The sequence below is a fragment of the Hyperolius riggenbachi genome, chromosome 2, assembly GCF_040937935.1.
Source record: "Hyperolius riggenbachi isolate aHypRig1 chromosome 2, aHypRig1.pri, whole genome shotgun sequence".
Lineage (NCBI taxonomy): Eukaryota > Metazoa > Chordata > Amphibia > Anura > Hyperoliidae > Hyperolius > Hyperolius riggenbachi.
Genome location: NC_090647.1, coordinates 281560919 through 281633007, shown reverse-complemented (window position 1 = coordinate 281633007; position 72089 = coordinate 281560919). Strand labels below are relative to the sequence as shown.

The 72089-nt window shown below is 45.5% G+C and overlaps 1 protein-coding gene across 3 annotated transcripts; it reads right to left on the bottom strand.

Annotated features, from left to right (window-relative positions):
* Positions 1–17297: 17297 nt before the first annotated feature.
* On the bottom strand, positions 17298–62969 carry CAP1 (cyclase associated actin cytoskeleton regulatory protein 1). 3 transcript variants are annotated; one of them, XM_068268795.1, is made up of 13 exons: positions 62877–62969; positions 60821–60924; positions 60588–60688; positions 56006–56083; positions 49983–50126; positions 49800–49885; positions 42551–42656; positions 42159–42348; positions 35821–36023; positions 29040–29163; positions 25692–25774; positions 20571–20714; positions 17298–18041 (listed from the first exon to the last, which is right to left on the bottom strand). In XM_068268795.1, the coding sequence occupies exons 2-13, from the start codon at positions 60915–60917 to the stop codon at positions 17958–17960; spliced, it is 1440 nt and encodes a 479-aa protein (XP_068124896.1). In that variant the 5' UTR covers positions 60918–60924; positions 62877–62969; the 3' UTR covers positions 17298–17957. The 3 variants fall into 3 exon arrangements, with proteins under 3 accessions (XP_068124896.1, XP_068124895.1, XP_068124897.1); XM_068268794.1 differs by having other exon boundaries at positions 60821–60919; positions 62877–62945; XM_068268796.1 differs by lacking the exon at positions 62877–62969 and adding an exon at positions 62834–62856.
* Between the last annotated feature and the right edge of the window lie 9120 nt (positions 62970–72089).

Below are 72089 nucleotides of genomic sequence, written 5' to 3'. Positions count from 1 at the left end.
GTATTTAATATTACAGTTAGAAGATTGAGACTCTTCCGCCTCTGTAGTTTGCAACAATGCTGTTTCTTTTGTGAAGACAGAAGCAAAGAAAGCATTTAATAACTCTGCCTTACCTTGGTCATCCACCATTGAGTTCCCATCCTCATCCTTTAGGAGTCCTATACAGTCAACCTTTCTTTTTTTTTTTTTTTAGAGTTAATGTACTTGTAAAACTTTTTTGGGTTAGATTTGATATCCTTAGCAATTTGTGTTTCAGCTTCAATCTTTGCCTGCCTAATTTCTTTTTTACAATTTTTATTGCACTCCTTATAATTGCTTAGTGCAGCCTCGGTCCCCTCCTGTTTTAAGACCTTATAGGCATTCTTTTTCCTCTTCATTTTATCTTTAACCTTTCTATTCATCCATAGAGGCCTTTTTTTATTCCTAGACATTTTGTTTCCATATGGGATATACATACTACAGTATTGAGTATAAGTTTAAAAGCTTGCCATTTCCCTTCAGTGTCTTCCCCTTGTAGTACATTATCCCAGTTCACCAAACTTAGTGCCTGCCTAATTTGAGTGAACTTTGCTTTTCTAAAATTCATAGTTTTAGTGGTCCCGCTGCCCCGTGGCCTATCAGTCACCAGATCAAACGTTATCATGTTGTGATCACTATTTCCCAAATGTTCTTGAACCTGCACATTTGATACATTATCTGGTCTATTAGAAATGATCAGATCCAGTAACGCATGCCCCCTAGTTGGTTCAGTGTAACGATACTACCTGCTCATCGTTCCTGCGGAGACGCATCCTCTTCCGGCTTGCGCTCCACGGACTCTTCCTCCTCTGCTAGCGTGCGTTCCAAGGGGCGCACGCCGTACCCCAGGGGGCGGCGCGCGTTCCGAAGGTGACGTCACCAGGTCATCTTAAGCCTTCCGGGAACGCCGCGCCACGCCAGTTATAGCGTCTGCTAGGCTAGCTAGGTAGCTGTTCGTGAAGCTAAGTAAGTTAGTGAGTGTTAGCTTGTGTATCTATATTGCCTTCTGTGTACCGACCTGATTTCCGCCTGACTATCCGTTTGCCTGATCCCTGTATCTATATTGCCTTCTGTGTACCGACCTGATTTCCGCCTGACTATCCGTTTGCCTGATCCCTGTATCTATATTGCCTTCTGTGTACCGACCTGATTTCCGCCTGACTATCCGTTTGCCTGATCCCTGTATCTATATTGCCTTCTGTGTACCGACCTGATTTCCGCCTGACTATACGTTCGCCTGATCCCTGTATCTATATTGCCTTCTGTGTACCGACCTGATTTCCGCCTGACTACCCGCTTGCCTGGTCCCTGGACCCGTGCCTACTCCAGTATTGGGTGGGGAAATTCCTGAGTCCTGTCCTCCTGAGCCTCGGGCCCTCACCACGCGCGGCCTGGCCGAGGCGGACTCCGGGAGCTAGGTTACAGTTTGCATAAACACCTTTGTCTATACACTTCTGAATAAACCTGTGCATCCCTGTTAACCCCTTCCTGCTGTCACCGGTGCTAGCCCCGCGCCCCAACTGTCCGTTACATTAGCCCCGCGCCCCAACTGTCCGTTACATTATAACTGGCCATAAAAAAATTATGGAGGACCTTCAACGTCAGATTGACGCCCTGGCCGAGGCTATGAAAGGCCTTGCGGATATGGTCACTCCACTAGTTCAAGCACAGGTCCAAGCACAGGCCGAAGCACAGGCCCAGGCGCAGGCTCAAGCACAGGCCCCGGCGCAGGTCGCTGTTGTTCCTGCTGATGCCCCTCCACTGGGGGTGGGGGCGCCCGATCCTCCGGTAGATCCGGCTGCACCTCCTCCTCCTGTAGGTGCAATAACGGAACCGAAACTCCCTCTTCCAGAGAAGTTTTCTGGCAATCGCAATACTTTCAGTAACTTCAAAAACTCCTGTCTGATGTACTTTTTTGTGAGGCCAAGATCATCTGGCTCAGAGATCCAAAAAGTTGCACTAGTGATCTCTCTGTTGCAGGGGGATCCGCAGGCGTGGGCCTTTAGTCTTCCCCAGGGACATCCTGCACTCTCATCTGTGGAAGGGTTCTTTGAGGCCATGGGAGTCTTATATTCTGACCCTGACGCCACCTCCACCGCTTCTCAGAAATTGCGTGGGTTGAGGCAGGGAAGGAATACCGCGGAGGTTTACGCCGCAGAATTCAGGCGGTGGTCCGTTGACACCCGCTGGAATGACCCAGCCTTACTGGACCAGTTCATCCACGGACTGGCGGACCAGGTGAAGGATCTCCTGGTCAACTTTCCGCCCCCAGCTTCCTTAGATGAAGCAATAACCCTGGCCATTAGGGGGGACCGTCGCCTCCGGCAGCGTCGCCAGGAGAAGTCGGCCGGTGCCACTCCTTTGCTCACTGTATCCCCTCCTGCTGCTGCGGCAACGGAGGAAGAACCCATGCAAATCGGAGCTTCTAAGCTCACAGTAGCGGAGAGAACCAGGAGGCGGTCTCAGGGACTTTGCCTTTATTGTGGGGGAACGGGACACTTTGTGCGAAATTGTCCAGAAAAGAAGTCGGGAAATGCCAATGCCTAGGGGAGTCAGAGGGAGCTTTCTTGGGCAGGAAGAATTTTCCTCTTAGTACCCAACGTTTTCTTGTTCCGGTCTACCTGGACTGGCAGGGGCAGGCATTCTCAGGGCAGGCGTTCATCGACAGTGGAGCCGCCGGGAATTTCCTGGACCTTGCGGTAGCCAAACGTCTGAATATCCCTGCCGTCCCGCTAGATAGACGGGTTCAAGTCACTGCCATTGACGACTCTCCGATACAACTGGGACAGCCCATGGCAGTAACCCCGGAGTTGCACCTCACGATTGGAGCACTGCACTCAGAGGGGATTACCTTTTACCTATTGAACATGCCATCCACCCCCATGGTGTTAGGGTTGCCATGGCTAAGGCAACATAACCCGGTACTGGATTGGCAAACAGGTCAACTGGTAAAGTGGTCGGGCTTTTGTCAAGTTAATTGTATTTCTGCCCTGCCGGTCCGCAGCGCGCAGGTACAGACTTTGCCTATCCCAGAGCCGTATGGCATGTTTTCTGATGTATTCTCTCCTGGTGCGGCGGATGAGCTGCCTCCGCACCGCTCTTACGATTGCCCCATAGATCTCCTCCCGGGGACTATGCCCCCCCGGGGTCGCTTGTTCAACCTCTCTGCCCCTGAGAGGACAGCGATGAGAACTTACATCAGAGAGAACTTGCAGAAGGGGTTCATCAGGCCCTCTAATTCCCCTGCGGGGGCTGGATTTTTTTTCGTGGAAAAAAAAGATGGGGGCCTCAGGCCCTGTATTGATTACAGGGGACTGAATAAAATAACTATTAAAAATCGGTACCCTCTGCCGTTGATTGACGACCTCTTCGGGCAAATCGCTGGGGCACGAATTTTCACCAAATTGGACTTGCGGGGGGCATACAACCTCATCCGGATTCGCCAGGGGGATGAGTGGAAGACGGCCTTCAATACTCATGAGGGGCATTACGAGTATTTGGTCATGCCCTTCGGGCTCTGTAACGCCCCGGCCGTCTTCCAGGAGTTCGTCAACGACGTCTTGCGGGACTTCTTGGGGAAGTTCGTCATCGTCTATCTTGACGATATCCTAGTGTTTTCCCCATCTTTGTCAGTCCACCGGGAACAGGTCCGGGCAGTTCTTCGCAAGTTGAGAGAGCATCACTTATATGCCAAGCTAGAGAAGTGCACCTTTGAGGTCAATCAAGTGCCCTTCCTGGGCTACATTATTTCCAGCGCAGGCCTGACTATGGATCCAGCCAAAGTCTCCGCAGTGTTAAATTGGCCACAACCCACCAACTTGAAATCTCTGCAGCGGTTTCTGGGGTTCGCCAATTTTTATAGGAGATTTATTAAGGGATTCTCCGTCCAGGTGGCCCCTCTCACTGAACTAACTAAAAGGGGGGCAGATCCTACCCAGTGGACTCCCCAGGCTTGTCAGGCCTTCAGGGTTTTGAAGGAGGCTTTCTGTTCGGCCCCGCTTCTGGTACATCCGGATACGACACGTCCCTTTGTGGTAGAGGTTGACGCATCTGAACTGGGGGTAGGGGCGGTCCTCTCCCAATATTCAGGTTCCCCGGAAAAATTACATCCCTGCGCCTACTTCTCTAGGAAATTCTCACCAGCGGAGCAAAATTACGACATTGGCAATCGCGAGTTGCTGGGCATTAAATGGGCTTTCGAGGAATGGAGGCACTGGCTGGAGGGCGCCGATCTCCCGGTTACCGTCTTCACAGACCACAAAAATTTAGAATACCTTGAGTCTGCCAAAAGATTAAACCCCAGACAAGCCCGGTGGGCCCTGTTCTTCACCAGATTTAAGTTTACCATCACTTACAAGCCCGGCCCGAAGAATGTTAAGGCGGACGCTCTGTCCCGCTATTTCTGTCCGAATCCCCCTCGCGCTCAAAGTCCCGAGCCCATTTTGCCCGCCCGCTGCTTTGTCGCCGCCACGACAACGCTCAGCTCCACTGAGGACCTAGTGGAGAGTTTGTCTCATCACCAGGATGAGGTTCCCTCGGGGAAACCACCAGGGCTTCTGTATGTTCCTCCACAGTTGAGGTTGCAGGTTCTGCAACACTTTCATGAGAGTAAGACGGCAGGGCATCCGGGCCAAGCCAGAACTCGGGAACTGTTGACACGCCTGGTGTGGTGGCCTTCTTTACCGCGAGATACGCGGGCCTTCGTCAGAGCATGCCCCATCTGCGCCCGCAACAAGACTCCTAGGACAGCCCCCAGAGGTTCTCTCCTTCCTCTGCCCATCCCATCCAAACCATGGACCGATGTGTCCATGGATTTTATTGTGGATTTACCCCCGTCGGAGGGATACACGGTGATTTGGGTGGTCGTGGACCGCTTCAGCAAAATGTCTCACTTTATTCCGCTGACCAAGTTGCCATCAGCCAAAGAGTTGGCCGACCTCTTCGTCACTCACGTGTTCAGGCTCCATGGTATTCCCGAACGGGTGGTCTCGGATCGGGGGGTGCAATTTGTGTCCAAGTTTTGGAGGTCTTTCTGCTCTCGTCTGGGAATGGAGCTGGCGTTTTCATCAGGATTCCATCCTGAATCCAACGGCCAGACCGAGAGGGTAAACCAATCCCTGGAGCAATACCTGCGTTGCTTTGTCTCCCACAACCAGGAACAGTGGGCCGAATATCTCCCATTTGCAGAATTTGCCCACAATAACGGGATGAGTTCATCCACAGGCAGATCCCCTTTTCAGGTAGTCAATGGCCTCAACCCCAGGTTCTCGCTTCTGGTAGGTCCACCCTCCAACTTACCTGTCTTAGAAGAAAGATTACAACATATGATGGACATATGGAAGGAAACTGAAAGGAATTTGCAGGTTGCCACGCAGAAACAGAAATCTGCCTTCGACAGGCGCAGAACACCGGAAACGGTGTTCTCACCAGGGGACCTAGTCTGGGTATCGACGAGGCATATTCCCTTGCGTCAACCAACGCCAAAACTGGGGCCCAGATTTATAGGTCCCTTTCCGGTACTAAAAAGGTTGAATAGGGTGGCATACAAGGTGAAATTGCCAGGGTCCATGAGAATCGGGAATTCTTTCCATGTGTCGCTTCTCAAACCGGCTGATCCCTCCCAGCTTTCTGCTGCCCCCCCTCCTCCAGTCACGGTTCAAGGGGAAACCGAGTACGAGGTGGACAGGATATTAGATTCCAGGAAATTCAGGAATTCATTGCAATATCTTCTCGAGTGGAAGGGTTATGGGCCAGAGGAGAGGTGTTGGGTCTCGGCTCAACGGGTACATGCTCCTGAATTAATCCAGGAATTTCACGCTAACTTCCCGGACAAACCGGGGTTAGAGTGCCCGGAGGTCACTCCTCAGGGGGGGGGGGGGGGGGGTACTGTAACGATACTACCTGCTCATCGTTCCTGCGGAGACGCATCCTCTTCCGGCTTGCGCTCCACGGACTCTTCCTCCTCTGCTAGCGTGCGTTCCAAGGGGCGCACGCCGTACGCCAGGGGGCGGCGCGCGTTCCGAAGGTGACGTCACCAGGTCATCTTAAGCCTTCCGGGAACGCCGCGCCACGCCAGTTATAGCGTCTGCTAGGCTAGCTAGGTAGCTGTTCGTGAAGCTAAGTAAGTTAGTGAGTGTTAGCTTGTGTATCTATATTGCCTTCTGTGTACCGACCTGATTTCCGCCTGACTATCCGTTTGCCTGATCCCTGTATCTATATTGCCTTCTGTGTACCGACCTGATTTCCGCCTGACTATCCGTTTGCCTGATCCCTGTATCTATATTGCCTTCTGTGTACCGACCTGATTTCCGCCTGACTATCCGTTTGCCTGATCCCTGTATCTATATTGCCTTCTGTGTACCGACCTGATTTCCGCCTGACTATACGTTCGCCTGATCCCTGTATCTATATTGCCTTCTGTGTACCGACCTGATTTCCGCCTGACTACCCGCTTGCCTGGTCCCTGGACCCGTGCCTACTCCAGTATTGGGTGGGGAAATTCCTGAGTCCTGTCCTCCTGAGCCTCGGGCCCTCACCACGCGCGGCCTGGCCGAGGCGGACTCCGGGAGCTAGGTTACAGTTTGCATAAACACCTTTGTCTATTCACTTCTGAATAAACCTGTGCATCCCTGTTAACCCCTTCCTGCTGTCACCGGTGCTAGCCCCGCGCCCCAACTGTCCGTTACATTAGCCCCGCGCCCCAACTGTCCGTTACATTCAGTTACCATTTGAGTCAAGTAATTGTCCTGTAGTGCTGCCAGAAATCTGCTGCTTTTACCAGAATGGGTAGCCTCTCAATACTCCAGTCAATGTCTGGAAAGTTGAAGTCGCCCATAATTATGACCTCATTTTTACCTGCAGCTTTTTCAATCTGCTGTAGTAATCGCAGTTCTGCAGCTTCATTAATAAGAGGTGGCCTGTAGCAAACCCCAATAAGCAATTGGCAACTTTTATTTCCACCATGAATATTTACCCAAACGGACTCCACATCTTCGCAATCTTCCTCCATCTCATCGTTGAGGACAGCTGTAAGAGAATTCTTAACAAAGAGACAAACCCCTCCACCTTTTTTCCCTGTTCTATCCCTCCTAAACACATTGTATCCTTTTAAATTAGCTATCCAGTCATGGCTTTCATCCATCCATGTCCCACAATGTCATAGCCTTTGTCATTCAGAATGAACTCTAGTTCGTCTTTTATTTGCAAGGCTCCGAGCATTGGTTACCATGCACTTTATATTTTTACCACCACATTTACCAATTTTGTTTACATGAAATGGGCTACTTGAATTTTTACCAACCTCCCTAATCTTTACACTGTCCCCACCCCCCTCTCCATCCTCCATAATGATAGGTTCCCACTGTCTTTTTACCTCATCTTGTCTACGTATTGAGACTTTATCCTCCCGCCTCCCCCCAGATCCTAGTTTAAAATCTCCTCCAACCGTTTAGCCATCTTCTCCCCCAATGCAGCTGCACCCTCCCCATTAAGGTGCAGCCCATCCCTGCTGTAGAACCTGTAGCCGACTGCAAAGTCTGCCCAGTTCTCCAGGAACCCAAACCCTTCCTTCCTACACCAATTTCTCAGCCACTTATTTAACTCCCTAAGCTCCCTCTGTCTCTCAGATGTAGCACGTGGCACTGGCAGTATTTCAGAAAACACCACCTTGGAGGTCCTTGCTTTAACCTCCCTGGCGGTAAGCCCGAACTGAGTTCGGGCTATGCCGCCGGGAGGCACCGCTCAGGCCCCGCTGGGCCGATTTGCATAATTTTTTTTTTGTTACACGCAGCTAGCACTTTGCTAGCTGCGTGTAACCTCCGATCGCCGCCGCTACCCGCCGATCCGCCGCTATACGCGTCGCCGCAGCCGCCCCCCCCCCAGACCCCGTGCGCTGCCTGGCCAATCAGTGCCAGGCAGCGCCGTGGGGTGGATCGGATTCCCCTTTGACGTCACGACGTCGATGACGTCGGTGACGTCATCCCGCCCCGTCGCCATGGCGACGGGGGAAGCCCTCCAAGAGATCCCGTTCTTTGAACGGGATCTCTTGATCTCTGATCGCCGAAGGCGATCGGAGGGGCTGGGGGGATGCCGCTCGGCAGCGGCTATCATGTAGCGAGACATTGTCTCGCTACATGAAAAAGAATTTTTTTTTTTTTAAAAAACGTATTTGCTGCCCCCTGGCGGATTTTAATAAACCGCCAGGGAGGTTAAGTTTATCTCCAAGTACCTGAAAATCATTTTTGAGGACCTTCCATCTCCCACTAACTTTGTCATTGGTGCCAATGTGTACCATGACAGCCGGGTCTTCCCCAGCCCCACCCAGTAATCTGTCAATGCTTTCCGCTACATGCCGAACCCGAGCACTCGGGAGGCAACAGACTGTACGGCATTCACGGTTTCTTCGACAGATTACCCTATCTGTGCGCCTAATAATTGAATCCCCTACCACCAGTACCTGTCTAGCCTTAGCTGCACTCCTATTCCCTTTCTCGTTACAGCAGTCTGCCCCTTGGTTGCTAAGGAGCACATCCTGCTGCAGCATTGCTACTCCTGAATCATCCTCCCCAATATTACGCAAACAAGCATACTTATTAGTGAGGGACAACTCGGGACAACTCGGGACTAGCCTCCCTGCCACTTTTTCCCCTACCCCTTCTAACTGTGACCCAACTAGCGGCTGCCTCTGCTTCTTGGTCCGGCTGTACTCCACCCTCCTTATCTTCAACGGTTCCATCCAGTGTCTGGATCGTGAGATCCAAGCTCTTCTCCATGTTGTGTATGCTTCTCAGTGTTGCGAGATGCTTATTTAGCTCTGCGACTTCCGTCTCTAACTGAGCAACACGCACACACCCAGGGCAACAGTAAACACCCTTAATCCGCTGATCAAGGCATGCATACATGTTGCAGGATGTACACTGTACAGCATAGTCCAACATGATGACTTTTGTGTGGGGAAAAATTATTTAAAGTAAACTGTGGCGGGAAAAGATGAAACGGGAGATTGAGTGTAGCTGGGGAGGAGGAAAGGGAGAGTAAGTAAAGTTGGGGAGTGAGGGGAGGAGAAGGGGGGGGGGGGGGGGAAGGAGGGGGGAGGAGGAGGGGAGGTGGAGTGAGTGAAGTTGGGGTGGAGTCCTCAAAATTTAAAGACTACACCACAACGTGCCTAGCACATTCTAACCAATGCAAAAAAACGCAATATTGATTGAAGGGTTTTTTTTTTTTTTTTTTTTTTTTTAGTCCTTACCTACTTCCTCTCACCACTCTCTTTGTGCCTGTGTTGTAACGCCTGTTTTTAACGCCTATGCCACTTGTGTTGCAGCCACAGACTGAGCAAGCTCAGTGCTGAGTCCTGAAGCTGACCAAATACCTCCTGTTGCAGCTAGTCCCTCCCCCTAGACAATTGCCTGCTGCAAAACAAACTAGAGGGAAAAGAAAAAAAATTGTACTTTTAAAAACTGACACTTGCTGCTTAATATCAGATGAACCACAACAAACAATCCACCAGATATTGCAGCAGCAAAAAAAATATACAAACAGCAATGTAATATAATTAGTGCTCACAATTCCCAGCAGTGAAGTGAAGCAGCCCTCCACCAAGATTAGAGGTTTGGCCTACACTTCCTGTTTAATTTAACACCTGTGTTGCAGCTAGTCCCTCCCCCTAGCCAATTGCCTGCTGCAAAACAAAGAGGGGAAAAAAAAAAATTGTACTTTTAAAAACTGACACTTGCTGCTTAATATCAGATGAACTACAACAGACAATCCAATCATAGAAGATGAAATTTGTCACAAGTTAGCGGAAAATGACACTGTGGAAAAAAATCAATTTCTGCTAACTTTTGACAAAAAAATAAAACCACCTATGAACTCTTCATACATCTAATGGAATACCTTGGGGAGTCTTCTTTCTAAAATGGGGTCACTTGTGGGGTTCCTATACTGCCCTGGCATTTTAGGGGCCCAAAACTGGGTGGAGTAGTCTAGAAACCAAATGCCTCAAAATGACTGTTTAGGGGTATAAGCATCTGCAAATTTTGATGACAGGTAGTCTGAGGGGCTGAATTTTGTGGAACCAGTCATAAGCAGGGTGGCCTCTTAGATGACAGGTTGTATTAGCACTGAAGTGCAAGATGTTCTCAAATAGTGACCTGGACATGGCAGCAGAGAACATGGGCATGTGATGTATTGGGTGTGTAGACCAATAAGACCGCAATACATTCTTTTTGACTAGACCCATGTTAAGGAGAAGGCCCCAAAAAAATTACGTTCGGAAACTTGGAGTGGCTTCCACCGAAAAGGCTGGGCATAGTAGCTTCTTGGATTGGCGGTTGCGTATTGTGTGGCATAACGGTTGGTCTCAGCCACAATTAAGTTGTACCAGCAGTGATCAGAAAAAAAAAAATTTGGTCACTGCAGTGGGGCGCATGAGGGTTTGGCCGGGTGATCAGAAGCCCGCAGGGAGGCAGATTAGGGCCTGATCTGATGGATAGGAGTGCTAGGGGGTGACAGGAGGTGATTGATGGGTGTCACAATGGGTGATTAGAGGGGAGAATAGATGCAATCAATGCACTGGGGAGGTGATCGGAAGAGGGTCTGAGGGGGATCTGAGTATTTGGCCGAGTGATCAGAAGCCCGCAGGGAGGCAGATTAGGGCCTGATCTGATGGATAGGGGGTGACAGGAGGTGATTGATGGGTGTCTCAGTGGGTGATTAGAGGGGAGAATAGATGCAAGCAATGCACTGGGGAGGTAATCGGGGGGTATCTGAGGGTATCTGAGGGTGTGGGCGTGTGATTGGGTGCCCGCAAGGGGCAGATTAGGGTCTGATCTGATGGGTAGCAGTGACGGGGTGTTTGATGGGTGATCAGAGGGGAGAGCAGATGTAAACAATGCACTTTGAGGTGATTTGAGTGTGTAGGCGGGTGATCAGGTGCCCGCAAAGGGCAAGTTAGGGTCTGAGCTGATGGATGGCAGTGACAGGGGTTGATTGATTTGTGATTGACAGATGATTACAGCAGGGCTGTGGAGTCGGAGCAATTTTGGGTGCATGGAGTCGGGAAAAAATGCACCGACTCCTAATGAATTTGTAACTAATTAAAATAGAAAATATGATAAAATGTTCTATTTCTAAGATAAGTCATTAAAAATAATGTATATATACAGTAATAGCTGTGCTCAGTCCATAAAGATTTAAAAAAAACCATCAAAATTAGTTAATTGTGTTGCTTCAATAAAGCAGTCCCCGTATTTTTAAAGTCAGATATACATATCGGATTGTGACTGTATATATGATGTGTACACAGGAATCTCATAAATAAAAAATAACATTTGTGCTGTAAGAATAAAGCCTGATGTGTAGCCGTGTCACTAATAGAGATGGTCAATGAGATGGAAATAATTCTGCATTGATGCTGATTTGTGCAAATGTATGCACTCCCTTTGCTCGTGAAATCAAATAATTTGATATGTTGTTGAAATTTGGTTTGGTTACTACAAATTAAAGGGTACCTGAGACGGATGAAAAGTTTTTTTTTAGACATACCTGGGGCTTCCTCCAGCCCCCTTCAGGCCAATCAGTCCCTTGCTGTCCTCCTCCACCACCTGGATCTTCTGCTATGAGTCCTGGTAATTCAGCCAGTCAGCACAGTCCAGCCACGTGTGCTCCCACAGCCAGGAACATTCTGCACTTGCGCAATAGTGCTGCACAGGTGTAGTACGCTTCCGGCAGCGGGTTGTGTGCATGCGCACTATGCCAGACTGGCTCAAGTACCTGGACTCATAGCAGCAGATGCAGGTGGTGAAGGAGGACAACAAGGGACTGATTAGCCTGAAGGGGGCTGGAGGAAGCCCCAAGCATGTATAAAACTTTAATTTCATCTGTCTCAGGTTTTCTGGGGAGGATCTGAGGGAGGGAGGGTGTGTGGGTGTGTGTGGGGGGGAGGGATCAGGAGCCCCCAGGGGGCAGTTTAGGACCTAATCTAAAAAAATAGCGTTGACAGGGAGTGATTGATGGGTGATTAGGGATTGGGTGCAAACAGAGGTCTAGGGGGTGGGGTCTGAGGGGTGCTGTGGGCAATCGGGGGGGGGGGGGGGGGGGGGGGGGAGAAGATCAGTGTGCTTGGTGCAGACAGGGAGGGTTGCAGCCTGCCCTGGTGGTGCCTCGATCACTGCGACCACCAGGGCAGGAGGCAGCCTGTGTAGAATACGCTTTGTATTACATTACAAAGTGTATTATACACTTTGTAGCGGCGATCGTAGGGTTAAAAACCCACCAGCGCTTCTGATCGGCCGGCGGGTTGACGTCACGGGTGGGCGCAGCCGATTACCGGCGGTTGCGCGCGATCCCCGGCCAGAACAGTCCCAGGACCCGATTCCCATCGGCGTTATGTGGTCCTGGCCATGCCACTTTGCCGACACCCATAGGTAGTGAGCGGTCGGCAAGTGGTTAAGGTGGGTATACACATCAGATAAGTCTTTGGAAAAAGATCAGACTAATTTTACCCCTTTTCGTGTAGTATGAGAGCCATACCTACACAGTCTATTCTATTGAGCTGAACTCCGCATCAGATATGTCTTTGCAAGATGCTGTACACATTCAACAGATCAGTATCTGCAAACGATCTGTTCCTGCAAAATGCATTCATAGTCTGATTTCTGCAGATCCTCATACACACATTAACGGACAATCATCTGCAGATCAGATCCACCAGGATGGATCTTTGGATCAGCAGAGGATTGTCTGATCTGCAGATGAAGGTTTGTTAAACAAGGTGTGTATGAGATCTGCAGATATAGAGTATAAATGCAATTTGCAGGAACAGATCTCTTGCAGGAACAGATCTCTTGCTGGAGCTGATCTGTTGCATGTGTACAGCATCTTGCTAAGATTTTTATCTGATGGGGAGTTCAGCTCAATAGAATAGACTGTATAGTATGCTCTCATACTACATGAAAGGTGGTAAAAATGGTCTGTGATCTTTCATTTTCCAAATACTTTTATCTGATGTGTGTACCCACCTTTAGTCTGCTGAAAATTTAATGAGTACAGCAGCCCACAACTCTTCCTCAATGTGTCACTGTTTGGTCTGTCTAGCAAACGGACTCAGCCAAGATTCTCTCACTCTCCCCACCCACTCCATCAGCCCTCCCCCCCATGCATAGTGAATTGCCTGCATCCAGTAGATTTATGGTGTGTACACACTTGAAAGATAAATGGAAGGTGGTAAAATTGGTCTGATATCTTTCATTTATCTTATCTAAATTCAAGTTTTCATATTTTCCTGATCATTTTAGAAAAATTGATCACAAGTGTATGGGTACATTGGTTCCATTTTTCTGGTTATTCAATCAAGTGAGAACATTTGGTCAATTTAATGCTGGGTACACACAGATTTTCTGTCAGATCGATTTCCAACATGTCCGATTTGCTTTCCGATCAATTTCCATTCGCTTTAATAGGAAATTATCGGAAAATGCTCGGAAATCTACCGGAAAGCAAGTTGGGCATGTTGGAAATTATCGATCTGAAAATAAATCGGCCAGGAAATCTCAGTGTGTACCCAGCATAAGACAGACAGTTGTATCAAGTCCTAGACAGATTTATTAAGATTCCTTATTTTCTCCAAGGGAATGTTGGTAAAAACCCTGCATCCAATTTAAACATCCAATCCTGTATACAATTTCCTTTGTCTCTCATCTGTATACTTGTCTCAAGTGTGGTACTAAGTATTAGCCAGAGGATAATTTTTCAAATAAATGTAATCACTACGGATAATCAATGAGATGTTAATTCCAAGTTTATGCAAACTTTATAAATAAGTAAGCAGTGTAATGTAGTTTGTTTTAAAATCTGCATAAAATCAGCTCACAATTAACATTTCATTGACCATCAGTCATCATAAGCAACCTTCAATGAGAGGGTTTAAAGGGAACCTGAAGCGAGGAAAATTTAAAACACATGACGTAGCTGCAAATGATTACATACTAACCTCACCATCAGTTCCTCTCAGAAGCTCACCATTTTCTTCTTACAGTGATCCCTTCCAGTTCTGACAATTTTGTCAGAACTTAGTGGGTTGCAAAAGTATTCGGCCCCCTTGAAGTTTTCCACATTTTGTCACATTACTGCCACAAATATGCATACATTTTATTGGAATTCCACGTGAAAGACCAATACAAAGTGGTGTACACGTAAGAAGTGGATCGAAAATCATACATCATTCTAAACATTTTTTACAAATAAATAACTGCAAAGGGGGGGGGGGGGGGTGCGTAATTATTCAGCCCCCTGAGTCAATACTTTGTAGAACCACCTTTTGCTGCAATTACAGCTGCCCGTCTTTTATGTCTCTACCAGCTTTGTACATCTAGAGACTGGAATCCTTGCCCATTCTTCTTTGCAAAACAGCTCCAGCTCAGTCAGATTAGATGGACAGCGTTTGTGAACAGCAGTTTTCAGATCTTGCCACAGATTCCAGATTGGATTTAGATCTGGACTTTGACTGGGCCATTCTAACACATGGATAGGTTTTGTTTTAAACCATTCTATTGTTCCCCTGGCTTTAGGTTTAGGGTCATTGTCCTGCTGGAAGGTGAACCTCTGCCCCAGTCTCAAGTCTTTTGCAGTCTCCAAGAGGTTTTCTTCCAAGTTTGCCCTATATTTGGCTCCATCCATATTCCCATCAACTCTGACCAGCTTCCCTGTCCCTGCTGAAGAGCATGATGCTGCCACCACCATATTTGACAGTGGGGATGGTGTGTTCAGAGTTATGTGCAGTGTTAGTTTTCTGCCACACATTGCGTTTTGCATTTTGGTCTCATCTGACCAGAGCACCTTCTTCCACATGGTTGCTGTGTCCCCCCACATGGCTTGTGGAAAACTGCAAACGAGACTTCTTATGCTTTCTGTTAACAATGCCTTTCTTCTTGCCACTCTTCCATAAAGGCCAACTTTGTACAGTGCATAACTAATAGTTGTCCTATGGACAGAGTCTCCCACCTGAGCTGTAGATCTCTGCAGCTCGTCCAGAGTCACCATGGGCCTCTTGACTGCATTTCTGATCAGCGCTCTCCTTGTTCGGCCTGTGAGTTTAGGTGGATGGCCTTGTCTTGATAGGTGTACAGTTGTGCCATACTCCTTCCATTTCTGAATGCTCGCTTGAACAGTGCTCCGTTGGATGTTCAAGGCTTTGGAAATCTTTTTGTAGCCTAAGCCTGCTTTAAATTTCTCAATAACTTGATCCCTTACCTGTCTTGTGTGTTCTTTGGACTTCACGGTGTTGTTGCTCCCAATATTCTCTTAGACAACCTCTGAGGCCCTCACAGAGCAGCTGTATTTGTACTGACAGATTACACACAGGTGCACTCTAGTCATTAGCACTCATCAGGCAATGTCTATAGGCAACTGACTGCACTCAGATCAAAGGGGGCCGAATAATTATGCACACCCCACTTTGCAGTTATTTGTAAAAAAAAAAAAAAAAAAAAAAAAAAAAGTATGAAATCATGTATGATTTTTGTTCCACTTCTCATGTGTACACCACTGTGTTGGTATTTCATGTGGAATTCCAATAAAATTGATTCAGGTTTGTGGCAGTAATATGACAAAATGTGGAAAACTTCAAGGGGGCCGAATACGTTTGCAACCCACTGTAAATATACCAGTTGCTGTCAGTTACCCGTATTTTTCGGACCATAAGACGCACTTTTTCTTCCCCAAACATGGGGGGGAAAAGTGCATGCGTCTTATAGTCCGAATGTCACAAATTCTGCCCAGAGCAAGTTGTCCCCCGCCTTAAAATCTTGAGTCCCCATGGCTGTCCTGACCTCCCGTCTGCAACCCCCCACCCCCAGGTGCCTGAGACAGTCTGTGGGGGGTTTGCAGGATCTTAATCTGTTTACGCTTCCCGCGGCTGTCCCCGCCCTCTGTATAAGAGTGTTCCCGCCCCTAAACGCCGCCCCCCGCCCGGGTCCTCCTCTGCCCGGTCCCCTCTGACGCCTTTCCCCGGCTCCCTAAAGGTTATGTGGGGAGTGGGAAGGCTGCGGCTTACCGCTGGATGATTCCGATGTCCTCGGTGAACAGCGGTATCCTCGCTGTTAACAGCCGCTGGGTGGTCTGGGCACAACGTGGAAGCCTCTCTGCCTTCACTTCCGCTTACATCACCAAAGCGGAAGTGAAGGCAGAGAGGCTTCCGCGTTGTGCCCGGACCACCCAGCGGCTGTTAACAGCGAGGATACCGCTGTTCACCGAGGACATCGGAATCATCCAGCGGTAAGCCGCAGCCTTCCCACTCCCCACATAACCTTTAGGGAGCCGGGGAAAGGCGTCAGAGGGGACCGGGCAGAGGAGGACCCGGGCGGGGGGCAGCGTTTAGGGGCGCGAACACTCTTATACAGAGGGCGAGGACAGCCGCGGGAAGCGTAAACAGATTAAGATCCTGCAAACCCCTCACAGACTGCAACCCCCACCCCCAGGTGCCTGAGACAGATGTTAGAAGAATCACAGGGGGGACATAAGTGCACACAGGGGGACATAGGTGCATGCACACAGGGGGACATAGGTGCATGCACACAGGGGGACATAGGTGCATGCACACAGGGGGACATAGGTGCATGCACACAGGGGGACATAGGTGCACGCAGGGGGCACAGAGCACTTTAGGTGACACAGGGGCACATAAAGAGGACACAGGGGCATTTAAGTGGACACAAGGAGCACATATGAAGACACAGGGACAGAGGAGGACATAAGGGAGATACTAATGGTACACTTAGGGGACACAGGAGGTACAAGGGGGGCATATTCATTAGGGAGGGGAGAAGATCCATAAGATGCCCCTGCACCATGGATGCACCCGGTTTAGTATTTTTTTTTCCCTGGTTTTTATCCTCTAAACCTAGGTGCGTCTTATGGTCCGAAAAATACGGTATATATCTGCACATTTAGTTGTAACTGACAGCTGCTAAGTAATGTCCATGTTTCCCTATGGCTCAAGTGGGTGATATTACAGTTTAGCAGTGTACTGACCAGGAAGCTGTTAGGCGGTAATGGCCATTTTTAAAATGGAGGATGGAGAATTCCATTGATCACAGTGGACAAATGGGACACAGGAGAGGAGAAAGATTGAATAGTAGACTACACGGGAGATAAGCATGGCCTGTGTATTGTTATTTTGACTTTATTTTCAGTTCAGGTTCTCTTTAAGTTCAGGGAAATGCTTGTATTTTTATAATTACAGTACACTGACATATGGCGTTTAAGATGAATGAAAGACAACAATGTACATTTCACTTTGAATTTTTAATAAAATGCTTGATTTGTAAACGTGTATATTCCACAGTCTGTGCAAGATCTGCTTTTATTCCCTTAATACATCAGAACCTGCTTACAACATATCGGAAATCTTTAGGACACATTGGCATTATATTAGTTTATGGATCAGTACGGAAGTGATAGGCCAGGAGAAAGGATTTGGCAGAATAAGGACAACCATTGCATATTCATGAAGATATTAAAGGTATATTAAAAAAAAAAAAGTAAACCCTAGAAATGCAGAAAAGTAATACAGTGATTTGGAACTGTACACGTTCCTTGCTGGAATGAGTGCGATCCATTTACAAAGTGCTCATACTTTGGTCCAATTAACAGTTTACTGGTCATCCAGCCACTACCCAGAATGGTTTAGAAGACAGTCAGAGCCCCACCCTTTGTACTGGCATGGGGGTGGGGGGGTGGGACAGCAGATTAACATAAGCAGCTCTCAGCTGACTTCTGGCACTAATTAGGTGTGGTACAGTAGGATATTAATCAGCACTGGGCTGCAAGGATTAGGTCTCTACCCTACAGCTAGAGCAATCCTCAAGAGATAAGCAGCAGAGAGAACACAGAACACTAGGAAGACATGGTGTCCAGCCCATGTCACCTCAGGGAAATGACTGCATCTATCCTGCAATCTCTGTCACCGTGGTCACCAACTTTTCACCATTCCAAACAGTCTTGAATTGCTCTGGCACTGGAAACTCACTCTGAAAAGAAAGATATATTTTAGTTATTTGCAGGAATAAGGACAAAAACTACATGTAAAGTAATTTTATTTTTTAAAATATACCCCCAACACAACTGTGAACCTCTCACTCTTACCCCAATATACCCCTTTCTAAACTTACCTAAAAGTTTCTTCAGCTTCATATAACCCTGCTATTCAGAGCCAAAGCACCTCTGAATGGAGCCAAAACACCTCTGAACTACTTTGCCCCCCCCCCCCCCCCCCCCCAATAAACCATACACTGTTGCAAAAATTCCCTCCATTTACTCATGGGGAAGGGAGGGAGAAAGAATACCCATACATGTAAAACCACAAAACCAGGTCTCACCACATTAGCACACCTCAGCAGCTGCTGGAGACATGGACTGAAGTACCATAAAATTACTGGAATTTTTTGGAGTCCCAGTGATAAATCTCATCATTCCAGTCAATGAGATTCAAATTGCTCAGATTTTATACAAGATTATGCAAATATATGCAGCTGGAAAACAGACCAATAGAATCCTGGCAAGGAGGCAATTGATTGGTCCCCATTCAAGCTTGATACATTTGCAAACAAAATTTTCATAATTCTGTATGAATTTAAAAGCCCATAACACCCCTGACTAAGGTGGCTGATAACGACCGTCTCAGCTGATCGTCTATACAGCGGCTGTCACCCCCCCAAACCGTGGGATTTTCTCAACTCCCCCTTCCCCCACATTGTCTCTGCAGCTCCCCTGTGACGTGACACACGCGCCCCCTCCCATGCATAGAAAAAAAAAAGTCAGCTACATAGCCAAATAGCTGACACCATGTCTGTACAGGCTAGCCAGTGATGTTGTCCTAAGTTAAGAGGTGTGTATGCACCTTCAAAATGATCTAAATCTCATTGACTAGGCCTACCAGTGACTAAGCAGGAGGGATATTAAATGAGCAAGTTTGGGGTGGGGGAAAACATAGGAGAAGGGCACCAGGAAATTTGTGAGGCAGGTCATTTCAGCACGCACGGTTTCCCATGCTGCACCTCACGAGCACCACTATAGACATCATTTACGACAAGGAAGGCAAATAGTAATTAACACCACCCGGATTTTCAGTGGCAGCAGGGTGAACAGTCATTTGGCGTACCCTGTGCCAAAGTGACTGGGTGGCAAAGAATCATACTGTATGCAATATTTGGGCACTGGGTGAAGTCTAGTAGAATAATGTAAATACTGACAATTTTCTAACGCCTTGTCAAACCTACCTTTTACCCTATCCTAACACTAATTGGCCCCCTAGCTACTCCTAAAATTAACCATTCTGCTGCACAACCCCTACCTAAGCCTTTTTGCACATTATTTGCTACCGGCTATAACATTTGAAAGTGGAGATGGGCTTTAAAGCAAATCTGCCACTTTTCACCAAAAGTTAGAAATGATCTGCAGTACCTGAAGTATGCTTACAACATGCTAAAGATGTACTTATATAAAATAAAACACCATCAACGCACAGTGTAGAGAAGGCATAGTTCAGTCATCCATCATTTCTAAATTATCTACTGCTTTACCAATTTTAAGATTCCATCCCCTCTCCAGTCTGTCTAGTGCAGTGGCTCAAACTTTTTCAGAATGTTACACCTCTGTGAAACTTGAAATAATCGTGACGCACAGCATCACATAAGCAAAATAGCATTAAGTAGTAAGCATGTAAATACACAGCTGGAAGAGACACCATGACCAGAAAGGATGCAGTATGTCATATGGGTCATATACATTTTATTTTACAGACCTACAGCAGTCAGCAATATTTAGAGGATGCCGTGGGAAGCCTAATTAGGATCCAAAGCTTCCCTCTCCTTAAGTATGCATTTCTGAAAGCCAGCTTCAGCTTTGGTTCTCTTTAAAGTGAACCTCCAGACTAAAAATCGACTCAGCAGCACTGAAAAGGCCTGGTGTTTCTTTAACAGTTTCACAGCATCAGAACTTTGTTTCTCTTATACAAGCCTCATTTTTAGCTGCACAGAAGAAAACTGCCCGGGCAGTTTCCCCCTTATGCTGTGCAAAGCATGATGGGATTTCTGATGTTCTCGTTCTGCTGTTTTGGTGCAATTTTTTTTCTTTTTACATTTTGAATTTGACATTTGAAGCCTAGCGTGTGCAGCTGGGAGGGGTGATCAGGACACAGGACAGTTGGAACTGTGTCTCATGCTCCCTGTCACCTTTCAACCAAAAAGATGGCAGCCCCCATGAATCACAAACATTTGCCTGTTCTTTTAAAACAGGGTGGGTAAAAGATTATCTATTCTAATTACCATAACTAATGTAACTTAACAGTATGTTTGTTTAGGCTGAAGTTCCCCTTTAAGAGTAATGCAAAATCAGTTTTGTATGAATTTTTTTATAGCCAATTAAAAAAAGGATTACCACAAGTCACATTCATTATGTGAAGAAAAGCCTGGCTCTTGTTACAGTACAATCATTTCACCGAACATTAAAAAAAAGGATGCCTCAAGCTGCTATTTTATACATGTCAAACATATACTTACAAAATCTCCTCCACTTCCTGGGACCAGAATGTTCATCTCTGAGGATTTGGCGCTGATGATCTCACAACTCAGACTATCCTTGCTTAGATAAACATGGCAACCATCTGTCTTATTAATAGAAATTGTTGGCACTTTACCTAGAACCTAAATAACCAAACAAAAGTGTAAAGAAAAAAACTCATGAACATTTTAGAAAGGCCTCTCTCTTTGAGCACCCTATTCAAAATATAAGTGAATAGTGGCATGGTACTGAGGTGAGGAACAAGGAGGGGAAAATGGTGACACGGGTGTAGAAACACAACAGATACTTCCCCAACCTTTCAAAATCTTACGTTTTGACTATAGTTACATCAAAAAAAAAAAAAAAAAAAAAAACTATTGGTACTAGTGCCAGAAGCATCACTAGGGTTGGTGTCACCCGTTGCGGAAACTCATGGTGTCACCCCTCTTACCCCATGAACCTTCGACAGGCTAAACCAAACCAACAATACTTTTTTGTAACATTGCTTGTTACTGACACTTGGGGTTGAGAAGGGGCTATACTGGACCTTTTTCTATAGGGGTAGAGAGGAGATTGGAATGGTTATACTGCCCATAGTTTGCTATGGGGTGACTACCACGTGGCCCTGGTGGCGTGTGTGTTGGGACACCTTTGCTAAGTGGTGACTACAGCATGGCCTCTTATCAGCTCAACATGGAGCAGCCAGAAGGGAAAAGTGCAGGAAAGATAAGTACATCAGATACTAGCCTGGTCTATATTTACATAGCCTTACTCTACCTTAGTTTGGAGCTTGGTGCCACAACCTCTGCTGGCAACACCTGTTGCAGTCTGTACCTACCGCACCCACCTGGTGACACCACTGACTAGTGCTGTCTTATGTAATTAAATGATGTGAAACCACCACAAACACTTCAAAGATGTAAAGCATGAGAGAAAGTCAGCACGGAACATGGGCAACAACCAGATGTGATAAAACATCAATTGTAAATAGGGATGGCAATGCTTAGGAGAACTCATGGAGAGGCATGTGATCAGTTGGATGAGCATATAGATTTGGAAGGTTCTAATTTGCTGTGATGACTTCCTGGTTTAATGCATTATGACCAGCAAATCAGAGCCTTACAAATCTATCAGCTGATCACATGCTTCTCCAAAAGTTCTCCTAAGCATTGCCATCAATCCCCAATTGTAAATAAAACACAGCATTCAACAATTACAGCCTTTAGGGCTCTTTTCCACTATGAAATGCGGTTGCGATTCCGATCGCAATCGCGTTTTAATTTCCACTATGCGATTGCGATTGAGCTACTATACTCATAGTACAGCTCAATCGCATACAAAACGCGGCAGGACACCGATTGCGTTTTGAACAAAATTGCATCGCAATCGGATCGCACTAATGGAAATTGCTGCTGCAGTTTCCATTAGTTTAATGTACCTTGCGATTTGCGATCAGAAGCAAATCGCAAATCGCAGGCTAGTGGAAAAAGGCCCTTAGGCTTCTTGCACACTACATGCGATTCAGATTTTTTTATCTGATCCGATTTTGGATTCCGATTAAACGTACTGCATGCTAAGATTTTTTAATCGGAATCCAAAATCAGACGTATACAACAAGAAAAAAAATAAAAATTGGGATCGCATGTAGTGTGCAATATGCCTAAGGCAGGTGTCACAGGTTGCCAAATAGCATACAGTTTCATGCAATACAATCACATGGGAAAAAAAACAAAAACGCACAGAATGTATTTCCATGGTCCTAAGGCCCCCTGCAAATCCTATTTGCGATTCAGATTTTCCCTGGATGCTATATGAAAAAAAAAAAAAAAAAAAAAAAAAAAAAAAAAAAAAAAAAATCGCAGTGGAATCGCATGTTAAAGTTGATTAAGAACCGCAAATCGGAATCGCATGTAGTGTGCAAGAGGCTTTAGACCTGCGTTTAACCGCTTCAGCCCACAGGTGTTTTTACCTTCAGGATGAAGGCAATTTTCCTGTCAGAGCTCCTTCCATTCATTCGCCAATAATTTTTATCACTACTTATGACACCTATATGATCTATATCTTGTTTTTTTTTGCCACCAGTTAGGCTTTCTTTGGGTGGTACATTTTGCTAAGAATTATTTTATTCTAAATGTATTTTAACAGGAATAATAAGGGAAAAGGAAAAAACCTCAGTTTTTAGCCATTATAGTTTTAAAATAAAACATTCTGCTGTGGATAAAAGCCACACATTTGCCCATTTGTCCCGGTTATTGTAACATTAAATATTTTCCTAGTACAATGTATGGTGCAAATATTTTATTTAGAAATAAAGGTGCATTTTTTTCAGTTTTGCGTCCATCACTAATTACAAGCCCATATAGGCTAAAGGTAATACGGTATATACAGTGGAGGAAATAATTATTTGACCCCTCACTGATTTTGTAAGTTTGTCTAATGACAAAAATGAAAAGTCTCAGAACAGTATCATTTCAATGGTAGGTTTATTTTAACAGTGGCAGATAGCACATCAAAAGGAAAATCGAAAAAATAACCTTAAATAAAAGATAGCAACTGATTTGCATTTCATTGAGTGAAATAAGTTTTTGAACCCCTACCAACCATTAAGAGTTCTGGCTCCCACAGAGTGGTTAGACACTTCTACTCAATTAGTCACCCTCATTAAGGACACCTGTCTTAACTAGTCACCTGTATAAAAGACACCTGTCCACAGAATCAATCAAGCAGACTCCAAACTCTCCAACATGGGAAAGACCAAAGAGCTGTCCAAGGATGTCAGAGACAAAATTGTAGACCTGCACAAGGCTGGAATGGGCTACAAAACCATTAGCAAGAAGCTGGGAGAGAAGGTGACAACTGTTGGTGCGATTGTTCGAAAATGGAAGGAGCACAAAATGACCATCAATCGACCTCGCTCTGGGGCTCCACGCAAGATCTCACCTCGTGAGGTGTCAATGGTTCTGAGAAAGGTGAAAAAGCATCCTAGAACTACACGGGAGGAGTTAGTGAATGACCTCAAATTAGCAGGGACCACAGTCACCAAGAAAACCATTGGAAACACATTACACCGCAATGGATTAAAATCCTGCAGGGCTCGCAAGGTCCCCCTGCTCAAGAAGGCACATGTGCAGGCCCGTCTGAAGTTTGCCAATGAACACCTGAATGATTCTGTGAGTGACTGGGAGAAGGTGCTGTAGTCTGATGAGACCAAAATAGAGCTCTTTGGCTTTAACTCCACTCGCTGTGTTTGGAGGAAGAAAAATGCTGCCTATGACCCCCAAAACACCGTCCCAACCGTCAAGCATGGGGGTGGAAACATTTTGCTTTGGGGGTGTTTTTCTGCTAAGGGCACAGGACAACTTAATCACATTAACGGGAAAATGGACGGAGCCATGTATCGTGAAATCCTGAACAACAACCTCCTTCCCTCTGCCAGGAAACTGAAAATGGGTCGTGGATGGGTGTTCCAGCACGACAATGACCCAAAACATACAGCAAAGGCAACAAAGGAGTGGCTCAAGAAGAAGCACATTAAGGTCATGAAGTGGCCTAGTCAGTCTCCGGACCTTAATCCAATAGAAAACCTATGGAGGGAGCTCAAGCTCAGAGTTGCACAGAGACGGCCTCGAAACCTTAGGGATTTAGAGATGATCTGCAAAGAGGAGTGGACCAACATTCCTCCTAAAATGTGTGCAAACTTGGTCATCAATTACAAGAAACGTTTGACCTCTGTGCTTGCAAACAAGGGTTTTTCCACTAAGTATTAAGTCTTTTATTGCTAGAGGGTTCAAAAACTTATTTCACCCAATGAAATGCAAATCAGTTGCTATCTTTTATTTAAGGTTATTTTTTCGATTTTCCTTTTGAGGTGCTATCTGCCACTGTTAAAATAAACCTACCATTGAAATTATACTGTTCTGAGACTTCATTTCTTTGTCATCGGGCAAACTTACAAAATCAGTGAGGGGTCAAAAATTATATATATATATATATATATATATATATATATATATATATATATATATATATATATATATATATATATATATATATATATATATATATATATATATATATATATATATATATATATATATATATATATATATGTGCGTGCGTGCGTGTTTTTATTTAGTGTTTATTCCTCCCCCCCATTTCTACTTTAATGTTACTTTTTGGCTACTAGGTGGTGCTAAGCACTCTCCTGGAAGATACCAAGGAGTGCAAGAATTTATTTTTAATTTTACATTTCGGTAATGAATCAAATACCTCCTGATTCATTTGCAGGGAATAGTTTGCTGAAGAGGAACCAGTGTTCCCCCGAGGCAATCAATCCCCCGTAATAGCCTCAGAGAACGAGCCACGTGCACAAGGGCAGCAACACTGCTGGACTTATATATTCGTCTAGATTGCCTTTGAGTCGCGCTTTTTAGACAAATATATCCGTCCACATTGGCTTAAGTGGTTAAACCTTAACCACTTAACGACCAGCTAACGCCGATAGGCGGCGCCTGGTTGTTAGTGGTATAGCATGGAAACGGCCACTCGTACGAGCGGCCTGCCATGCCAGTTCACGGAGGGTGTCTCCGTGAACAGTGTGCGAGCCGCCGATCGCAGCGCCGTAAGGCAGATCGGTGATCCCCGGCCTCTGATTGGCCGGGGATCGCCGGCCTATGATAGGCTGAAGCCTATCCTACAATGCGCAGGACGGATGTCCGTCCTGCGCCACCTAGGGAAAGGAGGGGAGGGAGGTAAGCGGGGAGAGGACGGAAAACGCTGCGGAGGGGGGCTTTGAGGAGGGCCCCCCCCCGCTACTCACTAATGGCCGGCGGCGATCAGACCACCACCCCCCCAGCAGGACATCCCCCTAGTGGGGAAAAAAAGGGGGGGGGGGGGGGAGAGGAAGTCTGATCGCCCTGGTGTAATCCTGATCGATGATGCGGGCTGTAGAGCCCACGTAGCACCGATCATTAGAAATTCCCCTGGTCCTTAAGTGGTTAACGCACCTATTGTACCAAAAATTTTGTGCATGAAATGGTTTTTGTTCCCCAACACCACAAGAGTGACCAGTGTCTCACTTGTATAGTTCAACGTAGATTTGAGAAGGGTATACTACCCACCTGTATTTTAACATCACGTGCGTTGATTATCTCCACAATGCCCACAGCATCTTCAAACACTAGGCCAAGCTTCTTACAGTTGTCTGGAAAAACAAACAAAGAATCACACCTGCACTAACAGACGAGAGGTTGTCCATAGCAACCAATTCATATTGTTTTGTAACGGAATGGAATGCGACCAATACTGGAAATCCAATTTTGTACCAATGTTATTTTTATTCGTTTTTATACGTTAGCATCCACAGCGATTTACTAAAGTGAAGAGCAGTGACTAAAATTTGTTTTCATTTCATGCATCAGTACCTAAATTCCATGTACAGGATTAAATGTTCAAAATGAACAGCTTCACTTTTTGCATTTAGTAAACCAACCTCATGAAAAGAGCCATGAATGGCATCTCTATTCAACACGCATATAGAGAGTGACCTGCACATCCATGGTACACCAATGAGCCACTAAAATCTGAATTCAAAATGTACAGTGGAAGTACTCAGACTTTACTCTGATCCTGATGGCCAATAAACATTACAAAACTGCCTAATAAAAAGCAGAGATCTCCGCAGCATACATCTGCCAGCATGTGGAAGCAACATTAGGCTACAGTACCACCAAACTTTATAATCCCACTACCAAAAATGTAATAACTAGGGGACAGTCAATCTTTGGGGGGTGGAATCACCTTAGCTCAGTTCTATGTTAGAAGACAGAGGTCATCCTTGCAAAGATGTAAAATTTGAGCTTACAGCCAGTCTTGGAAACTTGCTACTACTGGCTGCAAAATAAAACTGAATTTTAGGCTTAAAACGCACAAAAATATTTAAGCAGCACTGCTATGTTGACAGACATTTGTTGATAAAGGGAACTTTGCTTCAGACTTAATGCCCTTATTAAACCACTACAGAGCTGGATTGCTTCCAAGTGACTGCATGTGTCATGGTTGTTTTATTACCATGTATGGCATTAATGCACTACTGCTGGCAAATTTGCAGATATATACCACCTGCTGCTCCTCAATCAAAACCTCTAGCTCACCCTCCTTATGATTAAACAGAACCAGAGACGCCGGACTTAGAAAATGAAAAAGATTTCATACATACCTGGGGCTTCTTCCAGCCCCATAAGCCTGGATCGCTCCCACGCCGCCGTGCTCCGCTACCTGGATCCGCCGGTACCGGGTCCCGTCACTTCCGGCGGACGCGGGCAATTGTCCGCATCACAGGGGCTCCCAGCATACCCTTACACGTGCGGCTGCGCAGTATGCAGCCGCACGCGTAATGGTATGCTGGGAGAACCGGTGATGCGGACAATTGGCCGCGTGCTGACGCCGACTGACGGAAACTACGGGACCCGGAACTGGCTGATACAGGAAGCGGAGGACGGCGGCGTGGGAGCGATCCGTGCGTATGGGGCTGGAGGAAGCCCCAGGTATGTATAAAATCTTTTTCCTGGCGTCTCTGGTTCCCTTTAAGTTTTAAAGAAATTCAATTTTAAAAATTGTGCATTACAAAGACAGTTTTTTTTCCCCCCCAACTTCTAAACAAATGCACAGCTTTAGCTCCTCACCATAACCTTGCGGTTTCTATAGTTAAAGGGACACTGTACGGGGGTCAGGGGAAAATGAGTTGAAGTTACCCGGGGCTTCTAATGGTCCCCCCGCAGGCATCCTGTGCCCGTGCAGCCACTCCCCAATGCTCCGGCCCCACCTCTGGTTCACTTCTGGAGTTTAAGACTTTAAAGTCTGAAAACCACTGCGCCAGCGTTGCCGTGTCCTCACTCCCGCTGATGGCACCAGGAGTGTACTGCGCAGGCCCAGTATGGTCTGTGCCTGCACTGTGCGCTCCTGGTGACATCAGGGGAAGCGAGGACACGGCAACGCAGGCGCAGTGGTTTTCAGACTTTAAAGTCTGAAATTCCAGAAGTGAACCGGAGGCGGGGCCGGAGCATTGGTGAGTAGCTGCACGGGCAGAGGACGTCTGCGGGGGACCATTAGAAGCCCCGGGTAAGTTCAACTCATTTTCCTCCGACCCTCCTACAGTATCCCTTTAAGGGACACCTGAACTGAGATGGATATGGAGGCTGACATTTATTTCCTTTTAAAAGGAACCCAAGGTGAGAGACCTGGAGGCTGCCATACCACTCTAAGTTTCAAAATAGCTCTTATTGTCAAATGTAAAAAAGTAGTTGTGTACAGAACATGGTAAAATTACACAAAATTGCCACCAGTATAACAGCACATCTAGTGAGAACTTAATATGCAGTAGGTCAAATATAAACTGTAATTTTGGCTACAGCGAATTACACAAAGGCAGTAGGTATAGAAGATTAAACAGCATGTAGCTTACAAAACAAAGTATAGGGCAGTGATAGCGAACCTTTTGGGGACAGAGTGCCCAAACTGCAGCCCAAAAGTCTCTTGTCTATCACAAAGTTCCCTCCCAACCGTTAATGACAGATTGGGCGACATATTACACACCTCCTCTCCAGGACAGTTAATGACAGATTATGGTCACCCCCACTCCCTCCACAGACAGTAGCTGGCAAGATAGTCCAGGGCAACTCCATGGGCTGCTGTGCGGTGGATGGGACAGTAACTCAATGGTCTGCTGTGCGGTGGATGGCACTGTGGCTAGATGGGCTGCTGTGCGGTGGATGGCAGGGTGGCTAGAAGGGCTGCTGTGGGTTGGTTAAGTGGCCTCCATGGGCTGCTGTGGGGTGGCTGGGTAAGTCACAACCATGGGCTGCTGTGGGGTGGAAAACTCACAACGAGGCCCCCCTCCTATCACTGTGCTCCTCCATAGTGCTGCCGCTGCGGAAGAAAGCTTCACACTCCCTTTCCCTGGCTCAATCAGATGCTAGAGCAGCAGGTCCACGTCGTCTCCTCTGCACTGCCGCTCGCACTACTTCCTGATTCAGAGTGAGTGGCAGTGCAGAGGAGACAGCATGGACCTGCTGATCTAGCATCTGATGGAGCCAGGGAAAGGGAGTGTGAAGCTTTTTTCCACAGCGGCAGCACTATGGAGGAGCACAGTGACAGGGAGGGGGGAGGAGGAAAGAAGTCTGCCCCCCCTTCGGCACTGTGCCCAGTTGGGGCACCCTGCAAACATTCAAACATGTGTAAGTGTGTACCATGCTTTACACGGAACCAGCAGCAGTGGGAATTGCCATCATGCCCATCCCCATGATATGAGTTAGTGAGAGTACAAATACTTTTCCCCAAATGTCGGGGAAGGTAGGAGGGTGAGGAGGCTGGAGTGAGGAGCTGGCCAACTGAGTCACTGCAGGGTTATACTGTAAAAACAAACTTTTTTGCTTTTAGGGAGGGTGAATTAACAACTGCTCAGTGCTTACCTACTATGATGGAATTGATCTTGCCCTTTACTTGCAGAGTGCTGTTTGTACACTTGTAGATATAAACCACCTGCTTTAGTTCAGTGTCTGAGATAACCAAATTGGTGGCATTATCTTGATTTTCCTAAGAAAACAAAAAGTATAGGATTTAAAAACGTTGTCATCCATAAAGTTATAATTAACAAGAGACCTATACTAGACAGGGGTCATCTGGCTACCTATACTGGAATAGTATTCAGGTTGAAGGCAGTACATTTGCTGGTGCTCGTTACTGGCAGTGAAGAGATGGCCCACCATGGAGTTTTCTGCCAAATGATGACATAATTGCTGCTTGAAGCCAGCAGCCTTCACTACCCAATAAGCGAGAAGTTCAGCCTCCCATGTGAAAGCAGCCTAAAACTGCAGTGATGGCACTTTGTGATAAATCCATCATTGCTATATAACCTTACTTCCAGATGGGGTAAGAGGAGGTAGTCCCCCTCTCACAGGGCTAACAGTTTTAAGAACTTTTTTCCCCAAAATATTATACAATTTATACATTGAAAAATACTGTGTATGTGGAAATATACCAGTAAGTTTCCTACAGATAGTGTATATTATATGTACACACAACTGGGCACCACTGATGTCAGCCAGACAACACATTTTCTGCATAATCTCTCTAACATTACGCTTCTCCATAGTTTCATGGAGTTTTTTTTAAAGAGAACCCGAGGTGTGTTTAAAGAATGTTATCTGCATACAGAGGCTGGATCTGCCTATACAGCCCAGCCTCTGTTGCTATCCCAAACCCCCCTAAGGTCCCCCTGCACTCTGCAATCCCTCATAAATCACAGCCATGCTGTGAGGCTGTGTTTACATCTGTAGTGTCAGTCTCAGCTGCTCCCCCGCCTCCTGCATAGCTCCGGTCCCTGCCCCCGTCCCTTCCCTCCAATTAGCAGGGAGGGAAGGGCTGCAGGCGGGGACTTGAGTTCTGCAGGAGGGGGGGAGAGCAGCAGACTGACACTATAGAGATAAACACAGCCAGCTCTGACAAGCTGTTTGTCAGCAGCGTGGCTGTTATTTGTGAGGGATTGCAGAGTGCAAGGGGACCTTAGGGGGGTTTGGGATAGCAACAGAGGCTGGGCTGTATAGGCAGATCCAGCCTCTGTATGCAGATAATAATCTTCAAACCCACCTCGGGTTCTCTTTAAGGATAAGTGAAAGTGTATAGTGAACCATTTACACTGCCACAGGCTGCTATTCTAAGAGCTCATTTCCATGAGCAGTTGTACTGTGTGCAAACAGTTACCAGGCAGCAGCAAGCACTGTTGAGAGCGTGAGAGGCTTTTCATTGCCTATCAACTGCCGGTGGAAAAGGGGCCTAAAACTCACACATTCTTCCCAAAGAGGACGCAACAGTAGAAGTGTACCAGCGTGAAACGTCCGTAAGGCTCTCCAAGCCCTGCACCCATTTGTAGCAACATCCGGTATGTGTCTCACATTTTAATGATGTATGCATTTGACGCAGCAATTTGTACTGAATAAAGCAACTGAAGCAGCGCCGGCGCTTCGCTCTCTCCTATGCACATAGATTACCCTACGGCCTGAGCACGCTCATACTGTTGCTGGACTAACGGATACTTGCATTTCCACCACACACCCTCTCCCCCTCCACAAGAATCACTAACACTGCAGTGCCAGCGCTCTTGCCTTTCCTCTACATGACATATGCAAGTTATAGCATACTTCAAACTGTGCTTTAGGGCGCATTCACAGTAGGACGTTATTGTCCTGTGTTATAAAGTCATAACGCAGGTTAACGCACTGTAATGTTAAGCCTATGCGACATTTACAGTGCTACGTTAACGTCTTGTTGCAAATGTTGCATTATTTTAACTCACTGCTTGCAGTGCATTACCTCTAAACGCAGACGTTAAACAGATACAGAGAGGCATACTTTTCATTGACTGCATGCTCCACTGTATCTAATGTATGCCATGGTAACAGCATTAATGTGCGTTACCACTTTTTTCGTTGCGTTGTACTGCTGTGTTGCGACTAACATTGCATTACAACGCAACATCCAACTGTTAACCTCCCCGGCATTCTATTAAGATCGCCAGGGCGGCTGCGGGAGGGGTTTTTTTTTTTTTCTTATTAAAAAAAAAAAAAAAATCTATTTCATGCAGCCAACTAAAAGTTGGCTGCATAAAAGCCCACTAGAGGGCGCTCCTCCGGCGATCAGAAGTAACAAGAAGGGCCGCGATGAGCGGCCCTCGTTTTGCTTTTCTCGTCGCCATGGCGACGAGCGGAGTGACGTCATGGACGTCAGCCGACGTCCTGACGTCAGCCGCCTCCGATCCAGCCCTTAGCGCTGGCTGGAACTGATTGGCTGCGCAGGGCTCGGGCGGCTGGGGGGACCCTCTTTTAGCCGCTGCTCGCGGCGGATCGCCGCAGAGCAGCGGCGATCAGGCAGCACATGCGGCTGGCAAAGTGCGGCTGCGTGTGCTGCTTTTTATTTGATAAAAATCGGCCCAGCAGGGCCTGAGCGGCACCCTCCGGCGGTAATGGACGAGCTGAGCTCGTCCATACCGCTCAGGAGGTTAAAGGGAACCCAAACTGAGAAGGATATGGATTTTTTTCCTTTTAAAATACCAGTTGCCTGACTCTCCTGCTGATTCTGTTTTAGGCACAGCCCCTGAACAAGCATGCAGATCAGATGCTCTGACTGAGGTCAGACTGGATTAGCTGCATGCTTGTTTCAGGTGTGTGATTCAGCCAAAGAGATCAGCAGCAGCAAAAGAGATCAGCAGGACTGCCAAGCAAATGGTATTGTTTAAAAAGGAAATATTCATATACCCCTCAGTTTAGGTTCCCTTTAATATGCCCTCAATACACCATTTTCTAAGTTATAATCACGTGGTCAAACCATTTGACTGCAATTCTGCTTTAAAACGATTGATCTAATAGAATCATCAATGTCTTATTTGCAGGGGAAACACTGGCTGTAGATTCAACACATAACCACTTAAGGACCAGGGGATTATCTAAGGATCTGTGCTGTGTGGGCTCTCCAGCTCACAGCACAGATCAGGATTGAGCCAGGGAGACCAGACTCCCCCCCCCCCCCCCCCTTTTTCCCCACTTGGGGGATGTCCTGCTTGGGGGGGGGGTTTGATAGCCGCCGGCTATCTGCTTAGGCGGGGAAGGGGGCTTCTCAAAGCCCCCCGCCGCAGCGATTTTCAGCCTCGCTCTGTTTCCCTCCCACCCCTCCTTCCCCTGGGCGGCACAGGACGGCGATGTGTCCTGCACCGCCTCTGATAGGCCGGGGATCGCCAATCTCCTTTACGGCGCTGCTGTGCAGCAGCGCCGTATGATGTAAACAGCAGGGATTTCTTCCCCGCGTGTTTACATTTAGCCTGTGAGCCGCGATCGGAGGCTCGCAGGTTGTTCACGGAGAAGCCCTCCGTGAACTGACATGGAACGTTTCCAGGGTAACACCACTTCGACCTGCCGACGCCTATCGGCGTTAGGTGGTCGTTAAGTGGTAAAGTAAAAAAAAAAAAAATAATCATGAACGGATTTATCAGCTGACCAAATCATGACTTGTTTGGCCATCTTAAATAATAATCTTACTCAATGTCAAAGAGCATTACATGACTTCAAGGGTAGGGATAGTCAGTGAGCTGCAAATAATTCAGAGTTGGATTTTGCAAATTCTGTATGCAAATTTACACAGCTTGAATATGGACCAGCTTCAAAATTCAACATGAACTTGAAGAGTAATGCAAGTCTGGGCCCTTCTACTCTGATCTTTTGTAATCCCATTGATTTATAGGCCAATACTTCCATACAAAGATTAATCTGCACTGATAGGCCAAAATATAACCATCTGCCTATTACTATGCAGGTCTCATTTGTGCAACATAAACAGCTCAGATGCGTCAAGGCATGGACTTCACAAGAACTCTGAGGGTCAGGAGCACACCAGGCAGAATCGCATAGGAGTTTTCCACTATGTGGAAAACACATACAAAGACATAAATTAGCACTAGGGATGGTCAATGAGTTGCAAATAACTCTGCAAACAAGATTTGCATAATGCTGCATTAATTCAAATTTGACAGCGCCCAAATTACTGACTGAGCGGCGCTACAGCCGTAATTCACATTACAGCCTATGGCTGCCCTAAAATCTCCAGCGCCCTTTCTACCCGACTCGATATTCTGACCCAGTTATCTAGACATTACAATCTGCAAACGTTAAAAGCTGCTTAGCTCCTTATGCTTGCTAATTGTAATCGGATTCAAAACCCCCACTACAGTAGTAAGAAAAAGTATGTGAACCCTTTGGAATTATATGGATTTCTGGACAAATTGGTGATAAAATGTGATCTGAATTTCATCAGTGTCACAACAATAATCAGTCTGCTTAAGCCAATACCACACAAAGGTTTCCATGTTTTTATTGAACCAACAATGTAAACCTTCACAGTGCAGGTGGGAACAGTATGTGAACCAGGGAAGGACTGGGACCTTTTGGCCTGGGGGAAAACACAAATTAGAGGCCCATTTTTACAGCAGCCCCAGCCCAAATGACATCACACACGTGCCCCATGTGCTATATTCCAGTAGTGGGAGAGAGATGAGAATAGCCTGAGATGGATCAGAGAGCTTATCTGTATTGCAGCCAAATCACACAGAGGCTACTTGCCTATTATATCAATCCTGTCCCTGCCAATCTCTCACACAAGTCCTGAAAGCAGCCCCTTTGGAGTCTAGGGACTGTCTGCCTGCAGACGTCCTGGTGTCTAGGGACTGTCTGCCAGCAGCCCTTCTGGAGTCTAGGGACTGTTTTCAAGCAGCCCTTTTGGAGTCTTAGGATTGTAGAATACTTTTCAACCTAGACAATACCTTATGTAGCTGTGCACATGCAGCCATTTTAACAATGGTGAGACCAGATTTGTTCCCACAGACCCTGCAGGCAAGCCTCTGCTCTATATCATGCTATGTATATTTACCAGCTTGCCCACCCTCTAATTGCTCTGTAATTGGGCATTTATTTGCCTCAGCCAGCCTAGTGGTTCACATTGCCTTGTACAAAAACATGAATGCACCAGGCACTGTACCAGCCCTAAATCATTAAATGAGAGGCATCCTCCCCTGATGTGAACCCCTAGACTACGGAAATCTCCAATAGCGAATAGGAAAGTGGTGTTAGCTAGCATCAGACCAATCAACGAGATGAGATTGGAGGTGTTGGTTACAGCTGCCCTGCCCTATATAAAACACACACACACGCACCAAAAACAAACCACTAGTTTTGAGTTTGCTTTTCCCAAGAAGCATTGCCTGATGTGAATGATGCCTCGCACAAAAGAGCTCTCAGAAGACCTACGATTAAGAATTGTTGACTTGCACCAAGCTGGAAAGGGTTATAAAAGTATTTCCAATAAACCTTGCAATTCATCAGTCCACAGTACGACAAATTTTCTATACATGGAGAAAGTTCAGCACTGCTGCTACTCTCGTAGGAGTGGCCGTCCTGTAAAGGGGACTCCAAGAGCACAGTGCAGAATGCTCAATGAGGTGAAGAAGAATCCTTGAGCGTCAGCTAAAGTCTTACAAAAGTACCTCAGACATATGATAACATCCTTGATAGCGAATCTATGATACGTAAAACAAACAGGAATGGAGTTTATGGGAGGATACCACAGTGGAAGCCACTGCTGCATGCGCGCGCATCTCCTGCTTGAGGGGCAGAGCTCCGCACCACCTTCTCCGCTCGAGAGACTGTTAGTCGGCGAAACCGCCATAGAATTATTTTGTACAGCGCTGCGATCTGTGTTGAGTGGGAATCACTTGTGTGCTGCAGCTTGGCCTTAAAGCTGCAGTGGCCCGTTTCACAAAACATAGCCTGGTCTTGGGGGGGGGGGGGGGGGGGGGGGGGGGGAGTTACCACTGCAGTCCTCAAGTGGTTAAAGTGAACCTTAAGCCAGGATCGTTTTTCAAAATGAAGATATTACCTTAATCTTCTTTCCCAGCCCTGCAATTTCGCTTGTGTAGCGCCGCTCTGGAGCTTTTAGTTACGTTGTTACCGACAGGGTCATTAATTATAATTTATTCAAAATGGCGCTGCTAGCCGGAACCATTTCTGGGTCAGCCAGCGCTTGTTAGCTTCCTGCGTCTCCTGCCTCCTAGCTACGCTCGCTCATGCAATGCAAATTGCGCCGTGCACGCACGCCCCCAATGTTCAGGCACTCGCACAGCTCAGTACAGGCAGTGGCGCCAGCGGCAGTAGGACCCAGCAAGGGAGGAATGATTTATGTGTTTACTATACTGGGTCATTCGCCGTCAGACGCCGACAGGGCTGGCTGTCTGGGCGGATTTATGGGAAACAGAGGACCAGATAAGAAAACAAACACTGCGGTAAGACTCTTATCTGGCTCCTCTAATGTGCACACTGTCAGGTTTAAAAAAAACAAACAAAAAAAAAAAACCGGTTGGCTTAAGTGCCTCTTTAAGCAAACTGGTTGTCTATTGTGACTAAGATGAAGATCAGATCACATTTTATGACCAATTTGTGCAGAGATCCATATAATTCCAAAGGGTTCACATACTTTGCTACTGTATAAAAGCTGTCACTTTCTGCTTTATACATACCACTCCATACAGGGCTATTTGAAGAAGACAATCTTTCATTTTACCTCTATGGTTAAATGGTGTACATCTTCACTTCAAGATGATCAAGTTATATTTTGTATGGCTGGTAACAGTAGAGAATATATTCATTTACTTACCACCCTCCACTTTTTCCCCTCCAACTCCAATACAGCAGGCTCTTTCTTTGGAGCTGGTTTGGCAGCTGGTTTGGCAGCAGGGGGTGCTGCATGTGCTGGTTTTGGGCTTGTGAATGGTTTAGGTCCACTTCTGACTGGACCACTGTGAGCCTTTAGTGCAGGATTTTTATGAGTCTTCTGGTCATCAGACACATGCTTCAAGGCTAAAACCCAAAGGAAAGTTCAATACATTATCAGAACAGCCATCAAATGAAAAGAAACGTTTGAGATAATGAACAGTTCAGTGTTCTCCCCAGGCTCTTTTAGCCGGGTGCTCCACCCGGCTAGTTTTGGTGAGCACCCGGCTGCTATCAGCTCACCTCCTCCTATGCTGTATGCAAAGTTGCACACAGAAGCACCGGCCTTGCATTCTCTCATCTCACCCCACCCGGCTAATTTTTCCTGCCACCCGGCTGATTTTTCCTGCCACCCGGCTGGAAAAAAATTCTAGGGAGAACACTGCAGTTTATGAAGTTTAAATTGTTTTCCAGTACAGGAAGAGTTAATAAGCTTCAGCTATCTATGCAGAAGAGCTTCTCTGGCCTCAGTCCGGTTTTCTCAAGCACTTATCTCAACCTGCCTCTCAGTGTTTGTTTAAGGTTTTGGTGCAGAAAACTTCAAAGTGTCATTAGCTTGGCTCTGTTTTATAGTTTAAATTACAGTATAGAGCAGGGGTCTCCAAACGTTTTGGGTCGAGGGCCAGGTCAACATACTTCAGACTGCTGGGGGCCGGAGTATACATAAAAAGAGGTCTTTGTGGGCCAGACAGTGAAGCATACCCAGGTGACAACCTGAAGTCCAATTGGACAGCAGTGTCACCTGATGTGGAATTTGATTGGAAACCAATAAAATTACTGCTTTCTGGCTTCCATGTGGATGGGTGGTGCCAGCACTGCTATTCTATATGTGGACCACCAATATTTAAAGATGTAGCTGACCTCATCTATAAGTAACACAGACAGAAGGAAGGGAGCACCGTTCCAACCAGGTGATGCAGCGTGCCAAGGCTTCTCCGCAGTGCCTCCTGCGGAGCACAGTCCAAACAAAACAAGTAGCAGCAGTGACAGACTGCTGTTTCGGTTATGCAACCTTTTTCAAACTGCTATTGGCTATTAAAGAGAACCTGTACTGAGTAAAAATATTTAAAATAAACACATGAGGTAACTTGAAATGAACATTACATAGTTACCTTGCCATCAGTTCCTCTCAGAAGCTCACCATTTTCTTCTGACAATAATCCCTTCCAGTTCTGACAATATTTTGTCAGATCTGAAATATATCAGTTGCTGTCAGTAAAATATCAGTTGCTGTCAGTTATAGCTGAGAGGAAAACTGATGTACCAGATAAATGTCCATGTTTCCCTATGGCTCAAGTGGGCGATGTTACAGTTTAACTGTGTGCTGACCAGAAAGCTGTTATGGGTAATGGCCATTTTCAAAATGGAGGACAGAAATTTCCCTTGATCACAATGAACAATCAGGATGCAGGACAGGAGAAAGACACTGAGGTGTCGACTACATGGAAGGAAAGTATGACTTGTGTATGCTTATTTTGACTTTTAATTTCAGTTCAGGTTTTCTTTAAGCAGTTTGAAAAAGGTTGCATAACCGAAACAGCAGTCTGTCACTGCTGCCACTTGATGCTATTAAAAGAGCTTTGAATACAGCCAGCAGTGCTGTCTCCTTTGTTCTGTTCGCATCTATAAGTAATACATTTTGTGTGTGGGGGGCCAGTAAAAAAAAGCCTCAGGGGGCCGCATTCGGCCGGCGAGCCTTAGTTTGAGGACCACTGGTATAGAGTGTGGATTGCAAATTGCGAAAACAATATGATGCGATGCAAAAAAAAAAAAAAAAAAAGCTATACAACTGACAAAATATGAGACTTTTCTTTGCTACTATTGTCCTATAAACCATACTACACGTACAGTTCATTATATCAAAAAGTAAATTTTTTTGCTTCAGTGTCACGTTAAATGAAGTGCCACATACAATACCAACTCCCAGGTCTTTAGCAATTTAGTTTTTACATATAAAAGATTGCAGCGCTAAGCAGTACAATGTAAATAAAATTAAACTGCAAAGAGAAATGGGATAGTGTTCCTTAGCCCATCAATAGTACCAGCAATACATAGAAAAAGCCTGAGCTATTTAAGGCTTAAAGGAGTCATCAGGGGATAGATCGTAAAATAAGTGGTACTTACCGGGGGCTTCCTCCAGCTCCAAGCTCCCAGGACGTCCCTCGCCGCAGCTCTGCCAGCAGCCGTTCGCCGCAGGTCCGTCCCGGTCCCCGGCGATGACGTCAGAGCGACCTCCAGGTAGCTCTGTACTGCACCTGCGCGAGCGGCGCTATCACCGACCACATGGGCCGGAGCGGACTGCGCTCCATTCGACTGAAAAATCTGATCGGATTTCCCGGTTTTTTCGATTTAAAGCGATCTGGAATGCCAGATATTTCTGTTCAATTTCTACTAAAGATTGTATGGTGTGTGTTGGATTGTTAATTTATTAACCACTTTACCCCCACGCGTACGGATCTCTCCGCCCCTTTTTTCCCTCCTAAAAAACCAGGGACGGAAAAATCCGTACCCTCCGCGCTACCGCCGCTGTCCGCGCTCCCGCCGCTCGTGCGCGCGCACCCGCCGCTCGTGCACGCCGCCGCCGCCCGCCGATCAATGAACGGGAAAATCCATTCCCGTTCGTTGATCTAAGCCCCCGCAATGATCTGCTGCTTCTTTCAGAAACAGCGAGATCATTGCGAGTCTCCCAGCCTCCTACTGCTTCCTGTAAGCGTCCTTCCGGACGCTTACAGGTCGCATGTAAACAAACACTCTGTGGCCAAATAGTAAACTACACCCTAAAAGCATTTTACATATACAAACATTACATTTACACAATAAATTAACTCATTACCTCCCACACTCCCCAATTTTATTTTATTTTTGTAATTAAAAAAAAAAAAAAAAAAATACAATAAAAAAACAACAACACACAAATAGTTACCTTAGGGACTGAACTTTTTAAATATTTATGTCAAGAGGGTATAACACTGTTACTTTATAAACTGCGGGCTTGTAATTAGGGATGGATGCAAAACTGAAAAAAAATGCACCTTTATTTCCAAATAAAATATTGTCGCCAAACATTGTGATAGGGACATAATTTAAATGGTTTTATAACCGGGACAAATGGGTTAATACATTTCATGGGTTTTAATTACAGTAGCATGCTTTATTTAAAAACTATAATGGCCGAAAACTGAAAAATAATAATTTTTTCCCACATTTTTTCCTATTTCCCCATTAAAACACATTTAGAATAAAATAATTCTTGGCATAATGTCCCACCTAAAGAAAGCCTAATTGGTGGCGAAAAAAACAAGATATAGTTCATTTCATTGGGATAAGTAATAATAAAGTTATAGACGAATTAATGGAAGGAGCGCTGAAAGGTGAAAATTGCTCTGGTGGTCAGGGGGTAAAACCCCTCAGTGGTGAAGTGGTTAATATACACACCCTAGCAATTTTCTTTGAGTTTCCAATAATTTTCATCATAATTGAGGAAAAAAATTGAACATAGGTGTGTGGTACATTGTAACATTTCAAAAATATGACCAGTCAGAAAAATTGATTGCAATTCTTAAATTGAACAGATATTTAAAAAAATTGTATGGTGTGTGGCCACCTTAAGTGTCCTTATTGGCAACTTGATAACACATTGGAGTTCATGAACTTCATAAATCAGATGTAAAATCCATCAAAAAGTGTAATTAATATTGTAAAAATCAGCAATTAGTGCCTCATAGCACGAATGGTCCTCAATAGGCATATACCTTTAAAATAGCATAGCGCTAAACACTGTAGCTCGGAATTCCGTGTTTGATTTTTAGTTCAAGCAATAAATTGCATCACTCTCAACCATAGCATAAAAAAGCATCTATTCATATTTATATTTAATGCTTGATAGCATATAGTTCTCCTCGATGGATAGTTTGGTAGCTGCAGCAGTTACAGTTGTGATCAAAATTATTCAACCGGCACTGAAATTGAGTGTTTTGGCCAGTTTGACAGATTTTGATCATTTCAGTCATCTTGTTTACAATTAAATCAAAGAGGCACTTGTATGTCAGACAAACATAACATTTATAATGAAATAACCACAAATGTCTTTTCTGTGCTCACATTATTATCAGTTGTATTCAACCCCCAAGTGACATTCATTCTTAAGGGGCCCATACACCTAACGATTTTCCCGCCGATATACAGCAGATTCGATCACTGTGATCGAATCTGCTGCGAAATCGTTGCGCAAACACTGACAGAACGATTGATTTCCGTCCGAAATCAATCGTTCCCATCAATGCGTCCGTGCGGAAGATTTTTCTCGATCGCCGGCGGGTCGGGAGTGCATAGATAACAGCGTTCGAATGCCCAACGACCGATTGCTAGCAGCAATACATTACCTGCTCCTGCTGGCACGTATCCCCGCTGTCACCAGTGTCTTATTCTCCGCTGGGTTCCGTGTTCCGGTCCGGCTTGATTGAGAACCTCTGCTGGGACTTAAAGAAAGCAGTTGCAGCGCACAAGTTTAAGTATGTGACTGAACTGGAGGAATTTGCCCATGAAGAATGGGCTAAGATACCCGTAAATCGCTGCAAGACACTTGTGTCAAGCTATGCTTCACGTTTAAAAGCCGTTATAACTGGAAAAGGATGTTGTACTAAGTACTAAGAAAGAATGTCACTTGGGGGTTGAATAAAACTGATGATGTGAGCACAGAAAAGACATTTGTGGTTATTTCATTATAAAGGTTGTGTTATATTTGTCTGACATACAAGTGCCTCTGATTTAATTGTAAACAAGATGACTGAAATGATCAACATCAATGTCAAACTGGCCAAAACACTCAATTTCAGTGGGGGTTGAATAATTTTGAACACAACTGTATACATCAATTGATGTAAATCTACCAGATAGCGCGAATCGGCATACAAGATGATGGCCGTCCCGTTATGACGAAAGTGAAAAGGGAGGAGGGTTTTTCTCCGGCAAGTAATCAAATGGATTTTTACTTTGAACTCCCTAGCCCCAGCGGGTTTGAACCAAGATTGAGCCTTTTGCATTCAATGATTAAGCGGCATTGACGAACAAGGAGAAGAGTTGAGTAGCGGAAGGAGGATAAAGGTGTAAAGAATGGACCAATCATTAAGCCCTGACGAAGGAAGGCGTATCCTTTCGAAATGTTTGGCTTAATTGGTGGAAACTGCACTGTGACGTCGCTAAGCAGCACAGCCGGTTCACGGGGCCTGTCCCCGTAGCGGCATCCGTAACCAACTACGGACTGTGTACGAGCTAGCGGCCGCAGCCACACAGAGTTGAGCAGATCTACTTGCCGGAGAAAAACCCTCTTAGTTTTTATATAGCACTGACATCTCCCACAGTGCTTTACAGAGTGTGTGTGTGTGTGTGTGTGTGTGTGTGTGTGTGTGTGTGTGTGTGTGTGTGTGTGTGTGTGTGTGTGTGTGTGTGTGTGTATATATGCTTGTGTAGTACAGTTAACAAAAATAGGGAATGTAGAAATATTAGAAGCAAAGAAAATAGTCTCATATTGGTTTCCAATACAAAGTATATATAGTCTCTGTTCTCGGAAGGGCTCAATTTAATCCTTAGTATAGTCATATGTCCATCATAGTGTAGGGCAAATTTAGGGAAATCAATCTCACTTATCTTTAGGTTTTTCGATGTGGGCTGAAACCAGAATGCCCAGGGAAATCCACAGACTCTGGGAGAATAGAAATCCCTGGCTGGGATTTGAACCTGAGATTGGCACACACGTGTGCTCACATGAAGTAATTCTCCACAACCCCCATAAAACAGGGATTACCACAAAATCCCTTTATCAAGCTCTTCAGATGAAACTAAAGTGTGAAAGCCATCTCAGGTACCATACTTACCAGAGGCTTCCTTAAGCCCCCTCGAGATCTCCCCGGGTGGCTCCTTTCACCCTCAATACTGCCCGAAAGTCTAGCTGAGTTGTGCAAGTGCGTTGCCATCCCTAGGAGTGTTCTGCGGTTGCACAATACTACTACGCAGGCGCAGAACGCTCCAAGGGACGGGAGCGCACCTGGCCAGGCATGAAGCACGACTCTGACAGGCTTTTGACCAGTATTGCGGGTGACAGGAGCCACCCGGGGAGATAACGAGGGACTAAGCAGCCTCAAGGCAAATATGGAACCTGAGATGCAAGGGTGAAAGAGCCATAGCAGAGGCATTACCTTCAAACTGCAAATTTTATCTTCTTACCTTTAGTGATATTCTCTCCCTGATTGAGTTGTGCAAACAGTTGAGCACGGGAAACGGAGTCATCACTTGCAGGAGAGGAAGGAGCTGGGGGTGGTGGTGGAGGTGGTGGTCCACCAGGGGGAGGGGGAGGCCCAGCCTTGGAGGAAACTGGAGCGCTTGGTGCAGGTGGAGCACCTCCAGGCTTTGGACCCTATAAAATAAAATTATAAAATTGGATTGAAGAAAAAAAAAACCAAAAAAAAAAAACCAAAAAAAAAAAAAAAAAAATGCTAGTAGTGGTTTCTAGAAAAAACAAAAACAGACAATATAAAGAAAAAAACAAAACAAAAAAAAACACACACACATCCAAATAGAAGACAGATGGGAAAAACAAAAAAAATGACCACACTTACTGTCTTTCTCCAAGCCAGACCTGTTGTATGATGCTCCTTAATATAAGCCTGTAGTTCCGTCCAGATGTTTAGGTATGCACGCACCCAGTCTACATGTTTTTTATCTCTGTCAAGAAACAAATTACACAACATTACTTACCCACCCATAACAATATGCCAAACTGTAGAACAGGTCGAAGGAGGGGATAGTAAAATATGAAATCTGTGCGTCCATGTATGAACACCCTTAAAGGGACTCCGAGCACCTCATGGGTATGCCTTTAAAGAGACTCTGACCAGTACTGCAAAGTACTTAATGATGCATACCTTTCTGTAGCTTGTGCTCTCCTCTTTCATTTGATGCCTAAATCACTTTTCTACACCAAATAGTTTTCATTCGATTTCAATTTAAAAATTGTGGCTGCCATCTTAGCTATGTTATAGCTTCCGGGTCACTCTTGTTTTCTCTGTTAGAAAAGTGCATCACTGAATGAAGTAGGAAGAGGAAGTGACATGCATGGCCACTGCAAGAGGCTCCTCCAGAGCGGTCATAGCAAAACTTGGAAGTTGTCTGGCTTAAAGGCATACCAATGAGAGGTGCTCAAAGTCCCTTTAAAGGAGTCATCAAGCTAATTAACCTACCCCCGATCTACTTAGCTACAAGGGGCTGGAGGCTTCAGGTGACATGTCCCACGCCGCAGCTCCGCTCTAAACCACCAGCCCAGGGTGCCCACACGGTGTCTCGCTAGATTGTCCTCGCAGTACAGTCCACACAACGTGGACTTGACAGCAGCACTCGCGCAGGTGCAGTAGAGGACAGCCTTAAAGTCTCCGTCTGCACCAGCGGGGATCCTGAGCCAGCAGCTGAGAGTGGAGCTGCGGCATGGGACATGTCAGCTGCAAGGGGCTGGAAAAAGCCCCAGGTAAGTAGATCAGGGGGTAGGTTAATTAGCTTGATTACTCCTTTAAAGTGACTAACAAAACAAACATCCCCTGGGGGGTACTCGCCTCAGGAGGGGGAAGCCTTAGGGTCCCAATGAGGCTTCCCCCATCCCTGTAACTGCAGGCCAGCGCTGGCTCCCCCAAAGCTTCCCGCAATCCTCTCCCGACAAGCGCCAATTTATGTACCTTGCCAATGGAAATATTTACCTCCCTGGATCCAGCGCAGGCGCAGTAGCGGCTCTTCCTTCGAGTAAGGCAGAAATAGCCAAACCCGATCGTATCCACTCTACTGCACAGGCGCAAGAGGATTTGTGCCTGCGCAGTAGAGCAGATCGATCGGGTTCAACTATTTCTGCCTTAACCCAAAGGGAGATCTGCTAGGACGTCTGCGCTGGATCCAGAGAGGTAAAGATTTACATCTCCGTACTTCGGGGGGCTGCAGCTGGACAATAGAAGAATGGTGGAAGCCTCATTAGGATCCAGAGGCTTCCCCCTCATGAGGTAAGTACCCCCAGGAGGATTTTTTCTTCATTACAGGTTTTCTTTAAGCAGCCAGACATTTGACTGGGGAGTAAAGCCCCAGCACAGAAACTAGCCACAACAGTGGGAGATCTGACTAGTCACAGCAAACAACTTACACTAGGAGCGTACTTTGTAGAAGGGGTTAAAAAAGGCAAGCAAAATGCATGCATAGATATTGCAATGCGATATATACAGTGCATACAAAAAGTATTCACAGTGCATCACTTTTGCCACATTTTGTTATATTACAGCTTTATTCCAAAATGGATTCACTTTCTTTTTTTCCTCACAATGAGAAAACACATACTGTATATCAAAGTATTCACAGCCTTTGCCATGAAGGTCAAAATTGAGGTCAGGTGCATCCGGTTTCCCCTAAACATAATTGAGATGTCTCTGTAGCTTTATTTGAGGCCACCTGTGGTAAATTCAGTTGACTGGACAGGATTTGAAAAGGCGGGGAGGGGAACAAAACAAAAAAAAAAAAAAAACCATCTCAGCTTTTATTTACATTTGAGCAAATAAAGTGTCCAGTCCAAAATTATTCATACCCTTCACAAACTGTCAGTCTGTGGGAAAATCCAACGTTCTATACCATTCCTAATAGTCCAAGTTGTTCTAAAGCATCCTAATTACCTTGATGAATTGGGAACAGCTGTTTTAATCAACTCAACAGGTGAAAAACAGCAGCTCTCTGCAGTTGGTTTGTGGACAGTCAAGGCTAAGACAAAGGAGCTCATTAAGGAACCTGCAGCTGCGCATTGTGGCTGCTCACAAGTCAGGAAAGGGCTACAAGGCCAATTTTAAAGGTTTTCAAGTTCCAGTGGCTATAGTGCAAAGTATTGTTAAAAAATACAAGGATGTTCCTCACTGTGGAAAATCTCAGGAAGACGTGGTCGGAAAAAGTAGCCAAAAGTGACACCTATGCTAGCCAGGACCAAGGCCATCCTGGTGAATCTGGGCTCTGCTGGTGGCAATGTCCCAAGGCAGACAATCCAACAGACACTGCATACTGCTGGGTTCCACGGATGCAGACCAAGGAGGACACCACTAAAGATGATGCTAAAGATGAATGGATGTCAAAGATGAATAGGCAAAAATACCTGTGGAGACATGCAAAAAGCTGGTCTGCAGTTATGGGAAGCATTTGATTGCCTTAATAGCTAATAATGGCTTTTCTATTGATTATTGAGAAGGGTATGAATAATTTTGTACTGGACACTTTTTGCTCAAATGTAAATAAAACCCGAGAATATTTTTTTTCCTTCCTAGAGGTGGCCGGCCATCTAAACTGAACGATCGGGGAGAATGGCCTTAGTCAGGGAGGTGACCAAGAACTAGGCCTGAACGTTTTTAGGAAAAGATTGAATTGCACGATTTCTGTCAGAAACTGCGATTTCGATTCACGATTTTCAATACACAACGATGGATTAGCACACTGATGGTTAGTATGAGTTCCCCCAGTACAGGTAGCAGGCTATGGGGGCCACAAGACCGGTTAGGCAGCGTGTAGGGGGCCACAAGACCGGTTAGGCAGCGTGTAGGGGGCCACAAGACCGGTTAGGCAGCGTGTAGGGGGCCACAAGACCGGTTAGGCAGCGTGTAGGGGGCCACAAGACCGGTTAGGCAGCGTGTAGGGGGCCACAAGACCGGTTAGGCAGTGTGTAGTTGCTGCAGCCTCCAGATCCCCCCCTCCCCTCTGACTTTACCTGCTCTGCTCCCTTCCCCTACTGGAGGAGGGGGCCGCGAGCAAGTTCCCATTACAGTCGGGCTCACCGCATTGCACGCTGCGCGGTGAGCCGCATGGAAGAGGCAACGACTGTTGCCTAGTAACGGTGGCCGCCAGGAAGTGACGTCACACTTCCTGGTACAGGCCGAGAATGTTTGCCGGCTCTTTCCTGCGGCTCACCACGCAGTAGTGCAATGCGAAGTGTGCAGAGAGTCTATATAGGTGCTGAACGCTGAGCTGGTGGTCATTTCAGATGCAGCCTTAGTGGTATGCGCTGGCATTCTCCTCGTTCAACAAAATGTAAGTTATACTTTTTTTTGCTTAGCTGCTCCCAAGGTTTTAAATTTAGGTTAGGTCACTTGCCCGGAGGTTTGCCTCACCGCGGCGCAAGTGTCTAGTACTTTATACTTTGCATGCAAACCATATTGGAAACTAAAGTTCCTCCTAGCGTAATAAATGTTAGCGATGTTTTGGATGCAGGGCATGCATTTTACAGTCTAATAGAGGCGGTGTATGCCTATGCGATTAACCATTCCATTGCAGCATGTGTCTAGGGATGCGCAGCCTTCCCCCCACTTTTTCTTAACTTTGTAATGGGAAATTACTGGAGGAGGGGGCAGCAAGCAGGGGAAGGGAGCCGAGCAGACCAGGCAGCAGCGGCGAAAACCGCCGCTTTGACGATACCAAGATAGTCATTGCCCTGATCACGATTTTCGGTTTTAAACCGAAAATCGTTCAGCCCTACCAAGAACCACATTGTCAAAGCTCCAATGAACAGACATCCTATAGTGCTCTTGAACTAGAGAGGATTCATCTCTCAGCAAGACAATGACCCTGCCAAGATAACTCTGAATGTCCTCGATTGGCCCAGCTCAGACTTGAATCAGACTTAAAGTGAACCTCCGGACTAAAAATCTAGTCAGAACTGAAAAGGCTTGGTGTTTACCAGTTTTACAGCATCAGAACTTTGTTTTTCTTACCAAAGCATCATTTTTACCTGAATTTTTAACTAAGCTCCACCCATCAAAGAAAAAAAGCCCGGGCTTTTTTCCCCTGATGCTGTGCAGAGCATGATGGGATTGCCTAGCAACTGGGAGAGGTGCTCAGGACACAGGACAGTTGAAACTGTCTCATGCTCCCTGTCACCTCCTTTCAACCAAAAAGATGGCTGCCATCATGAAATTAAACATTTGCCTGTTCTTTTTAAAACAGTGTGGGTAAGAGTTTAGATTACCTATCTGTTTTAATTAACATAACTAATGTAACGTAATGACAGTATGTTTAGGCTGGAGTTCCTCTTTAACATCTCTGGAAAGATCTTAAAGAGGAACTCCAGTGAAAATAATGTAATAAAAAAGTGCTTCATTTTTACAATAATTATGTATAAATGATTTAGCCAGTGTTTGCCCATTGTAAAATCTTTTAAATCCTTGATTTACATTCAGACATTACATGGTGACATTTTTACTGTGGGCAGGTGATGTAGCTGCTGCATGCTTTTTTGGCAGTTGGAAACAGCTGTAAACAGCTATTTCCCACAACGCAGCAAGGTTCACAGACAGGAAACTGCCAGGAGTACGTACTCAAGCATTTCTTGTGGAAGGGGTTTCACCACAATATCAGTCATACAGCGCCCCCTGATGGTCTGTTTGTGAAGAGGAATAGATATCTCATGTCAAAGGGGGTATCAGCTACTGATTGGGATAAAGTTCAATTCTTGGTTGGAGTTTATCTTTAAATGGCTGTGCACCAACGCTTCCCATCCAACCTGATGGGGCTTGAGAGGTGCTGCAAAGAGGAATGGGCGAAACTGGCTTAGTACAGGTGTGCCAGGCTTGTGGCATATTCAAAAAGACAGTGCTGTAATTGCTGCCAAGGGTACATAGACAACACCGTGAATACTTATGTACATGTGATTTTTTTCCCCTTCAAGTTAACATCCCTGGCGGTATGATTATTTCCAGATTTACGTTCTAAATGCAGTGCATTTTTTTTTGCATGCTTTTAAAACATAAAAACGCAAAACAATCATGCCACCAGAAAGCCTGCAGCAGCCCCTGCACTTAACTCCCTGAGATCCAGCGCTGCAGTTATCCCTTCGTACTCCAGGTGGTAGCCCTATAGTGAGATTGCCATATGTCATGATGACAGGCAGGATAACACCAAGGGGATGCAGAGCCTCGGAGGACAGAAAGAAGACCAGCGTCTGGATCCCCGGGGAGGTGAGTGAAAATGCCCGTTGCGTGCTATACTCTGCATAGACATTGCAGTGGGCACCACAAGTCTAGCTCGGGATTACTGCTCTGAGCTGCAGATTTTCAAACACGAGCCTGACTTGTTAATAAATTTGCCAAAATCTCAAGTAAACTTTTTCCATGTTGTCATTATGGGGTGTTGCCAGGGGCGTAGGAATAGGCCCTGCAGCCCCTGCGCCCGCGGGGGGCCCGGCCCCCCCCCTGGGGCCCGCTCGGGGCCGTTTTGTGGGTGCTGGAGGGGTGGCAGCATGAGGGGAAAGCCTTGCCCACAGTCGGCGGGGAGAGGGGTAGTTCCCCCCTCTCCCTCACCTCGGGGCTCTCCCCTCTGCGCTCCCCTCCAGCTCGTAAGTGTCTGTGGGGCTGTGGTGGGCAGCGAGCGGCGGGCAGATACATACCTGCTTCCGTGCGTTCCATCGGAGACTTCTCCCTCTAGCGACTTCTCCCGAGGTGAGGGAGAGGGGGGAACTACCCCTCTCCCCGCCGACTGTGGGCAAGGCTTTCCCCTCATGCTGCCACCCCTCCAGCACCCACAAAACGGCCCCGAGCGGGCCCCAGGGGGGGGGGCCCGCTCAGAAAATCTGCAGGGGGGCCCGGTGGGGCCTAGTTACGCCCCTGCGTGTTGCATGTAGAATTTTGAGGGGAAAAAATGAATTTAATGTTGGATTAAGACCATAACATGGCAAAGTGTGTGTGTGTGTGTGTGTGTGTGTGTGTGTGTGTGTGTGTGTGTGTGTGTGTGTGTGTGTGTGTGTGTGTGTGTGTGTGTGTGTGTGTGTGTGTGTGTGTGTGTGTGTGTGTGTGTGTGTGTGTGTGTGTGTGTGTGTGTGTGTGTGTACCTACTTTTATCATAGTTACCTGTGTAAAGGGAGATTTTTCACTCTAGCAATAATACTCTAGTTGCTCAGTAACTCAAGGTTGTCTACAGCTGAGGGGCAGCTGTCGCCCACACTAGTTTCAAATGCAAATTATCGATTCCTATTGCTTGAAACTAGTGGCAACATCTAGTTAGTGATGCTGTCACAAGCAATAGTGTTGTCAACAGCATAGCTCCTGAAAAACACTGATCTGTTGCTAGTGATTAGTCACAGCATGAAGATACTGATGATGGCTCATACACACACGTGGCACAATTGTCGCCACAAACACGTGGCATGCGCATGTAACAGCAACAGGTCCCCCGTGTGTATGAGGCACGCGCCACGAACCATCGCCAGGCGATTGACGTGGCCAATCGCCGGCAACAGCTGTCGCCGCAACTGTCACTAGTCTGCCACGCGTACTGCACGTGTATGCGGACTGGCGACAGCAACCCATACACCATGCTCTGAGCTTCTGGCTTTTGGGAGGGGGCTGGAACCTTCGGCGACAGCTTCTGCCGCATCTCTGTCCCTCTGTGCGCCGTGTGTATGGCTGCTGCACAGAGGGACCTGGCAACGAACTGTCACTTTTTTTTCTTTGTCTCTTGTGAGACATCTGTGCCTCGTGTGTATGAGGCTTGAGGTGTATATTCACTAAACTGTGGTAAGCAGAATCATGTGCGTTAGATTTTTCTCATTCCTGTAAAAAAGGCATGGAGAGGAGAAGGATGCATCCAACAGCATTGGCATAATCATGATTGCTTAATCCTGCATCAACTCGGAACTATTTGCATCTTATTGATCATTCATAGTCAGTGCTTGATCATACTTTGTCTATTACAAGAATTAAAAATGCATTCCAGCAGCACTGCAGCAGGATGCCCTGATTGTTTCCACTATGGAAAGCATGCAGTTTATCACAGTGCACATACTGTCTAAAAGCCCCTAATCAGTCAATAACTCACACATCTTTGAATTCCTTCAGTACTCTATTGGTATAAAACATTGCTGCATCCATCATTTCCTTCACGTATGGGCCAGGTTTTGGAGCCTACACAGAAAAGAAAAAAAGGTAAAAGAACCGCACATGAAGATTCCAGTAGTGCAAGCTCTTTAAGATACTAAAAATAAAAGCTGAAAAGACTTACCATTGCTACCCATCCAAGAGCAGGCACACTTTCGCTCACAGCTGAAAGGTGATTAAACTGTTTGCTGCCTCGATTAGTCTCCCGGAAATTTTGAACAACCTGAATCTGCTTGGACAAAGGAGCGAGCACAGTAGGGAGATTTTGCTACAAAAAGAAGGAACAGAATTATGTGGATTAACAAGCACAGCAAACAGTTTACCGACAATGCTAGATGCTATTCTTTTACCACATTCCCTTGCACTACTGTCCATTATACTACAGTTTTAGTAAGAACAAACAAAGACAAAGGTTACATAGACTCCAGAGTTAAAAATGCAGAAGGAACAAAGAAAAAACATAAAAATAAAAACACACTATTCTAAAAACAGTGCAAAGCGAGTCGCTTCAGCATCAGTGTTTATTTTGTGTTGCACAGGTTAAACACAGACCATTTACAATATTTATAGAAACATCAGGTTGCAAAAAAAACTTGTCACTGGATAGGTTACTAAAAACCTAAGGCAGTGATCACATTTGAGGGAATCGTACACTGTTCTCCCACATGCAGAATCACTCCAGATGTGACAGACCATGTTAATTAGTGTGGTTCCGAAATATTTCAGCTTTCATTTTTCAAAAATTTGGCCTTAATAGGACTCACATTCATGAATGCCTTATACTTGATCAATGACCAAAGTGGGCAAATCCAAATCTCCATGAAGATCATATTAACAAGGCTTGGTGTGATAGAAGTGATACTCTGTTTATGCACGTTGAAGGTATCACAAAAATGGTACAAAACGGTTTGCCAAAATGGCATCATATAAAAGATGCAAATACTAAGGAAGTCATGTCAAACATGGCATGTCACAGTAGAATACATAAGTACGATTGCAGCAAACTGATACCTTCATAATCTTACATAAAAAAAAAAAATTAACTCAATAGCAAACAATGGTTTAAAAAGAGAAGCTATCTAATAGGAGGGCAGCTCCAGGGAACCCATCATCCTTGGCCCGAGCTACCACAACAGCTAAGTAAACAAGATAAACCATTCTTGATCAATTGAAGCATGAACTCTAAATGTGCGTACACACGTCCAACTTTACGCCTGATTGTCGTTTAAAAGACTTGAAGTTCAAACAGCAAGTCATTCAGACATGTACACACTGACCAACAAGTTGTTTGATATGCTAATTTATGTTGTTTAACCAACTTGATAACGGACAATGGACTGGATAGAAATATGGACTAGATTAAGTGACTGATCAGAGTGTCAAACTAATAGAGTTTCAAATAAGTCGTTTGTACACATATACGGACCTAACTGTCGTTTGAACCACAGTTAGTCCACGGATCTGCCGAGTAGATCAGTAAAAACTGCTGCTATCAGTCTAACGATCAACCGCATACACGTCTGTCGTTCAAACGACTGGTTTGAACGGCAAGTCGTTCAGAAAAATCAGACGTGTGTACATACCTTTAAACAAGTGAAAGGGCTCCACCCAAAAAGGTCACCTGGGCTTCGATATGCAATTCAATCTTCCCACTTAAAAATAAATTTATCCTGGGAGTCATCTAGGGTGTATGCAATTTTCTCCATCAATAAAATTTGGTCAACTTGGTTCAGTAAAAGATCAAAGTTAATGGTAGACTGTTTCCAATGAAACGTAATCAACCATTGAGTAGCACCTATCAGCACATTCACTAGGGGTCTGAAGGATTTTGGCATGTGTTTTGAGGGCAAAAACAAAAAAGCATTTAACATATCAAATTTAACCTAGATTTTACCTTTAACCAGACCTGCCATTTTTAAACCAAGTATCCATTGCTACAGGGCACTCCCAAAATATATGCTTAATAGAACCTGTAGAACTACAACTTTGAAAACAAAGATGAAGACTGAGGAAACATTTTCTGCACCCCATCAGGTGTATAATACCATCTGGTAGTTAATTTATATGCAGTTTCTTCTAGCTATATTACGAAAAATACTAGACCACTGCTGGTCAGTAATCAGGGAATCCCAATCAGTATCCCAATCTTGCATATGTTTTAGCCTCATCTGTGGTGAGGAGTCCTGTTACCCCAGATTCAGTGTTGGGATGCTAACAAATTTGTTCATAAAATGTGGCAATACGTCCAGGGGGGGCTCAAAGTAGGCAAAGAAAGAAAAAGCAGAATTTGAGCAGATTGAAACATTTCAGATTGTGCAATTGATCTGTTATAGACAGAGCGAAAATGGGATAAATTTATTAGTTAGCTAAAACTTTCTGACAATACCAAGGTTATCGCTTCACCATCTGCTTCAGTATTATCTAAACCTGGCAAAAAGTTTGGGTTACCCAAATAAGAAAGAAGTGTGGGTTTTGCCGAGGAGAAACAAAAATGTATGGTCTTGCAGAGTCACAGATGTTGCCAAACAATTTTATTCAATTGAGAGACAGGTTGGGGAGCAAGGACCAGTCCACAAAGGACTGTTAAAAAATAAATAAAGGAGAAATAGAATCCTTTTCAAATTGCACCCATAAGAGAGGGGGGGGAAAGAGGAGACATTTATGCCAATGAGAAATCTAAGCTAAACTAGCGGCCAAGTAATTCCAAATTTGAGGGACCGCCAACCCCCCTGCATATTTCAGTGTATAATGGATTCAGTTACATACCATGGAACGTTTGTTGTTCCAATTACATTTATTAAATAAGGTTTGAAAAAAGGGGAGTTTCAATTTAGGGATAAATAACGGAAGTGCTCTAAAAACAAACAAGTTAGGAAGTAATGTTGGTAATGCACTATGTGGAATTTGTTCATTGCAGATATATAGTTATTAAGAAGAGGAGCGCTGTCACAACTTTTTCAACAGATCTTTAGTGGACTTGTGGTAGCGAACACTCAACGGATCAGATCCACCAGGGCAGGCGCAATTTGCTTATACATTACATTACATTACATTAAGTTAGGAAGTAACACCATCTTTACTAGCGATCACTACCGAACCAGGTAATCAGTATAGAAAACCACTCTGAATGTATCAAGAAGGGGAGTTAAAGGGGGTTCTCTTGCATATATAAAAAACAAAAGTAATCTGAAAGTTACCTGGGGCTTCTATCAGCGCAGGATGTCCCGCTCAGTCATCCTGCGATCTTCCGTTCCCAGCCGCCGACACCGGTCTAATTGATTGTCTAACTAGACGAATAAAACTGCGGCTGCCCGGCCGTGCGCATGCTCGCTCGTGTCATCGGAAGCTTACTGCGCAGGCGCAGTATAAAGTTTTCTTGCACTGCACAGTCATTAGACCGGTGTCGGGGACCGGAAGATCGCAGGAGGAGTACGGCATGGGACATGACAGCTGCAATGGGCCGATAGAAGCTCAAGGCAAGTGTCAGTTTTTGTTTTAAATATGCAAAAGAACCCCTTTAAAATTCTGCTCAAGAAGAGAGGACAAAGAAGGGGTAAGGATAATTCCCAAATACTTTAAGGGACTCAGAGCACCTCTCATGGATATGCCGTTAAAGGATAACACAACCGAAGGGTTGTGGTAAAAATGACTGCAGCACTGTGTAGGTAGTTCTGAGCACATACCAGTCGTTCCTCCTGCCCCCCTCCGTCTTGTGCCGTTCTCCATGTATCCCTCCCGGTGTGATGCGACTTTACTGAACTTTGCCCCGGACATACTGCCCGTGTGCGCAGTATGTCCTTCCCCCTTCGCTTCTAGCCGGCGCATAGTACGAGGCTCAGAAGCACGCTGTCCCCTTTGTGCTGCGTGTGCGCTCCATTACACCGAGCGTCACATGCTAATCATGTGACGCTCGGTGTAATGGAGCGCACACGCGGCACAAAGGGGACAGTGTGCGCAGTATGTCCGGGGCAAAGTTCAGTAAAGTCGCATCACACCGGGAGGGATACATGGAGAACGGCACAAGACGGAGGGGGCAGGAGGAACGACTGGTATGTGCTCAGAACTACCTACACAGTGCTGCAGTCATTTTTACCACAACCCTTCGGTTGTGGTATCCTTTAAGCCAGATAACTTTCAAAGTCAAAAACAAAGTCGTGCTATGACCGCTCTGGAGGCGCCTCTTGCAATGGCCATGCATGTCACTTTCTCTTCCTGCTTCATTCAGTGATGCCCTTCTCTAACAGAAGAGACAGGGGTGACCCGGAAGTTATAACATAGCCAAGATGGCAGCCGCGATTTTTAAATTGAACAAAAACTATTTGGTGTAGAACGGTGATTCAGGCATCAAATAAAAGAGGGGAACACAAACTACAAAAAGATATGCATCTTTAAAGTGAACCTCTGGACTAAAAATCGACCCAGCAGCACTGAAAATGCTTTGTGTTTCTTTAACAGTTTCACAGCATCAGAACTTTGTTTCTCTTATACAAGCCTCATTTTTAGCTGCACAGAAGAAAACTGCCCGGGCTTTTTTCCCCTGATGCTGTGCAAAGCACGATGGGATTTCTGATTTTGTTGTTTTCGTTCTGCTGTTTTGGTGCAAGTTTTTTTTTTTTTTACACTCTGAATTTGACATTTGAAGCCTAGCGTGTGGGAGGGGTAATCAGGACACAGGGTAGTTGGAAATGTGTCTCCTGCTCCTTGTCACCTCCTTTCAACCAAAAAGATGGCTGCCCCCATGACAAAGATGGCAGCCCCCATGAATCACAAATATTTGCCTGTTCTTTTAAATCAGGGTGGGTAAGAGATTATATTACCTATCTATTCTAATTAACATAACTAATGTAACTTGATGACAGTATGTTTGTTTAGGCTGAAGTTCCCCTTTAAGTACTTTGCAGTACTGGTCGGAGTCTCTTTAAAAGGCATACCCATGAGAGGTGCTCAGTGTCCCTTTAAAACTTGGTAAGGCTCCAAGAAAAAAGGGAATTTGCTTTGATCAATTTACACAAGCCTGCCGGTAATGTAACTGGCACCGCTACAGATTTAGAGCCGGTTAACACTCGTTTTAAAAAATATATCCATGTGATACATTTTGAGGCATGGAAAGAAAACGGAGCCACGGATCCCCAGGTTAAAAATAGTTAGTCTTCACTGCTACAGAAAAAAAAAAAAAAAAAAAAAAAAAAAAAAAAAAAAAAACGGATCCGTGGGCTCTGTGCATTAAAACTGAACGGAGAGTCTGGATTTGGCATTTTTTCACTGAGCCTCACTGAGGCAGTGAAAGCCAGTACAAAAATGGACCTTTTTTCACACACAGAACTTTGCACACAAAACTGAGGCAAAAACTGATTGTCCGCTTCCTTCCTATTGGCCAAAAAAATGCTGAAGTCCTGGGGCAAAGGTCCTTAGCCTGCTGGGCGGTCTGGACGAGCTCAGCTCGTCCAGTACCGCCGGAGCCTGCCACTCAGGCCCTGCTGGGCCGATTTGGCTCAAATAAAAAGCAGCACACGCAGCCGGCACTTTGCCAGCTGCGTGTGCTGCCTGATCGCCGCCGCTCTGCGGCGATCCGCCGCGAGCAGCGGCGAAACAGGGTCCCCCCAGCTGCCTGAGCCCAGCGTAGCCGGAACAAAAAGTTCCGGCCAGCGCTCAGGGCTGGATCGGAGGCGGCTGACGTCAGGACGACGATGTAAGCAAAACAAGGAAGGCTGCTCATTGCGGCATTCCTTGTTTATTCTGGGCGCCGGAGGCGATCGGAAGAACGCCTCCGGAGCACCCTCTAGTGGGCTTTGAAATAGTTTTTTTTTTATTAAAAAAAAAAACCCTCCCGCAGCCTCCCTGGCGATCTTAATAGAACGCCAGGCAGGTTAAAGGCTGTCATCCATGGCCGGTTTAAGGGGCATGGGGGCCCTGGGGCAAAGATAAATTGGGGAACTTATCTCAAGAACACCAAATCCTAGTGTAGATCACTTTCCTTACTGAGCACCTGTCTCAGGGAAACCCAAAATACTGGAGCGGATTAAAATGGCAGTGCAGAAACCTGGGAGGTACACATACCATTAAAAAAAAATAAATAAAAAAATCCATCGATAAATATAGTGTACAATTTACTGTACAGGGGGAGGGGGGAAATGATCACACACTTACTTTATCAGGTTCTTGAAACTGTGATGCCATTACCAAAATGTCACGTTGTAGGTTTACGGCAGCTTGGACAAGCTCAGCCTGAAGAATACATCAAAACAGAAAAATTTAGACATACATTCTGATTTCTAAAAAGTTAATCTTCAAATCGACCTTAAAAAAAAAAATAAAAAATAAAAAAAGGCATTTGCAATTCGCTACATTGTTTAAATTCAAATGCCTGTTGTCAGGCATCTGTTCAGCCTGCACATCTGTGTTACAGAGATGCAAATATGATGTCGCACCCTAGTACTGGAAACCCGGATACTTTGATGCCTAGACCTCTAGGGAACTTTTTGCCTGGTTAGCGCACAGTGGCCCATATGCAATTAACTTTCTCTTAAGTGATATTTTAACCTTGAAACATACCTTTCAAACCACCAGCAAAAATAATTTTGATAGTACTTTTTCACCAACTTTTGGTTACTTTTTCCAATTGTAAAATGCTTGAAAGTAATTCTAAAGAGATTATTATGTCCTAGGACAGGGGTAGGGAGCCTTGGCTCTCCAGCTGTGATAAAACTACAAATCCCAGCATGCATTTGCCTTTATTAATCATAAGTGTGGCTGTCAGACTCCTACAATGCATTGTGGGACTTGTAGTTCCTTAACATCTGGAGAGCCAACGTTCCCTGTCCTAGGAGAAAAAAAACCAACAAGTTATTTGCATATGAGCCAGCGTGTCAAAAATGTTGACATTCATGAAATTACAAACATTTCTTATTTTGCGCCATTAAAAACTTCAGCCGGAAGGCTGTCTCAAGTCTCTTCCCTCCCCCACTAATTCCCGGCTTATGGTGTGTAGCCCTGCCCCCTTGCAAGTGAGTGCTGTGGCACTGTGCATCTCCGAAGCAGAGTGCCATGGCACTAGTCTGCAAGGGGGCAGGGCTAAGCGCTGGAAGTTAGCACTTCTGGGACTCAGGGGAGAATTGAAAGATAAAGACCTGGCAAATAAAGGGGATCCATCTAAAGTCTCATTTTGGCTGTATAGTTTCCAAGTTTCTACATAGACACAAAGGGGAGTCAGCACAATTGGGCTTAGTTCCCATCTGCCGTTGGGACCAGTGGCCAGCCATTCACTGTCAGTTTTGCGATGACCGAAGATTGGACAAAAAAAACAAAAAAAAACAAAAAAAAAAATAAATAAATCCACAGCTCAAAAAGGGAACCTGGCCTCACAGTCAACAGAAACTGCCCCAACACATGAGCAAACAATACCACAATTACGTTACTGCAGGTCTTATGCCGGGCATACACGAGTCGAGGGAGGCTGGCTTAACAATCGAGCCTGATCCGGGCGCGGACGAGCGGGGATGCGGCGGGAGTCGATCCGGCGGCTAATCGGCCGTCGGATCGACCCGTGTATGCCCAGCATAATAGCAATCTGCAACCAAATACAAAAATTTCATTATGGACATTAATGCTTAGTACACCATGCAATTTAAACTTCAGATTCTACTTTTTGATCACGATGAAAATGATCAGATCCGGCAAAGAAAAAAAAAAAAAAAAAAAAAAAAAAAATTACAGCCAGCGAAAGATCCCAGCTCAAAATAGTCATCTCAATTGGAAGCAGATTTGACATACTGGGAGATTTCGATATAGTGGCTATTGTTCCATGTGTACACCCTGCGATTCATTTTTTAAAACTGATCTAATAAGTCTGTATAATAATAATTCCAGTATTTGTATAGCACTTTTCTCCAATCGGACTGAAATAGTTTGCAAGGCAGCCACTAGAGTGCACTCAGTAGGAAGAGGTAGTGTTAAGGGGTCTTGCCCAAGAACTCTTTACGGAATAGGCACTGGCTTACTGAAATAGGAAGAGACGAGATTTGAACCCAGGTCTACTATGTCAGAGGCAGAGCCCTTAACCATTAGAAAGGTGTGTATGCTAGCTTTTTTTTATAGCCAATCTGATTACTCGTTTGAAAGATCCTAAGTGAAATTCCACGATGTGTACCCACCTTAAGAGACAGGGTTGCCTTTACAGTGGAGAGGATTGAAGAGCTCACAAAAGAACAGAAAATGAGTGGATACACTAGTAAACTAGGAATGATATTGAGTGGCTTAAAGAGAACCCAAGGCGGCATGAAAAAAGTAAAACTACCTGCTCCACCCTGCCTCCCGGATCAATCTGTGCCGCTCCACGTGGCCCCGCTCATCCTCCACAGCCAGTGTAACATCCGATCACCGGAGGAGAAAACTAAGATGGCTGCAACCAGGAAGTACTTCCTGGGTCATGGCTTAGCGCTGATTGGAGGAAGCAAGGTGATGGAGCCAGGGGAGCTAAGTGATTGATGGCTGGAAGGGGCAAAAGGAGGCTAGGGACAATCAGATTGTCGCTAGCTTTGAGGGTGGACTAACAGCAGCACCAGAAGGACACAGAGGCATGTCATTGGGCAGAGGACATGCCTCTAGTCCTATAATCCAGGAGTTCCCCAACCCTGTCCTCAAGGCCCACCAACAGTACATGTTTTGCAGAAAACCACAAACATGCACGAGTACGGTAATTAGTGTTGCAACAGAGCTGATTACCGCTGGTTTTTCACAAAACATGCACTGTTGGTGGGCCTTGAAGACAGGGTTGGTGAACACTGCTATAATCTACATACAATCCGCCTCGGGTACTCTTTAAAACAAAAACAAAGTCAGATTTTTAGGGGTCAACAAATTAGTAGTACAAGGTGAAATTTCCAGTTTGACTTGTGCTGTGTCCAACTAGCACTTTTTTTGTTTAACTAGAAACCCATAAAGTTTATCAACTAAATGGCATAATCTCCTTGAAACCCAAATATGAACTGAAAAAAAAAGCATGGCTTCAAGCTACTAAGTAATACAACAAAGGAGCTTATGCAGCAAACCATTTATTATTCATTTTTATACATTAACCTCCTGAGCGGTATGGACGAGCTCAGCTCGTCCATCACCGCCGGAGGCTGCCGCTCAGGCCCTGCTGGGCCGATTTTCCTCAAATAAAAAGCAGCACACGCAGCCGGCACTTTGCCAGCCGCGTGTGCTGCCTGATCGCCGCCGCTCTGCGGCGATCCGCCGCGAGCAGCGGCGAAAAAGGGTCCCCCCAGCCGCCCGAGCCCTGCGCAGCCAGACCAATCAGTTCCGGCCAGCGCTAAGGGCTGGATCGGAGGCGGCTGACGTCAGGACGTCGGCTGACGTCCATGACGTCACTCCGCTCGTCGCCATGGCGACGAGGAAAGCCAAACAAGGAAGGCTGCTCATTGCGGCCTTCCTTGTTTATTCTGGGCGCCGGAGGCAATCGGAAGAACGCCTCCGGAGCTCCCTCTAGTGGGCTTTCATGCAGCCAACTTTCAGTTGGCTGCATGAAATAGTTTTTTTTTAATTTAAAAAAAAAAAAACCCTCCCGCAGCCTCCCTGGCGATCTCAATAGAACGCCGGGGAGGTTAGGAGTTTCATCATGAAGCACTTTGCAAAGAATACTGAACTAGTTACATCATTTATGGTTCATGAAATGCTCTCACAATCTCATGTTCCTTCTACTAACATCAGTTTTGGGCAGGTGGGAAAAAAATAATAATCCGAACATTTGTATAGCGCTTTTCTCCTGTTGTAAAAATAGAGCAATCAGGGGAAAAAAAAAACACTTCACAAAAATGGGCGAGGGCAAAAAATTATACTTTATTTTTCTTGCTGATAATCTAATCCAGTGTTGAAAAGCTGCAAGGCAGGCAAGCAAACTAACCACTTACAGTTGGTAGTTACCCCATATCTTATTTTTGTTCATTACAAAAAAGGTAAAACCCCTGGGGTTTTCTATTCACAAATTTTCATTTGGTATACCACACCACTGTCACTTTTTTCTATAACAACTCCCTGGTCTACATCCTAGCCTCTGTGAGTACACAAGAAAAAAAAGCGTTCCACTATTGTTTAATAATCTTCAAGCTACAGCACGTGTCGAACGCCAAACCTGGAGGGCCAAATCCATGCCAGTGTTTAGGATGGACTGAGAAAGAGGAATGTGTTCTACCTGATGGACCACACCTTTCCTGATTCAGACCCATCAATTATTTTGAGCTGGTTCAAAAATGTGTGATGACCTCGGCACTTGAAGGACTGGTTTGACATCCCTGATCTACAGATATCTTCTACCCCAGCAAACATGTTCAGAGTGACCAAACCCTGGATACGTATTCAGGGTCTATCCAATCACTTCAACTTTGGCAAAAGGAAAGGGCAGTGTATTGAAAAAAAGACAATTTTTGTGCACGTATGTACATAAGGACCAATTCATTAACTTGATCAATTAAAATCAGCTACTGTGCGTCCAATTACAAGCTTGATAAAATGTTAATAAAAACATTGCATTTGTACATTACTGTATTACAGTTCAGTTCAAGGTGTTAGAGGGGCATTTTTGCTTTCACGGTTGGAGGGGGCAGGGGAGAAGAGAAGACCATAGGAGGGGAATCAGACCATACAGGGCCTTACAGGAAAGTAAGGTTTTCTGACTATTTTTTCCCACCATGCATTTTTTTTTTTACATATGGTTCTTACAGCACTATCTCACCTGTTTCTGGACATCTCCTCCAATTTCCTTACTGATTTTTACATATTCTGCTACAGATCCAGCAATCAGTGAGTCATAGGCTCCAACAAACACTGCCACTTCTAGTGGTTAGAAAAAAAATATGTATAAAAAAAAAAAATGTATTATATACTAAATATCTATACTGCAACATGAATGATCATAAAAATAATCAAAACAAACAAAAAAACAACAACACAGAACTTAAACATTACCTGCACAGCTTGCACCTCCACCAGATCCTCCTGATAGTAGCTCCAACTTTCCCACTGCCTTCTCGAGGCGTTCAACTAAACTCTGCATGTCAGCCATAACTGTACTGTGAGAGCCAAGAGGTATAAGAGGGGGGGGGGGGGGGGGGGGGGGAAGAGGAAAGGTCAAAAATAATAGCTAAAGCAATGTAATTTTAAGTACACAATACAACCAAAAGTAAGAATTGTATGATCAGCCACAAGTTGGAAGTAAAAAAAGAAAGGAGGAAGTGTGTTCTCCCCACTGCTAGGAAAAAGGCACAGATAACTGATGTGCAGTCTTTGTAACTAGCACAGGAAGTGATTGAACCGCAACATGTCTGTGCAAATACCTCTGCATTCCAAACATGCAACAACATATGTCGCCTGTCAGCAAAAATAAAAACACAACCCATTTTGTGATGGATAACATCTACAAATTATACCTTTCTGCAACAAAGTCAAAACAACATCATAGGTGTCCATGCACAAAATCTTAAGATCAATTAACTTAAACTGAAATGAATTAACTGTTCTACTAGATACTGTTCACTGTAGCAAAGAGTAAAAACATTTACATTGTTGCACATTTGGTATTGAGCAATCAACTAGACAAGTAAAAGCTAGGCATACACAATTTTCCAGGCTAATTCCATCACAATCAATCACCACATACAACATACCTGATCGATTCCAATAACTTTAGGCAATGGTCAACAATGTGATCAGATATATTGGAGTGTTTCTGTGCAAGCAGGTGAGGAAAAAGCAGCAGAGAATATATGACTGCACAGCACCAAACTGTACAATGCAAGCAGGGCAACCAACAGTCCATAGACTTCTGCTGAAATCTGAGTGTGCAGCATGGGGACTGGCATATCAAGCTCTAATTTACCTAAGTATGGCTAGCTTAAAGGACAACTGAAGTGAGAAGAATATGGAGGCTGCCATATTTATTTCCTTTTAAACAGTACCAGGTGCCTGACAGCCTTGCTGGTCTATTTGGCTGCAGCAGTTTCCTAAACACCAGAAATAAGCATGCAATTAATCTTGTCAGATCTGACATTCTTGTTCAGGGTCTATGGCTAAAAGTATTATAGGCAGAGGATCAGCAAGATAGCCAAGCACCTGGCATTGCTTAGAAGGCAATACATATGGAAGCCACCATATCACTCATTTCAGTTGTCCTTGAGTGTTGAGTATTTGTGTATATTTACTCTATAACAAGAGACTGCCATGAGACAAGAAAAAAACGCAGTCAGTCAATCTATGGAGCTGATACAAGAAAGCTAAAGCAAACAAGAGCAGCAGTTTTGGTGGCAGCCAAATGCCATGTTAATTTTTAGCTCAGGTGTGAGTCAACATTCAAATATGATTAATGTCTCTAGACAATTTATAATTTCAGCTACAGGTAGGTACTAGTGGGTATTTATCAGCTAATTACCTTTCTACGGGCAACTCTATCCCATGATTGCCAATGGACATATGTATTTAATTTTACAGATGCCTGCACCCACACTACGCCCATAGTCTAGTTTAGGGAACCCAGCGGAAAACCTCATAGAGAACTTAAAAAGCCAATCAGCACTCCCTTTAGCACGGACATTATATCGACAACCGCCTCTAGACAGATACACATGTATCAATGCCTTCCAAACATCTAAAATACCTACTCTGCTCAACTTAGATAACTTTTTACAGTACAAAATGTATCATAATAAATTTGACAAGACAGAGGAAACCCATCAAAGCAAACTTGAAAAACACGAATGAGCATAGCCACTGCACACTCTCCTGTGTCACACACTATGCAAGTCAGCCCAGCACTACCTGCACCCTCCTCTACATGCTGCCTCAGTGCAGGGAGCGTACTCGCTAAGTCAGTGTGTCAGCAGCGGTGTCAGTGACAGCAAGCTCTTTGCACGCAGCCATGTGCACTACTCATATGCAGTCTCACGCACAGTCACATGCACCGCGCGCCCGGTACCTGCTACATACCGGTACACTGCACCGAATGACAGCCCAACCCCGCCCTACTCACCTCCGCTGCCAGTGCTCACTAGCTGCCTGCCCCACTTCCGGCTGTCACCTCCCAGCAGGCGCCGCGGGAAATCATTTCCGCGATAATAAATGGGCGGGGCTATAGATGCTGTCCGCTCTCGCACGTAGCTGGCTGCTTTCTGTTCCTTATTTGCTGCAGCGCTGTCAGTTATCCTGACTCTGAAAACGTAACTGACTGTTCCGCGTACATGTTTTGTGCGGGCAGCTATCATAACATTTGCTGTACTTGTTTCTTAGCAGTATGTACAGTCATAGGCATGCAGGGGGCAGTTGGACACCGCGCCGCGGATGGATACGAGATAATTACTAGACACGGTGCGATATTACATCCGAAATAGCAGGCATATTTGCCCAAAGGAAGTATGGCGGGTGTATCCGCCTTAACATCACGGGGCGAAGCATTGGTTGCCATAGAGAATCGTGGGTAGGTGACGTAATCGAAGAGCTTACCTTTCAGCCTTTACCAAAGATGGTCACAGAGCGGCGAAAGATCGGGGCGAGAGCAGCTATGGGCGGGGTTGCGGGAGGCTGGGGGGAGATGATGACTTGCAGGTGTGGGCAGTGTCGCCTGACGTGGCTAACTTCTCCCTGCTACTCCTCTCTACACTCGCCCTATATTACCCCGATAGTTCATATGCTTCTCTGCTGCATGCAGGTGGTGACGGCAGTGTATATGCACGCTTTCCTGACGGGAGGCTCAGGGCACGTATAACCATTTCACTTCAGTTTATCTGTTGATAATTATTATTATTATTTTTTATTTATATAGCGCCAACATATTCCGCAGCGCTTTACAAAGCACAATAAGACGACAAGGGGAACATAGATACAACTAACAAATATACAGCAGAGTTCCAAGCAGCACAAATATTGTTACAAAAACAGTAAACAGGAGGATGACCCTGCCCTTGCGAGCTTACAATCTAATGGGTAGTGGGGGACACACTAGGTAAGGGGGTGGAGGATGGATGAGGCAGTGATTCTTTGCCTCTGATTACATTGTGACAAATAAGTAAATAAAGGGCTATAGAATGTTATAAGCTTGTCTGAAAAGGTGTGTTTTAAAAGTGCGTTTGAAGATGTCCAGGTTTGGAGCATGACGTACAGGCTGTGGAAGAGAGTTCCAGATAAGGGCTGATGCTCGTGTAAAGTCCTGGATGCGAGCATGAGAGGAGGTGATCACCTTAGAGGCCAGGAGAATTTCTTGGGAGGAGCGAAGGTTGCAGGAGGGACAATATCTTGAGATTAGTGAGTAATGCCTGTTTCCTGGTAGAGATGAGGTGCTGTGTTGTCTGAGTTAACGTAAATTCTAATTTGTTTACAACTTGGAATAAAACTGGACCACTCAGATTGCACCTATTCCAAGCTGATTATAAATTACAGCAAAAGGCTCTATTCATAAAAAATCGTGGCGAAAAAACTCCTGGAGAGAAAATACCGCAGCGGTATTTTAGACTTCTGGGTGGTCATTCATAAAAATGTTGCCAGCTGCGATGCAAGATCTCCCGCTGAAGGCTGGCGGTAAGCTGTCGGAAGGCATGCGGAAAAACTTACGCCGGCAGAGTCCCTCCGTGCACTGCTCTTTCTGGGAGGCCTGTCCCATTCACTTGTATGTAATCCGCAGGCTTCGAGGAAGCGGTATTTCCCGCCCACATACCGATTCCTCTAATCTTTATGAATGGCCATTTTGTTACTTTTTTCTAGATAAATCTAGAAAAACACTGCAGAAGGCGGAAAGTTCTCGCTCTGCTGGGGGATTGTAGATTTTCATGCGGGAACAGCTTTTATGAATGCTTACTTTGCTAAATGGGCGGGAAAGTCCGCTGTTTTGAGCGGAAAACTTGCGGTAACGATTTATGAATAGAGCCCATAATGTGCATCAAGTTTCTTCTGTTTCCTGTCTGTAATGATGTTTTGGAATAAGCGCTGATTTTATTATTAGATGCAAGGCCAGTGCTTCCTTAAGGCTAGTACACACTAGCAATTTTGATTGGCCAATGATTGGTCAATTTTACCACCTCCATGTAGTATGAGGGCCAAACAGATTTTCTATTCTATGCAGATTATGGGCTCTATTCATAAAAAAGTTGTGGCGAAAAAACTCCTGGAGGGAAAATACCGCAGCGGTATTTTACACTTCTGGGTGGTCATTCATAGAAATCTTGCCAGCTGCGATAGCAGATCGGAGATCTCCCGCTGAAGGCTGGCGGTAAGCTGTCGGAAGGCATGCGGAAACACTTCAGCCGGCAGAGTCCCTCCGTGCACTGCTCTCTCTGGGAGGTCTGTCCCATTCACTTGTATGTAATCCGCAAAATCAGAGAAAGCGGTATTTCCCGTCTACATACCGCATCCTCTAAACTTTATGAATGGCCATTTTGTTACTTTTTTCTAGAAAAACACTGGAGAAGGCGGAAATTTCTCTGCTGGGGGATTGTAGATTTTCATGCGGGAACAGCTTTTATGAATGCCCACTTTGCTAAATGGACGGAAAAATCCACTGTTTTGAGCGGAAAACTTGCGGTAACCTTTTATGAATAGAGCCCTATATAGGTAAATGGTCATACTACATGTAGGTGGTAAAATTGACCAATGATTGGCCTATCAAAATTGCTAGTGTGTACTAGCCTTTAGGGTCAAACTGGGCAATTGCACAGGGTCCAGAGCTTCTTAAAGTCCCCACCAGTGAACTACTATAAAGGTAATTTTACTGTCAGTACAATGTAAGGGGTTCATTAATGGATTACAGGTAAGCAGGTGTGTGATTAACCCTACCACCCACCGATCCTGGCAGCAGTACTAGAGAGCCTTACCAGAGTCCCGACACTGGGACTGTCCTACGCATGCACAGTGCGAGAAAATCCTGTATTGTGCATGCACAGGACGCTTCCAGCGACGGGAATGCAATCAAAGATCTGGTGTGGCTAAGGCCGCTCAGTCGCTGTGGCCATCAAAATTGGGTTGCTGCAGGGGTCCAGATGATCAGTTTGTCACAGGGTGGCTGCAGGGGGCTGGTAGAAGCCTTAGGCAAGTTAAAGCGGACCCAGACCAAACATTTTTTTAATTAAAAATATGTAGTTGCACCACTCTGACACATACAAAGATAAATAAACACTCCTTCAAGCCTATGAGCATTTCAGTGCATGCTTTTCACCTTTCTCTTTTCATAGCTAGGGTTATACTGGGGGCAGCCATTAGCAATTCCTCCATTGCCGGACACCATCTACTCCACCAGTTTGCCGGAAAAATCCAGGCAATTTGAAAGGAAGAGAGTGGTTCCTCCAATAAATGTAAAATATTTTATATTTGTCATCATGCAGCTGAAAAAGGCTGCTATTTATTATTATAATTTAGAAAAGAAATTGTATTTCTGAAATCTTGTATTTTTAATTTGGGTCCACTTTAAACTGTTTTTTTTTTTTTCATTGAGTTTAGGTTCACTTTAAAGGGAAGGTTCAGGGAGGGTGGGGAAAAAATAAAAATCAATTTCCACTTACCTGGGGCTTCCTCCAGCCCGTGGCAGGCAGGAGGTGCCCTCGCCGCCGCTCCGCAGGCTCCCGGTGGTCTCCGGTGGCCGACCTGGCCAGGCCGGCTGCCAGGTCGGGCTCTTCTGCGCTCCAAGTCCTTGTACTTCTGCGTCCCACGCCGGCGCTCTGACGTCATCGGACGTCCGCCGGGCTGTACTGCGCATGCGCAGTTCTGCGCATGCGCAGTACAGCCCGGCGGACGTCCGATGACGTCAGAGCGCCGGCGTGGGACGCAGAAGTACAAGGACTTGGAGCGCAGAAGAGCCCGACCTGGCAGCCGGCCTGGCCAGGTCGGGTCGGCCACCGGAGACCACCGGGAGCCTGCGGAGCGGCGGCGAGGGCACCTCCTGCCTGCCACGGGCTGGAGGAAGCCCCAGGTAAGTGGAAATTGATTTGTATTTTTTCCCCACCCTCCCTGAACCTTCCCTTTAAGACTATGGCCTCAATTCACTAAGCTTTATCAACACTATCAAATGTTGATAGTGTTATCATCAAATGTTTGATAATTTACCTCATGAGAAAAATCTAATTTTGAAATCAGTAAGGTGTTAAAGATTTATCGAATGTTTTATTGATAAAATGTTCAATTAAACTATAACACCTTAGTGAATTCAAAATTAGATTTTACTCATGAGATAAATTCTCAAACGTTTGATAAAGTGTTTGATAAAGCTTGGTGAATTGAGGCCTTGGTGTTAAAAATAGTGCCAGCTAATACAGTACTACACCCTGTTTATCCCTTGATGTAATTTGTAAATACATTTAAGAACCATTACTTTGGCTTAGGGCATACATGTCAAATTCTGGCCCGTGGGCCATATCTGGCCCTGAGAGCTATTAAATTTGGCTCTCAAATGGTTTCCCTACATTACATAATGTTTGGCCCACTGTAGACCACCAGAGAAGCTATACTGGAGGTGAAGCCCTAGAACACCAGAAGAGCCATTTGGGGGAGGAAGGAGAAAGCACTAAACAATAGGGAACTGTATTGGGGAGGGTGGGGGCCACTAGACATCAGGGAACTGTATATGGGGGAGGACCACTAGACACCAGGGAACTGTATAAGGGTTGGCATGGGGGCCATTAGGCACTGAAGTTGGCCCGCAACTAGGTCACAGTGTTCAATTTTGGCCTACTTTGTATTTGAGATTGACACCCCTGGCTTAGGAAAACCCTCACCTTTTCTGTCTAATAATTAATGTTCACTGAAATCAGGCTGCACCTGTTTCTAGATGGACAGTGACAGCTGGGTGGCTAATCTGGCTGGCTACATGCTGGAGGCAGGCCATGGTATTACAGGTGGGGGTGGACAAAGAGCTCTGGACTTCTTCGGCAGGGCTTGTGATGGAGGCACAGAGTCCCTGGGAAATAGTCTGAAAGGGCATGAAGGATGGCTTTAAAACAGTAGGATTAGCCATACTATTCCAGGGGAAAAACACATAAGTAGATACATTCTTGATCTACTTACATAACCCATGTATTGTACTGTCCACGTCTTGATTTTTTGAATTTTATATAGTAAATGAAGATAATTATGTTCCTGGTGGGAACCATGTCTTTTGCCCACAGTTTTAGGCTAAATCCTGATGTAATTTCTGCCCTTGACTTTTTTTTTTTCCTTTTCTCCTCCAATCGCTGAGTCACTTCAGCCTTGCTTGTAAACACAAGTGAGCATAGGATTGTGTTTAAGATAGGCAGCTAGGCAGGGAAATAAATGGAAGAGGAGGAATATATTATAGATAAAAATAACCCCCAGCATGCAACTGTTTGGTACTGACTATTAAAGGGCCGGTGCACCTAAAGTATGTAATAACTCCAAACCATAACAGCAGAAAAAGTTTTGAATGTAGGATTAGCATAACCTTCCTGGCGTTCTGGACGCGCTAGGCTCGTCCAGAGACACCGGAGGTCGCCGCTCAGGCCCCGCTGGGCCGATTTGAATAATTTTTTTTTAAAACACGCAGCAAGCACTTTGCTTGCTGCGTGTTGCGCCTGATCTCCGCCGCTACCCGCTGCGGTGCAGCGCTAGGCTAGCTACATGATAAATTAAAAAACATTTTTTGCAAAAAACTTTCCCGCGGCCGCAGGGCTGCAGGAATCAGAACGCCAGGCAGGTTAATACACTCAGACCAGTTGCTGTTGAAATTTGATTTTTATGGTGACAATCCCCCTTTAACCACTGCTCACCTAAGCCTGTTTTCTTATTAGAGCAGTTTTGATGTTTTAGCTATGCCCCTATTAAAAGTAAACCTGTGTGTTTTGGCGAGAGAAAAATTAGATACCCCAGGAGGGGGGAGCTTTTGGATTACCAGGAGGCCTCCCCATCTTCCTCCACCAAGCCATTTATTAGTAGGGACCCCCAAAGTGTGGCCGCACAGCGCCTGTGTAGGACGTGTGGGCTTGGTAAAAGCTGAGCCTGATTGTGTCCGTGCTAGTGCACATGCGCGAGCTGTCAACAAGCAGCATGAACCCACTCTGGATTTTGCGAAAAACCGCCAAGCATGATCGGGTCCGTGTTACTGTGCAGGCAGCTTGCACGTGTGCAGTTGCATGGACCCGAACAGGCTTTGATTTTTCTGCCACATCTGTGTTTCTGCTATTTTTCGGGGGTCCCAAGGCTGGGTCGGGCCGGTGGAGGAGGGTGAGGGAAGCCCCTCCAGGATCCAGAGGCTTTCTCCTTCCGAGTTGAGTGCCCCATGGGGGCAGTTTTTTCCCTACAGTTACACTTTAATCACCAATAACGTTACCACTACTTATGACAGCTTAGTGTTATATACCGTATTTTTCGGACTATAAGACGCTCCTGACCATAAGACGCACCTAGGTTTAGAGGACAAAAACCAGGGGAAAAATATATATACTAAACCTGGTGCATCCATGGTGAAGGGGCATCTTGTGGATTATGTACATGATGCCTCCTTGTACATCTTGTCTCCCTGTGTCCTCCTCTATCCCCCATGTTTTAGCCTCTGTCCTCCTTATATCCTCCTCTATGCCCCTTTGTGTCCTCCTTTATGCCCCTTTATGTCCCCATGTCCTTTTCTGCATGGGTACAGTACAGGGAGTCCCCGACATTGCGGCAGGTTGAAGGTTCGTATTGGCAGGCGTTCACAAGTCAGGAACTCCTTGCATTTGGACTATAAAAATACAGTACATTGTTTTTTTCAGGAGAAACTAGACTTTCTCTGGGTGCTTTTTCCTTCATGAATCATTTTATTTTCTATGAATTTTAAAGGAAAATATTTTCAGTTTTCACTTACTACATTATTTTAAAATGAAAAGACGGATCGGGCAACAGTGTGTTAGACTCGGGCACCTCCCCACTTGCTGCCACCAGTGATGAGCTAAGGCGCATGCTAGCATGTGTGCTGTGCTCATATAAAGCTACAGACTGTAGAGTTACCATTTAAAGATATTGACTTATTATTGTCTTGGACACTCTGCGTGAGACAGTACTTCAGTAAAAGGGGTGGTGCCCACTACCATTTCAAGTAAACTGTTGCTTCATAACGTGTTTCTTGATAGTTATGTCAGGATGCCGATGAAAAAATGTTAAAAAATTATTTTAATATAGGCTGGCCGTTTACAGTAGAACCATTATTGTGAGCTACAATGACAAAATGATGCTATTTTGGGAAGTAGATTGAGCCGAGAACTGTTCAGAGCCCTTGTGTATAATCCTGTGGGATGGCCATCCTCTGCACTGTGCCTAGCTTTTCATTTAACTCTTCTTTACTACTTTGCTCTTCTGATATCTGTATCTTGCACTCTTTTCTATTTTCTTTCTTCTTAATACTTGTTACATTGGGGTTGATACACAAAGGTTACTTATTTTTCACCTTACCTGTAAAGGGGCCCATACACTCAGTCGATTTTCTGGCCGATCGATCGATCAAAATTGATCGATTGCAAATCGGTTGGCCAATCGACCTATCGATGGCCGATTTCGATGGATTTCCATCGAACTGGCAGGGTGGAAAATCTAGGTCGGTCTGATGAGATTGCTTATCATTTTGCATTGGCCCTAATGGAAATCTGATGGCAAAAAAATGCCATCAGATCGAATTTCAATAGATTTCAAACTGAAATCTATTGGAATTCTATCTGTCACGGACGGTTGCGGGGCCGCAGGCGCGTCCTGGAACCGCCCGTGAAGAAAAAGCGTTCGCACTCGATTCCCTGCATCGATTGCGCTTCAAATCGATACAATCTGGGTTGAGTGTGTAGGGGCAGCTGAAGTCCTTTTCTTAGCAGAGAGAGAGAGAGAGCACCATCCTAAAGGCTGGATGGCTCTTTTGATATGCTAATGAGCCTGGGCCCAGAGAGTCCCTGGCTTCAAGCTGTGCTGATGGCCCATCCATCAGGTATAAGGTGACAAGCACCATGGCAGAAGCAATCTAGTTGGGGGGAAGCCAGACCCACTGGCTCCCTCCCAGCAGGGGAGGTGACACCCAGCTGGCTGCTCCAAACTTCAAAGAGCCTTTGCCTGGGAATAACCTGAGTCTCATAGCATATCCATAACTTCCCAGATCTGTCATATTTCTGGGGTTCCTGAGATGGCAGCTTCGCCAAACGTGGGGGAAGTGTAGCATGAGCCCCGGTGCTGGTTCTGAGGAAGTTTCAGAACATTCTGAGGTAAGGACTGCCAGTTAGGCAGTTTGAAAATGCCCTGATGATACCACAGGGGTCCCACCCCTCATGTCTGGTATCAGGGCGCTGGGTAAATCGAGACAGACCTGAAAATGTTAATAAATCCGCCCTGACCTGTACGGTTCTGTGAGATAGAGCCCATATATGGGTAGATATGATTTCTAGCCCCCAGGACAAGGGGAGGGCTCATCTCATCTTCTAAGGGGGTGTATGGCTCCCCGCCCTCACTCCCTCCTACTGAAGCAGGGGCATAAGAATGGCAGAGGACCCAAACTCAGTGTCCTCCACACTGAAACATCTTGAACTCATCAGGTGCCAGCTTGAGGATATGCTGGCATCCACCTGGTCTGAACTCTGAACTCAGATTGAAACCCAGAACTCTGATTTTCCCACAAAAAGGACATCTTTCCAGGAACTAAGTATTTTTCTCCCTTCTTTTATTTTTTTATACTGGCTATTACTGTTTTAATAATTGTGATTTTAATAATTGTCTGTATATATTAATTATTTATATTGCGTGAATAAACGACTTTCTCCAAGTCATTCACTGTCCGCTACCCTGCTTATCAGCACACACAGAACTGATCCCGGGTCTCTGAAGATACGCTACTGGTTGTTTGTTGTTGGCTAGACAGAATACCGTGTGTTTAACCGTTTTATTCGCAGGACTAGTCAGTCAGTTAGTGGGCTCCACGGTCCCATGGTAACCGCGGTGGTGGCAGTTTACTCTGAACCAGTGGGTGACGTTGTAATTACCTGTGTCTCACAGGCTCCCTTCTGAGTTGTCTGCGGCTAATTCTTAACGGTTCCTGCGCATTGACTGCGACCAGAGTTCGCACGATCTGTGCGCTGGCACCGTTTAGAAGGCTAAGTGCGGTCAGCCACTAGGGCTCCTGTGACACTATCCTAGTAAAAAATGTTCTAAAAACACATCAGATAGATAAGAAATCCATCTGATGATCTATCTGCTGCTAATCTGACGAATGTATGGGCACCTTAAGGAGTGCTAATGCATGAGA

Excerpts from the sequence above, each read along its gene's own strand:
- CAP1 (XM_068268795.1), bottom strand. The coding sequence starts at position 60,917 with ATGGCTGACATGCAGAGTTTAGTTGAACGCCTCGAGAAGGCAGTGGGA. Across the intron at positions 42,657-49,799 it reads CTGAAGGAATTCAAAGATGT|AGATAAAAAACATGTAGACT; the intron begins GTGAGTTATTGA and ends GTTTCTTGACAG. Across the intron at positions 18,042-20,570 it reads CAGGAAGTGGAGGAGATTTT|AGTGAGTTTCCAGTGCCAGA; the intron begins GTAAGTATATGT and ends CTTTCTTTTCAG.